This window comes from Trichosurus vulpecula, chromosome 6 (assembly GCF_011100635.1).
Source record: "Trichosurus vulpecula isolate mTriVul1 chromosome 6, mTriVul1.pri, whole genome shotgun sequence".
Classification (NCBI taxonomy): Eukaryota; Metazoa; Chordata; class Mammalia; order Diprotodontia; family Phalangeridae; genus Trichosurus; species Trichosurus vulpecula.
The window spans coordinates 149,161,898-149,233,986 of NC_050578.1; positions in this window are offsets into that span (position 1 = coordinate 149,161,898).

Here is a 72,089-nt window from a genome sequence, read left to right on the forward strand (position 1 = left end):
CAGGCTGGGCTCTGCTCCACTCCGTTCCCAGCTCCCAGCTCTGAGCTTCGTGTGGGATAGGCCTCACCCAGAGACCATCCAGGCTGTCCTGGGCTGGAGCCCTGCTTCCCTCTGCTGTTTTGTGGATTCTGCCGTTCTAGAATTGGTTCAGAGCCATTTTTTATAAGTTTTTGGAGGGTCTCAGTACGGAGCTCACACTATTCCCTGCTTACCAGCTGCCATCTTGGCTCCGCCCCCTTCTCAGGGCTATTGTGGAGGAGATCTGTGCTCAGGGATGGGTTACATTAGGCAACTTCAAAAATCTCTTCCCATTCTGATCATATTAACTAAATTCAATAGGGTTTTGCCTGAGTAAAGTCTGAAAACAATCATTAAAATTATTAAAACCTATTTTAAAAATGTTAAAAATTATTTTCAAAAAGTGAGGGATCTGTCCAAGTTTTAGAAATATTTGAATCTGACAGTCTATCTACAAATTACATTATTTCTTGATGAAATGAACAATTGATTTTGTGACATTTCAAAAACAGTGGTAGAGTGCCCTCCTCCTCCCATTCAATTTTATTATAATATTACTTAATATCAAGCTTGAGAAAAATCGCAAATCAATTCCATTAAATTCAAACACAGATTGAAACAAAACTTTGCAAAAATAGATACTTATAATGAAGGATTATCATTCTCCTGCCTATCTAACAGGATGAATCTGTAGTCTATAGTGAAAAGATTTAATCTATTCAAACTTAAAACAAATGGGCTCTGAAAGGAGTGCTCATACATAATAGCTAAATTTCTCAAAATCAGGTCTATTGTTCTCATTTTCCTTTAAAAATGCAACTAAATAGCACATGCAATATAAAAGAGATTCCACCTTGATAGCCTAATTAAAATTAGCCATAGAACAGACTACACCTGTCAGCCCAAAGCTTTCTAACAGATAGACTTACTACAGTTGCTCTTATCAGTGCTGCTCCCTTGGGTCCAAAAGTATTGATCGACTCTATTGAATAAATACTAAAGTAACAACAAGAATCCATTATGTCCTACTTAACAAGAATTTTTAATTGAGCAAGTAACTCTCTGAATGCTTAAGGAACTGTGGTTATTCTATCATTTATTGTCTGGTTCATAAAAATTTCACTACACTGGGTAATTAATGTGTTTCAGAATTCCACATTTTTCCTGCAGTGCACTCCAAATAAATGTCCCTAGAGTTGTTAATATATTAAAATCTTTAATGATATAATTTCTCCACCCACCCCTGGCAGAGCAACATCATTTACCCCCAAAATGGAGTTGACCAATGCAAATGATGCATTTAATATAACATATATTTAATATATTATGTGTTTCCAAGAAGGTACATTAGCATCTCGGTTTTTAAATGTGCAAGAACTTAGAAGAAAATTAAGAAGGAGGCATAAAAAAACTATTTTGGTCAATGGCTTTTCAGTAGGAAATACTCTATATAGATACAGATAGTATCCCAGAGGAAATTGAAAAGCTGAAAGAAAAACTTCCTCTAAGAAGAGAACATCTTATTTTGTACATTATCACTTGCTACGTCAATACAGTAAGAACTATTTGATATTAGTACTGATACCAAATAATGCTTCTAAATTTTATCATATACCACATTGTTAATGTAGTAGAAGGAAATTCTTAGAATCAGGAAAACCTGGGTTTAAATCCCATCAAAAGTATATGACCCTGGCCGAATAACAACCACTCTGAAAGTCAGTTTTTTCCTCTATGCAATTAGTGATACAATATCTACCTCCTAGGCTTCTTTTAAGGATTAAATAAGAGAATATATTAGAAGTGGCAAACATTAAAGCATTACATAAGTCTAAGCTATTGTTGTTAACATTATTATCAACTACAAGTTCAAATATCAACCTTTTGAGGAATGATGCATAGCAAACTGACTTTATTAGAAAAGGTTTACCCTTACTGATGAACTAAAAAACTGGTTCTTTTTTACGTGAAAAGTAATCAAAAATGAATTGAGGGGAGAAAGTCAATAATTACTACTAAATAAAACATGAGCATTGTAAAAATGTGGTCTGTTCCAAGTCAGAGTAAGTGAACAGAACACAACCTGTGTTAAAATACTTGCATATTATCAATGTATATCAAGTTACTAATCCTGGGACTCCCATTCCCTTATGCAGTTTTCTGCACTCTTTGAGGACATGTTTTCTCTTACTTTTTGTTCTTTTATCTCCAACTTTTAGCATTTAAATGCCTTTTGAATTACTGCACAAAATTATCATTTAGTAAATTATATAGAATATTTTAGGAAGTTAATTCATAGAAAGTATTCCTTAAAGAGGTGTATACTGAACATAAGGGGTGGAGAACTCTATAAAATGCAAATCTGTATTAGAGAAGTAAATTATATTGATTAGATGACTTATATATAGCACTTTAAATTTTGAGAAACATTTTACATAAATTGGATCATCTGATTTTACTGGTATTGCTATTCCCATTTCACCAATAAGGAACCTGAATCTCAGAGAACACTCACATAAGATCATCTAAATATAAGAAATACCATGCTAAACTTGCTGTTGTTCAGTCGTGTTTGACTCTTCATGACTGCATTCGGGGTTTTCTTGGCAAAGATACTGGAGTGGTTTACCATTTCCTTCTCCAGCTCATTTTATAGATGAGGAAACAGAGACAAACAGGGTTAAATGACTTGCCCAGGGTCACACAGCTAGTTAAGTATCTGGGGCTGGATTTGAACTCAGGTTTGACTCCAGGCCTGGTGCTCTATCCACTGTACGACGTAGCTGCCCCATGCTAAATCTAACCATTGAGTAACTCAGCCTAGACCTTGGTTCCAGCGGAAGTACTAAAAGAGTGCTACCCTCCATGGTATTTCCTTTCATTTTAACTGTGACTTTTGACCATCCTTGGCTTCCCTGAACAACCTATTATCTTCTGTGAACTTATCTTCTTGAACCTCTCTGTTTTTAGCCAGTACCACCCCCTCATCACAAGTTTCATAAGTTTATTCTGTGCTATGCAAAGTAGCACATCCCTTTATTTGTCATATAGCTCTTTTAAACTTAAAAAGGGTTCTCTCTGATCCAATACTTGGTGAATAATTCTATACTCAGCCTATCTATAGCCTTCATGACTTTATACATTTCTAAAATATGCTGCCACCCACTTACTTTTATCTTTCCACATTACAGAAATCTATTTTTAAATATCTCTTCTTGAGCTCTGATCAAACAACCGAACAACATAACTACAGAAGACCAATGATGACACCTGCTCATCCTTGATAGAGAGGTAATGGATTAGAAGTGTTACAGTCGCTTGAGTATGTTTATTTGTTACAAAGAAGGTGTTTGGGGTTTGTTTGTTTGTTTTCCAGTTGTTTTTTGAGAGGAGGGGTGAAAAGAAAGGAGAAAGAAAGTTGTTGATAGTCATATCAAGAAAAAGAAGAAAAGGATGTGATGAAATAATTTTTAATGTATACAAGAGTACAAAAGAGAGTTGAGATCAGGAGAGCTTTGGGGAAAATGTGATGAATTTGTTATGCACTAAAAAGTTGTGTATAAGCAAATTGATACATTATATCTTTAAAAATGTCTGTTTTCATATTATGAATTCCTCTATCTCTTTGATCATTTATATGTCCTCCTTTGAGCTTTCTCCAGCTTCATGTTTTCTTGATGCTCAGCAATGAGAACTGCACGCGTAATTCAGGGATGGCTATGATACATTTTCTGCAAGGCAGATTATTGTTTCCTATTTTGTTTTCAATGGCTTTTCCCCCAATAAGACCCAAAACTTTATTGATCTTTTTGATAAGAGTGCCATGGCAAGCAAAAGTTGGCAGTATTTATATCCATTTGGTTCAGTGGTAGAATTTTCACTTTCCATATGCCAACTCCAAATTGAGTTCCTACTTGTATGACCTGGGGTGGGGGGGGTGATACTCAGATTCTTCATGTATAAAATAAGGAGGGGGGCTAGATGGCCTCTCAGATGTCTTCTAGCTTTAGATCTATAATCCAAACCATAAAACTTTGTTTTACAGTTAGCCAGCTACAACAGCATGAGATATCTAGGTGGCTCAGTAGATACAAAGCTGGACCTGGAATCAGAAATATGTGAGTTCAAATCCAGCCTCAGACGCTTATTATCTATGTGACCCTTGGCAAATCTTTGTTTGCCTTAATCTACTGGAGAAGAAAATGGCAAATCACTCTGTCCAAGAAAATCTCTTGGACAGTATTAGCATGCTATGGTCCATGGGGTCACGGAGTCAGATGCAACTAAGCAACAGCTACAACAACTTTTTCTTCTTTTTGTTCTGCAAATTTTATACCTATAGTTAAAATAATAAGGGCTTTTTTATTATCAGTATTCCTGAACAAATATTCACAAAGTCCATGTTAGATGAAGAGGTCCCTGAGCTTCTGACATGAGGGAGAGTATGGAAGATAAAACACAGCATGGTAAACAGCAATGGACTACACTCCTAGTTCAGAGGTCTGAGACCTCTCCAGAATTTAGCTCCTCATATGTGAAATAAAGATAAGATGAAGTGATTTTTAAGTTCCTGAGATTTAACATTCTAAGATACAAAGATATCTACTGGATAAGCTCCTTGATAAAAGAGGCCCTATTTTATTTATCACTGTATCTCCTTTATCTCCCTCAATACTTGTCACAGGGCTTTGTACACAAAAACTTCATAATTATGTATTGAATTTATTTGCTGAATCAGAAGAGACAACTCAATTATTTTTGCTAATATAAGGTAGGGATAAGTACAATGTCAATTGTTTTTAGACTTAGAATATTTATCTGTACATTTCTAATTTGATATAGTGCTTGACATTCTAAAACTGACAAAAGTTCTTTCAAAATAAGGAAGCCAGAATTGAAGACATGAGTAGGGATACTTCATCTTTTCCTCACTTGTGCCCTTCTCTCCATATACACAGTCACCCCCTTAATGGAGGCCCTTATCACCTCTCTTTAGAATTATGATAGTTTCCTAATTGATCTCTTTCCCTCAAGTCTCTCTTTTCTCTTTCCACCCTCCCTATATATGACAAAGTGATATCCCTAATGCACAAGTCTTACTATATCAGTCCTTTGATAAAAAAAAAAAAACTCCAAAGGCTCACTAGTGTTCTAGGATCAAATACAATTATGACTTTTCCATTTAGACTCTAAAAATCTCACTTACTTCAAAACTCAACTAATCTGCCAGCTCATACACTAGTCATTTCTCATGCCCACATCAAACTCCCCAAAAGATGATGGCACCACTCTTTCCTCCTTGAAATTGTTTATTTCTGTATAAATATTTTGCATTTGTCTATTAGTCAACATGTTGCTTCTACTAGTGATATATAAGTTTATTCAGAGACTGATTCCTTGTTATCATGTATCTAAAGTGCCTAACATGGTGACTGGTGCACTGTAGATGCATAATAAATATTGTTGATTGATTATATGTGGGATTATGGCATAACTGCTAACATAAAGAAATCAATCTTAGAGGGGCTCTAATTTTCTATTTAACTTACAATATACATGGGCAGGTAGGTAAGAAGGGAGTTAAGAGGGAATTGGGTATTTTCATCTTTTCCTCTGTTTCTAATTCAAAGTTTGAAGAGAGAGACTTTTTTTTTTATTGGGCTACAATGTCAGTTCCCACTAATATCTTTTCTAGATCTTTCTGAGATAGAGACCATAGTTTTTATGGTCAGAAAAGTCAACACATAACACAAGAAAATCAACAGAATGGTTGCATCACTTTAGAGCTTTCCAGACTCCCTGAGGATAATCTGCTGGTGGAAAATGGAAAGTTGACTGCAGATTTGACATTGAAGGTCTTCAAAATTTTTCTCTGTGACCAGTGATGGAGTAAATATTATAATAGTATACCCTGTGTGTATGCTATTTATATTTGGCTAAAACATGGAAATCTTTTTTGCAGGTAGAGGCCCTCTCCATTCATCATGACCAGCAGACAAGACATTCACAAAATATAAGAAATATACCAGTTGAAGTACTCAATAACATCAGTGATTCACTATAAAAAATTGTTATTTTATTTTCAAAAAGGATAAAATAAATATATGAAAATAGAGCTGAAAAGTACTTCATTATAAACTTTTTTTAAAAATTCAAACTATAACTACGATAGTTTATGAAAGTAATCTTTTTCAAAAGACTGATTCACCTTTAAAAACATTTTTAAATTTTGCAGAATTGCCACTCCAATTGAATAGATTTTATTACTTTTTGCAGTTATCAAAATATCACTTCATATTACTTTCAAAACTAGGCAAAGAATAAGAATGGATGGAGGTAGACTAATAAAAATCAAATGAAAACAGAATCATTAGATGGGAATTGGAATTACAAGGCATTTCATTATATAAGATTCTGAAAAACTGACTCTGTAGTATCTTATTAATATTATATTTCAGTAAGCTTATTGTTAGAAAGCAATGACACCTAAGACATTTCAAATGAAGTGACAAGATTACTGTCATTTAGATCAAAGTGATATTTATTTTAAGCATTAATGATTCTTGGCATGATCAGAGTATGTTCATTCATACAAACTATTTTTAATTCTATGAGGGAATTACACTCTGAATTAATAGGCTAGAAAAAATTACTAGCTGAAAAATCATATCCCTATATGATTATACTGTTCCATGAAATAACGTATACTAAGAGCCTCATTATTGGAGCCAATGCAATTGTATTCATTTATATGAGCAGTCCTTAAAGTTACAGAGGATCATATTTCCAGAAACTGCACTGTAAATCAAAGCAAACTTATGTTGAATGTGATTTTCCCATAGGAAAAATGTTATAAAAGAAGTTCTGTTCTGAGGGGACTAAGAGAACCAACCACCAATATAGTATCTAGTAAATTATATGCCTTCATTTCAGACAGAACAGAGGTTTTTGAAGCATACCTATCTCCATCACACAGGACAATACATGATAAAAGCACACATATTTTAATATTAGTTACATTTAAAAGATTCTTTGAAGAGGAGCAATGCAAGGCTGGTGGGGAGGCCCTGGGAAGGAAACACTGGAGAAGTCCAAAGAAAGGACTGTGCCTGAATCTGGTGAGCTAAACATTTCCTTGGGGAAAAGGATCAGCTGGATTCTTGAAAAAAAAAATCTGGAAGTCTATGTGCTCTCTGCTTTAAGGGCCCTAAGTAATATCAAGAATATAAATGGTAGGGCATTATAAGGGCAAATAGAATTGCTATAAATTGATGACTTCTTATATTTAAATTTTCAGAATATGACTTACATTAGATAAAGATAAAAAATAAAATACCAGCAATAACTCCAAATCCAATCCATAGAGCACTACTGAATATTTCCCTAAAACATACACAAATTGATGTGCTTATGTTTATTACAAGACTAATGGAAAGATAAACTCAGAAACTAAATGCTACAGAGAATTTCTTTTATAATTAATCTCATTCAAGTTTTGAGAAAATTGCTTCAGAGGTCAGAAATCTTAGATTGAAACTAATTTTTCACATCACTTTACTATGTGTCAGGTTCTCTCATTTACTGGAAGCTGACTGACCCCATGGCATATTATACTGCCTTTCTACAAAAAGCCAACTGGATTCAGCACTTTAGTTATATGTTATTGGGCAGGCTATCTTGTTTCAAAAATTCTGGATCTCGATTTGTGTTCCATTTTAGTCAAAACACCAAAAACTCCTTTTCCTCAATTCCTACCTGCCTTCCACCCTCCCCTCTCCATACTCTATGCCCCATCCCCTCAACACATCCCAAACAAGCAAGAAAACACAAATCTCAGGAAAGGGACAATGGTAAAATGTTGGCTGACTGCCTCAGATAGTTGTCTGTGTGTAAAATGTGATTTGTATCCCAAGAGTTTATTCATTGAATATACTATATCCAGTGACATCCCTTTGCCACTGTCACTTCTATGTCTGATACATTCAGGATTGTGAAGTGACAGCTACTGTGTAGAAGAAGCAACACATGAAGCTTTTTGTTCCTCTGCAGGGTCAACCAATTGGTCACCTCTGATACAGGAAAAAACAAATTAAAAAACCTCTTCTGAGATAAAGTACATTGTTTTCAAAACATCAGCGTAAGGAATGTAAAGTTGATGAATGAAAACTACTAGTTCTGAGAGTATAATTTATAGAATTAGTAAATTTCCATACTTGTTGGATCATGATCCCATCTGAAAAGTGAAACTACACCTCTCACCATGACCCTTCTGATACACCATAAGTTGGGCATGTGCTTTAATTTGCATTTTCCAAAAAGAATGATCAATGTGTATTAATCTACCCACAATGTTCAGAATCTTTTCCACTATGACTAACTTCAGATTTATAAGGAATCTAAAACTTAGGTATTCAGTCTGTACCCATAGAATTGAGTCTAATGAAAGTTGGTAGAATAGACAAAGACATGCCTTTTTCTCCATCAGTGTGATATTCTAAAAGACATGTGTGTAAAAATAAGCATTTTAAAAATTATATCACATTATTGGTCCACAGGTTTTACCCCAGAGAACACAAAAGAAAAGCAACAGAATCACACTTTGGAATACCGCAGGTCAAGTACTACAGCAGCATTATGACAAATGTCAAGGTCTTTCCCTACCTATTCTGTCATCTACATAAAGTCCAATTGGGAAATGAGCTTGAATGCAGTTGGAGTTCTAGGATATAATCTATGCCACTAAACAGGATTTTCCTAAAACTGAATATATTTTAAAAATAGTCTTTCTTATTCTTTTACCTTTAGCATGTACATGTACCTCAAATAACTTCTTAATACTTCCTCAAATATCTGAGATCTCATCTATGAGGCTGATGCCTCTACCAATAACCATTGCCTAAGAAGAAAGGTTACAGACTCTGTCTATCCAAAATTAAAACAAACAATAAAAAACCCGAATATCAGAACTTGGCAGTCAACCCTCTGGTGATGAGCCTCTTGCCTTAGTTAGCATATGTTTCGTCACCTGGGCCTGTCTTTGAATCTTTCCAAACTTGGTAGCAACCAGCCAGAGATTTCTCCCCTAAAATAGCCAGTGACACCTCCTTGACACAATATTAACTCTGTGTGTGTGTGTGCACGTGTGTGCGCGCGCGTGTGATCTTTCCAATGTATAATCAAGTTAAACAAAACATCAATCTTAATAATGTAATTTTCTCTTTTCTGTCCACTTAGATACTGAACCCTATAGAGAGATTTAAGAAAAAAAAATTACCATTGCTACAAACTATACTTTAGATTTTTTCTATATGAAGACAATTATAATTCAGTTCTCCTAGAATTCAATTGACTGGAATTCCTGGCTTTCTCCCAAGCAGTTCCCTAAAAAGGTTACCAGCTAAATTGAATGAAATGAGAGTCTGCAACTGTCAACAATTATCTATGGAGCAATTCTTGGTTTTAGACTGAATAAAATGAAAGTTAGCAACCAGCCACAATTATTTATGGAGCAGCAGCTATCCACACTGGTCATGATGAGTGTTTATGTGTGTGCAATTACAAACACTTCCTCAAGATCTCCAGTTGTCTTTTTGTCCATGATGTTGCCACCCACACCGATGCACTACTTTTTGATGTTCAAGAAAGCCAGCTAATCTCATAAGATAGAGTCCTTTCTTTTTATGAAGCTAAGATTTGACCTGTAACCATGAGAAAATGTTCACAAAATGTGTAAATAAACAGAACTTAGTTTACCCACAACCTTGGACCTTTGTGGTCATTTTGCAATTTCCTGGCAGCTTCAGCTCTCCATTTCAGTTGGTTTCTCTCCTGCAGGCCTCATCCCTCGCTAGCATCTGGCCTTTTCTTATTCCTTTGAGAAGCAGAGGGGCCATGGTTTGGATGGATATAACTTTAAACAACACAATGACAGGGTACAAACCACTTTGCAGTGAGCATCTCATTAGATGACTACAGGCACCTCACGTATCATTTAAAGTTTCCTTTTTTCTTTTTTCTGGCATCACACTGAAGAAAATCCATTTACTCTGCCCAAACAGGAAAAATGCAGAAATGTTTACTCTTCTTGTCAAATAAAGTGTTAGGAGGATGCAGAAAGAGGCAGGATGTTTTCAGATACTGAGAGTTCTTTTTCAATTGGACTATAGCTAAATAATGACCATAGCTGTACAATTTATGTCAGAGATCCAGCTTAAGGATTAAAGTGCCTGAATGCTAATCAACATCAGCTTTTTTTTTCAGAGAACATGACAGCTAGATACAAAATCAAAATTTAGTAAAATATACTCATAAGCTACCTTTCTACAAATAGGGGGAATTATTATCATAAGTCCAATTTATACTAAGTAATCCTATACATTTCCTGAATCCCCATTGCAATTACTTATTTGTATGATGTACTCTATTAACTTCTTATACATTACTTCTATCAAACTATATTGCAGAAAGCACACAAATTAGGGTTTTTTAACCTCAATTTAATATTTATGGAACACTTTTATCATTTTGCTAAGTAGAATTTATCACTTAAAAATAACTGGCATTATATAGTGCTTTAAGGTTTACATTTATTATCTCATTTGAACTTCACAATAACTCTTTGAAGAAGATATTACAGCTATTGTTATTGTCATTTGGTAGTGAAGATACTGAGGCTCACACAGCAAAATGACTTGTCTGTGATTACATAGCTAGCTAGCGTCAGCAGAAAGACTTGAACCCAGGCGTTTATAACCTAGTCCTCTCCTACTTTTCCAGTTTTCTTATACTTTACTCTCCAATATGTACTCTTCCATCCAAGGAACACTGGCCTCCTGGCTGTCCCATGAACAAGACACTCTATCTCTTCACTCCGGACATTCTCTCTAGATGTCCTCCATGCCTGGAATGCTTTTCCTCTTCCACTTTGGTTACTTCCCTCCCTGACTTCCTTTAGGTCCCAGACAAAATCCCACTTCCTCCAGGAAGCCTTCTTCAATACCTCTTAATTCTACTGCCTTCTCTCTGTTAATTGTTTATTATTTATCCTATGTATAGCTTGTTTTGCGTATATTTGTTGTCTCACTCATTAGATTATAAGCTCCTTGAGGGCAGGCACTATCTTTTTTCTCCTCTTGTATCCCTATCACTTAGCACAGTACCTGGCACGGAGTAGGCACTTAATAAATATTTATTGAATGAATAACACCAAGTCCAGTCTGCTTCATAATAGATCACACTGCTTAATACTTCAATGCAATAATGCTGTTGCCAACAGGTTTTTAAATAAATAGCAAAGCTGAAATGTCCATTTTTACTAATAAATACAATCCCCTCATAAGTTCTTTTTCGCCCTATACTTCTGCCTTGTTTCTTTTCAAATCACATTTTTCCTGTACAGCACAGAAACTGACACATAGTAGGCACCTAAATAGTGTTTGTTGACTTACTTCAAAAATGCTATAAATCAAGTAAACACAAAGCCACTATTTAGCCCAATTTAAATGTTATTTTAGTACTCACATGTATCTAAATTTCTCCTCTCTAAAAAAAAGGCCTTAATTAATTTTGCCCCACTTTCTTAACTGAAATGTTAAAATTTTCAATTACAGTGTTAGAAGAAAAAGAGCTTCTCTGATTTAAATGTTGGAAGTACTTTCCTTCATAGAGATTTATGGACTGGGAGAAAGACTTAAGGGATATTATTAAAACTAAACATACCCATGACCACTAAGTTTTCTAAAAAGTTCTACAATGTCTTGTTTTTCATCCATTTCATAAGGAAGGGAAATACTGCTATTCTAATGTCTTACAAATGTTTTATACAGTTAAAAAAAAGTGTAAATGGTTTATCCCTACACAAGTTCAAAGATATAAAAGACTTAGAAAAAAGATTCACAGTAAAAATACAACCAGTGCATGATTATTCAAGGGGTAACTGTTGCCAGTTGCCAAATTGTACATTATTAATGTCTTTAATTTCTTTTTTCCTATTATTCCTGCCTAAACATGGATGCCTAGGTCAAGGTCAGGATGTAAATCTGCATCTATTAATTTTGCTACATGTTAGTACAGGGTATAGAACACTCGAACACTAATTTTGAAGACAGGAGACTAACGGTTTGAATCTTGGCTATAGCACTCATTTTCTGTGTGGTCTCGGGAAAAATTATTTAACATCTATAAATCTCAGTTGCTCAATCTGTAAAATAAATGGGTTGGACAAAATGCTTTTTAATTTCTCTTCCAGCCTGAACCATATGATTATTCATTCATTCTACATTTATTAAGTTCCTACTATATCCAGTATGTATAGTAGAGTTCTCGATTCCCCTACTTATTAATATCTCCACTTCAGACATCACTTATGTTGTACCTGTCCTGTATTTATTTATCTGTAGACACACTGTGCCACCAAGAAGCGTGAAAGATGTTTAGGTTGGAGACTGCCCCCCTTATGTATTTGTGTCCACAGTGTCCACAGTACATAGGGCACATGGGAGGTGGTAAATTACTGTTTTTTTTTCCTTTTCTTGTCTGGTGAAACAAAGATATATCAATAGTGGACCTAATAGGAGTGTCATAACAGGAAATAAAACTTTCTCTGTGGATTTGTCTCTGTAGGGGGAAGGGGCTGAGGAGAAGGTCTCTTGTAAGGATATTTTCAGTATCCTTAATTACTGACAATCTTTTGTATGGTGATTTTTATGGTACAATGCATAGTCTTTTTTTTTTTAACCTAAAAGCCTTCTGTATTATCTCAATTTGGCAGTGAAGTGTCCCTAGATCTCTGAGTGCTATGCCAGCACATTTCAAGCTATGAGGGGTTCTAGTTCAATGCTTGGCATGTAGCAGGCACTTAAAAATGCTTGCTGATTAATTGCTAGAGATCTAGAAAAGCTTTTAACATAGGCATGGTGACAAAATGAAGGTATTCCTATGAATTATTAGTAAAATTTTAACAAACTTGCTTCCTGACTTTGATACACCTTAACTCTCCACCCAGCAAAAGTAAGGTCATCTGTGTTGCTGTTCAGTCATTCAGTCCTGTCCCACTCTTCATGACTCCGTGGACCATACTGTCTATGAGACTTTCTGGCAAAGATACTGGAGTGGTTTGCCATTTCTTTCTCCAGAGAATTAAGGCAGAGCTTAAATGACTTGCCCAGGGTCACAGAGCTAGTAAGCGTTGAAGAACAGATTTGAAATCAAGTCTTCCTGATTCCAGAACTAGCACTCTATCTTCATCTAAGGAATCTTTGTTGTAAAATATTTGAGTATGCAGGTTAGACAGACACACACATACTCATTACTTTTTCTAGTGACTTATGTTTTAAAATTTGGGGAATCAATGAGCAGGTCAACTTTTTGTAAAAATCTATTATTCTCACTTTGCACAAACTTAGTTTCAGCTTTATCTCTATCAGTTAAAGCCTATACAACAGTTATACCTATGTCCAATGCCAAAATATTTGAACAAATCAAAAAATGTTATTTAAATCTATGAGCAATAAAATCCTTTATGTAGCAGGTACTGGTGATACAAATACAAGTGTGAGACCATTACTGATTTCAAAGAGCTAACATTCTGACCTTTATAACATCACAGATGATCCATGAAGAATTCAAGAATTGTTTTAGATACAAATAACTGTTAAAAGTTGATCAAAGTTGATAGCAAAAATTTTGCTCAGAAAATGCCATTCCTGACTATCCCAAGAAACAAGGTCACATGCTAATCATCAATAGCAGTACACTGGGATTTCACTATATTATTATATCCAGGATCTATAAGACAGTTCTACCCTGTAGGTAATATAGTCTTTTAATGAGATAATTTTAATGTTGCTCTACATGGGGAATCATAAAATTTATTCTAGAGCAAAGATATAATGATCTAGAGAATATTAAATTGTGACCCAGTCAGTATGATCAGCTTCCAAATTTTCAGCAATCTGACAAATATTATTGAGTACAATGAGATGCATGTGCCTGGTGTATTAACTTGTTAGAGAATTTTGAACTCAATTTTTGTGAATACTGTGATACTGTAATAAGTGGTATCCTAGCAATTTTAAAGAAGTAGCAAGAGAATAAGAAGGGAGGGTCAAGCTTCTATTTCCTCCTCTATTAATTTTGACAATACTACTTAGTAGTCTGCCCAGAATGTTCATTGACAACTATATACATGTGGAATTATGGTAAAGAAAACATAACAAAGGCTTAATTTCTAAAATGAAACAGGATCATAGAGCCACAGACACTTACATCTGGAAAAGAAATCAGAGAAGATACAGTCACACTTCATCAAATAGAAATTAAAACAAGGGGTATTTCAAAGCCTCTGAATTTAATTTTAATTACCACACATAATAGCATAAGTAAACTTTGTATTTCATAAAGGAAGTAGGGGTTGATAAAGAAGCAAATCAAAGCCACTGGTTTAGAGGATGCTCGAACAAAAGCTGTGTGTGTGTGTGTATGCTTATATAGTGGAAATTGAATAGATATATAAACAAAATTGCTTGCCTGACACAGACTACCCCCTCCCCCTCCCCAACTCTCTCTTGGCATTCCCCCTAGTGACATATGCAGAAGCTTTTAATGAATGCCCAAGGTGATCCTTTAGTGGAATTTATTCCCTAGCTTGTTTGGGAATCAGACAAGGATCCTCCTAGGAGCTGAGTCTGTGATTCAAACACTTCCCTCTACTTTCCCCCAACTAATGAGGAACTAAGCTGCACTTCTACCACAGTAGAACCCTGGTTACATGACTCCAATAGATAACCTGAGTCAACACCCTAGAGATCTGACATAGTCAAACAGGAGGATAACTCATGTGCTATTCATAGCACAAATACAAAAGCAAATTACAAAATAATAAATGCTGAATATAGGGGAAAAAACAGTATCAGACTAAAAGAAGAGGTCTGGTCACAAGACTTCATCACTGACATGACTTTGCTGGGTCTGCGAAGTTCCAGAAGGTTAACAACCAAATAGCTAGGAAACTTCCAAGCTTCCTCCTAATTTTCAATAGTTTCCTTCAGTAAAAACATCTGTAAACGATCAGAAGCAGACACCTGCCAATGGGCACAGGTATGCTTGGAGACTCAAGCCCCATTACTCAGTGATTTACAAACTCATCATGAACTTTATTCACATAAACTCTCTTTGTTTGGAAGCAAGTAACTATGGGAAAATGTAAGCTATAGTTTAACCCTATCCTCACTTACTTCATAATGTAGGAAGAAGACATCAAGGATAGGTAGTTCTTCTGTTCCATTCAAAGTGTAACCTTTTGAAGCAAGAGAATAGGGGCATTGGTACTTCCTAAAACACATAGTTTTCCTATGAGGTCATCAAGAGTAAAAGTTAAGTAATAGAATGTGTATTGTAGAGGGAGTGTAGTAATTTCCATGTAAATTGGTTTCCTTTCTGACACACAGTAGGCTTAGTGTAGGGTCATTAGTCCCAATAAGCTGTTATCTCAGGCTTCCAAAAGAGTAGATGAGGGGGTTGTTTAACTTAAACACTTAAGAATAAAAAAGATATTCCTAAATTCTGACATTTCCAGCAATTATTAACTGTTATTTTATTATAGCAGTGTGACTTTTCCTTACAAATACATTAGAGGTACTAGTTTAGACAAATCAATGAGACATTTGTCTCTTAGATGCAGCTATATACAGTGAGAAGTTAAAAGCATCTATCTGGCATTCAAGTGTTAGAAACAATGATTTCTTTGTTCCTTCCTAATTCAGACTCATACAACAATTTTTTCAAAAAAAGAAGGTTTGGTTATTGCATAAATCCTTTGGCCAAAGAATAGCAGTTCGGTATCAAAGCCCGATAGCAGGAGATGTTATCATTTCATATGAATGATTATTGTCTTTTATATGGGTTTAAAAGGATTTACAATCATCACTCCTGGGGATAATATCACTTGCACTACCTACCTCATAAGGTTGTTTGGAGGAACCTGAAAGCACTATATAAATGTGAGTTATCATTACCATAAAACACTACTAGAGTGGACACTCTTTCTTCACCTGTACGATAAAAATGGGAAAGCAGAAGGTCTGCATAAGTTCCCCAAATCCCTTGAAACTACAAAAACCAAAATTTTAAAGAAACAAGGTAGATTTTTATTTTTTTAAAATTTCAAAATGATAAAGCATAGGGCTAATAAAATTAAGAATGAAGCTATGGACTTATAATTATTATTTCAGGCCTTCAGCAAAACTATGAACAAGACTACAGAGTAGATGGAAACTGGATTTAGTTGTCACAACTTTGGCCATTTTATTGAAACACTTTCACGGCTACTTTGTCTCTCTCTCTCTCTCTCTCAATTCCTCCACAAAGTGAAAAGTAGGTCAATATAGATGGTACACAGGAGAACCCTGATGGTCTTTAACAAAAAAAAAAAGACTGAAAATATTTTCCTATGTATCATTTTCATGGAACATTCGAAATTATTTGTGCTGAATTCAATTAAATTTTATGTTAATTATTCACCAATTATGTCAGAACCCCTATGATAGGCACCAAGGAAACAAAAACAAAACAAATTATCCTTCAGGAGCATTCCTGCTACTTGGGGATACAACTTGTAGCCAGTCAAGATAATTAAAGAGGAAGAAAGCAATAAGAGGTGTGAAGATCAGGTCAGGCTTAACCTCAGAAGGGCCACCTGGTAGAAAAGAAGAAGAATCAGATCACAGGAATGGGAAACAGCTTTTCACAAAACAAAGAGTGCAGGTAATGGAAAGCAAAATTCAAGAAATAACTGGCAACCCAATTTAACTGCAACAGAGACTGTGTGAAGTGTAATCATATGAACTAAGTGAGCTCTTTCCCATTCTATTGTTTTCTTCTATTTCTTTGTATTGCTCATTTAAGAAAATCTTCTTATCTCTTTTTGCCATTCTCTGGAATTTAGCATGCAGTCTGGTATACCTTTCCCTTTCTCTTTCCTTCTTTTCTCAGCTATTTATAAAGCCTTACCAGAGAGCCATTTTACTTTCATGTTCTTCTTTTCCTTTGGAATTTTTTCCTGCCTCCTCTACAGTATTATGAACCTCTGTCCATAGTGCTTCAGGCACTTTATGTACCAGATCTAATCCCTTAGATTTATTTTTCACTTCTACTTCATATTCATAAGGGATGCTATTTATATCCTACCTATATAGTCTGATGGTTTTCCCTACTTTGTTCAATTTGTCTGAATTTTGCAGTATGAATTTCCTGATCTGATCCAAACTTATCTCCATGTCTTGTTCTAGTTAACTCTATAGAGTTACTCCACCTTTGGCTGCAAAGTATATTATCAATCTTATTTCTATATTGATCATCTGGTGATATCCATGCATAGAGTCAGCTTTTGAGTTGTTGAAAAAGGGCGTTTGCTATGACCAGTGATCTGTCTTGACAATACTCTTTAGACTCTGGCCCATGTAATGATAATCAGGGTGGGCCTTTTTTTTGTTTTTTTTTTACTGTTTTCTCTTTTGGAATGCTAAGGTAATCAAATACCTTTAATGAGTCTTGCCTTTCAAATGTAATGGCAAGAAAAGTGGGACTTTTTGCTGTTTTTTGTTTGAGTGCTTCTCAACACTGAGGTAATCAAGTGCCTTTGATAAGTCTTGTCTTTGTTTGGATCCCAGTCTTTGTCTTTGATGACCTGCTAAGGAAACAAGAAAGCCTAATTCACATGGGTTTGAGTGCTATGGTTGTGATGCCCTCTGACCCTGAAGAAGTATCTATATACTTGGAGGTTAGAGTTTTTCTTTTGGGGGCACACTCATTGGAAGTGTTGGTGTGGAGACTCTGGGTAGCCATCAAGGAGGTGCCCCCCGCCAGCTTTGAAAACCCACATGTTGATGCTTATCTCTATGGTGACTGTATGCACTGCTATAGTTAGATGGTTAGAAGCCTGTCTACTGGTTTGTGTTTATTTGCTCTATTTATATAATGTATGCTTGTAATTTCTGTTCGTGTACTCTCTGAAGTTCAGGATGCTGGCCTTTTCCCCCGAACTAAGTGAATGATATATGTATATTTAATTGAAGTAAGATTATAAACCCCTTAAAGTTGCTTTCCTTGGAAAATCAGATCAAAGAACCTGTGCTAGCAGCCCTCCTGTGTGCTGGTGTTGTTGGTCATGTTATTGACCTTACACAGCCACAGTAGTAGCAAGCAGCATTGTTGTTACACCCTGCTTCACTTTGTACTCCAAGACCAAACTTGTCTATTATTATTACAGTTATCTTTTGATTTCTTTCTTTAGCATTCCAGTCCCCTAGATTAATGTGACATTTTGGGGGTATGCATGTTATTTCCAGAAGATGTTGTAGGGTCTTCATAAAACTGATTAACTTTGGTCTCTTCCATATCAGTGGTTGGAGCATAGAATTGTATTACTGTGATGATGAATGGTTTGTCTTGGACTTGAATAAATCTCATTCTATCATTTTTGTAGTTATACCCCAGTACCGTTATTCTCACCCTTTTTTTGACGATGAGGGATACTACATTTCATCTAAGGGATTCCTGCCTAGCATACTATATTTATAATCACCTGAATTAAATTCACCCATTTCTCTACATTTAAGTTAACTTTTATCTAAGATGTTGATTTTTAATCTTTCAATCTCCTGTTTGACCACATTCAGCTTACCTTGGTTCATAGATCTTATATTTCAGGTTCCTATGCAATTTTGATCTTCACAGCATCAGACTTTCTTTTCATCACCAGACACATCCACAGTTGAGCTTCTTTTGGCTTTGGCCCAGTTGTCTTCTGTTCTTCCCCAGTAGAGTGTTGGACACCTTCTGACTTGAGGGGCTCATCTTCTGATGTCATATCTTTTATCACTTTAATACTGTCCACGGGGTTTTCTTGGAAAAGATACTAGAGTGGTATGCCATTTCCTTCTTCAAGAAAATTAGAGATACCAAGGGAATGTTTCATGCAAAAAAGTACATGATAAAAGACAAAAATGGTAGGAACTTAACAGAAGTAGAAAAAATTAAGAACAGGTAGCGAGAACACACAGAAGAACTATACAAGAAAGATCTTAACAACACCAATAACCATGATGGTTTAACTAGTAATCTAGAGCCAAACATTCTGGAGGATGAAGTCAAGTGGACCTTAGGAAGGATTGCTCACAAAAAGGATAGTGGAGGTGATAGAACTCCAGCTGAGCCCTTTAAAATCCCCCAAAATGATGCAATTACACCCATTTTATATGTCAGCAAAGTTATACTTACAATTCTGCAAGCTAGGCTTCAGCAATTTGTGACCAGAGAATTACCAGAAGTGCAGACTGGTTTTCAGAGAAACAGAGGAACTAGAGACCAAGTTGCCAATGTTTACTGGATTATTGAGAAAGCAAGGGAATTTCAGAAAAAAAATCTACTTCTGCTTCATTGACTACGCTAAAGCCTTTGACTGTGTGGATAACAACAAAAAGTAGCAAATCCTCAAAGAGACAGGAGAACCAGAACATTTTACTTGTCTCCTGAGGATCCTGTATGTGGGTCAAAAACAACAATTAGAACCAAACTTACAAGAACTGATTGGTTTAAGATTGGAAAAAGAGTATGACAAGGCTGTGCATTGTCACCTCATTTATTTAACTTATATGCAGAGTACATCATGTGAAATATTAGACTAGACAAATCAAAAGCTGGAATTAAAGTTGCTGGCAGAAATAACAATCTCAGATATGCAAATGATACCACTCAGATGGCAGAAAGTGAAGAAGAATTAAGAAGATTCTTGATGAGGGTGAAAGAGGAGAGTGAAAAAGCTGGCTTGAACCGTAACATCAAAAACAAAACCTAAGATTGTGTCAACTGGTTTCATCACTTCCTGGCAAATAAAGGAAGGAGAAATGGAAGCACTGTCAGCAAGGAAGTCAAATCAGTCACAACATGAAGAAAATAATTCAGGCTATTCACTGGAAGGTCAAATACTGAAGATGAAGCTTAACTATTTTGGCCACATAGTGAGCAGATGGGACTTATTAGAAACAACCCTGATGTTGGGAAGCAACCCTGATGTTGAAGGCAAAAGGAAAAGCAGATAGCAGAGGATGAATAGGTAGTCATGGAAGCAATGGAAATGAGCTTGGACAGACTTCATGAGATAGAAGAGGACAGCTATGGTCTACGGGGTTATGAAAAGTCTTACAGTAATGAAGGACTGAACAACAGGAGTGCTCAGGGAGGTTGGGTCCGGATTGGGAAAGCCATCAGTTTTGTCCTAGAAGCAATCAGTAGCAACTAAAGATTTTTGAACAAGGAAACATTATGATTAGGCAATATAAATTTGATAGTTGTGAAGGATGACTTGGGTAAGGGTAAAACAAGCAAAAAGATCAGTTAGTAGGTTGTGGCAATTGTACTTAACAATTGAATAGATACGAGGGTTGAAAAAAAAGGTAGAACTGAGGTTGACTTGGAGAATGTGAATCTGGGTGGCTGAGAGGCTGAGAGGTGGCTGAGATTGATAAGTACATGTGTTGGTGAGCAAAATGGGCCCTTAGCACTCAGTTCAACTAAGTACCCTTGAAGAGTTTGGCCTTTATTTCCTTGATTAGATTTGGGTGTCCTTGCTGCCTCCCTGCCTCAGGCGAGGGCCTAGTTTACACATGAGTTTGAGTGACATGTCTGGGACAGCAGAGGCTTTTAGACAACATGGGTTTAAGTCGCCTCTTTGTGATGATTCTAGGTCATGTGGGTGAGTTGCATGTGTGACTCACCCCTGACCCTGAAAAAGATATAAAATCAGGGGTTGGCTTTCTTTTCTTTGGAGCTCTTATCCACAGCAGTGGTGGCTCGAGTGACTCTGGGCCAGCCCCCATTATGAGCTTCCGGGCTGAACCTAGATGTTGGTAACTATGAATCTGTATTTGGTCTGTCTGTTGATATTTGTAATTTGTTTATGGGCTCTCACTCGCAGTGGTGTTGACGCGGAGACTCCAGGCAGCTGTAGCTAAGGGCCCTCCAGTTTATAATCCAGATGCTGAGACTTTGTTAAACTCTGGTAACTATGTATTGGGATTTGAATCAGACAAGTTCTGTCTGTCGATGTTTGTACTTTGTTTGTATTTTGCTCTGAAGTTCAGGGTACTGGTTTTTTCCCCTGAACTAAGTGGATGATATTTGTATACTGGATTAAAGTAAGCTTGTCAACCCCTTAACGTTGCTTTCCTTACTGAAGCAGATCAAAAGAACCTGTACTTTTGCAGCATGCCGGCAGCGTTCTTGCTGTTGGACTTGTGTTGGTCTTTCACCCCCACAACAGTTGCTAGCCGGATTGTTGCAACAGTCCAGCTATGGGCACTTCTGTTTACAAAAACTGAACCAATTGTCTTATTTAAAGGACATCAAATAAAAACTAAATATTTGCCTAAATAATAGTTTTAAACTAAGATTATGAGCTTCTTTAAAGTCACAGTCATGTAATCAGCCACCGCAACTCAAGATTAAGTCTGAAGTACTTAGATTTCAATTAATGTTCTAAGTAATAAGTATGTACTTTCAAAGTATATTCCCTAACCTTTTATAAAGATCTGAAAATAATTTCAATGCTTTTTTACAGTTGAAAAACTATTTTTACCACTATTCTAAAGGAACTTAAAGTAAAATACAGGTTTGCTTCTTTGTGTTAAAGGTAGAAATGTTCCTGAAAAGTCACAAGTGTTATAAGAATGAAAATAAAAATAGTAGACAGTTATACATGAAAGGTTTTTTGTTTGTTTTTTTTAAAGAGTAAGGAGAAAAAAGAAATCTTAGGATATCTTTATTAGCATTATTTTGACCAAAAATTCATGGCAAGATTATTTTTTTGTGATTACGGAGAAACTTAGAGAGACTTAGATGAACTGATGCTGATTAAAGTAAGCAGAAGCAGGAAAACAATACACATACTGACAGCAATGTAAATGAAAACATAATAAAGCAAAACGAATGTTGTGTAATTATAATGTTTGCTGGTTTGAGAAAATGTGCCTCCTTTTCTTCACTGTAGAGCAGGATAATCATAATCGTCTATAAATTGAGGACACTGTTCTAGATCAGGGGTTCTAAACCTGTCTTGGATCACGGCCCATTTTGGCAGCCTTGTGAATCCTATGGTTCAACATGTTTTAATGTGTCAACTAAAATGCATAGGATTACAAAGGAAATCACATTATTATATTAAAATGCAGTTATCAAAATATTTTTTAAAACAAGTTCAATGACTCCAGGTTGAGCCCACTTCTAGACGATATCTAAATTCTCTTCTGGTATAAAATCCTCTGATCTTATAAGGAGGGAGGGAGGGAGGGACAGAGAGAAAGAGAGAGAGACAGAGACACAGAAAGGCAGAGAAATAATACAAGAGAAAAACAGAATTATGGGGGTTCACATCAAGTCCTGAATCAATATTGATGCTTATCATCTAAAAGCTGTAAGGTATGAAATATCAGCAAATATTTTTAAAAGTAATCAGGGGGAGGCAGGAGTATGTATGACAGTTTTAAATATAATCTTTAAATATTATTAATATTTCCTCCATTACCTTCGTAAGTCTAGGCAATCAAGAAAACAATAAATCAAATCCTAATTTGTAGCATTTGACAGTTTCCAAAGTGTAAATACTTGCACTGGTAGGAGCTGGCTCCAGTCCATCTCTGCCTGAGAGATTGTATATGATCTGCATGCCACGTGAAAACACGTGTGTCTATCTATCGAAAATATTGACATGCACATAATTACATCTAGACATAAATGCATATAGCTATGCACATATAATATACTAACATTTAAATGTTTTATAGATATACATGTATTAAAGGGTCATTTCTTCAAAACATTTTAGAGATTAGTATGGTGTACTAGAAAGAACATCAGACTTGGTATCCTGAGTGACCTGGATTCTAATCCTACCAATACTTACTAATTGACCAACCATGCTTGTTGTTTAACCTCCATAAGTCTCTGTTTCCACATCTGTAAAATGAGGGTGATGACATTTATAGTACCTCCCTCACAGGGATGTTGTAAGAATCAAATGAAGATGTTATGTAGAAAGTGTTTAGTGAACTTTTAAGTGCTACAATGAGTGCCTTATAATTCTTAGGAATTTTCCAATGCAATACATAACTGTCAGCAACTATCATCATTAAATGGCTGGTTACTGAAAATGATTTTATTATATACTGTGAAGGCACTAATACATTTTAGACTTAGTCCCCTGGAGTTTCCAGATATTAGTGAAAATGAAGAGATGCAGCTTGGTAAAATACAAACGGCAGTCAGTAATGCCCCAGCCTTGCAAGGACATGCAAGCGAAGTGGCAGAGAGCAGAATGAGCATCGATCTAGTGTGAGGAGGCAAAGATAAAAGTCCAGATACAGACCCTGTCTATGTGAAACCAGTAAAAGTAATTTAACTTCTCTGATCCTCAGTTTCCTCATCTGTTCATTGCGGCTGTTAAACTAAATGATATCTAGTGTACTTTCTCATTCTAAAATTCCATGACTTAAAGCACTCAGATCAGTACTGGGTATTAGATTTTCCACCTATCCACCATTTGAAATATTTACAACAATCATGAAAAGTGATTAATAACATACCTACCTCAGGTATACAAACAGATGAAATAATGCACACCACACTTAAATATAAGTAATGGATAACTAATTTCTATCCCCCACCCAATACACACATACTTTCTAAAGGAAAACATGTGACAAAAATATGTTAATTTTAGCATCACCTGGCTGCTTTGCACTCAGAAAATTTTCTTTAGTTCAGGACACAGCACTGTTGAGAAGGAGCACTTGAATCAGAGACACTTGTTGACTACCCACTGTGGGGCATTTACAATGTGGCATACATACCCCTAGCAAAGAAAATAGTAGACATGGCCTCTTCATGAAAACAGTTTAGTGTCTAATGTGATTCCCTCTTTCATTCAATGGCCCATAAGGCCTTATGACAATTCACTGGTCTCATGGATAGAAAAAGAATGCAGCTGAACATAAGCTGTAATATGCCTAAAAGTCCATTTATACCTCACATTTCATTTCTCTACAATCCTATTTAATATTGCCAATGGCCTATACTTCATTTAGAAGTTAAATTCTAAAATAAAAAAAAATGTAGTCATTGAAGACATGAATATGCAGACTTTATCATTCTTTTTGGCTTGTGTTTTGGCATAGGGAAAATAGTTTACCAAGAAAAAGATATCCTGGAAAAGAATCAGACCTGCTCTAGTTGGTTGACTATAAGCTATATGCCACGCACGTACAATACAGCCAACCAAGAAAATCTACCTATTATTTACGCAATGACAGATAAAAGAAAATGAGGTGTAGCTCGATAAACAAGCTCTCTCCTAAAGCAGATTTAGACACTATTCATTCCCTTCTTTTCAGTCCAGAAGCCTCCTTAGCTGGAACTGTAAAATAAATTCCAGCACTCAGAACATTTCAAGGAGGAATAATTTTCAAAACTGGCTCAGGCTTTATTTTTCTTCACTTTGAAATTGATTAGATGTGCTGCGGAAAGAAAAATTGGTTTGTGCCTCAAAGAATAAAGAGCATTTTAGACAAATATAAGATAGCTAATTTTAAATCCATTAAAGATTTTGCCTAGATGCTTCAGTTGTTAACTATTTCATCCCTGCTACATTCAGTCTGGAAATCAAATAATACAAGTAAATAAACAAATCCAACTGAATTCCAAAAGATATAACATCATTACCAATGATATTTCATCAACCCAGTATTTACAGTTTTGACCAAAGAAATGAAAAAATATAGTAATGGTGAATGATATTTTAAAGCATCAACATAGAACCATGGAAACAAAAATATTCATGGGCTACTGGGTAAATAATGGAAATCAAATTTAATACTTTGAAAGAAGTGTTATGTAAGCAGTAATTGGACTTAGATCTCTCATTTAAAATATACTTGGTAATTTTCTGAAATAAAGCATTTCAACAATTGGTCATAACTCTGTTTTAGAAGATAATCTGAAAATCTATAGGAGTGAAAAAAAATATCGAAGCACTTAATCTGTTTAAAGAATCAAAATAAGAGGATGTAAACTTCAAATCAATGAGTCATCATAGCTTTCAAATGTAGAGACTTTAACCTATCATTATTTTAAATGTATTTTACATGCAGTTTCTTTCATTCTTCTACTATGAACATGTACATAATAAAATTTCCTTCTATGAAGAAAGGACTTTTTTTTTGTTTCGAATGATTTGAGGTTTATGAAAGCAGTAAAAATTTAAATGACAAACACAAATGTACTAAGGAGCATTGTTTATTGGAAAAAGCAACAGTCAAAGACTACTTCTGGCTCTGCAATAAAGTGACACTGACCTTTAATTTGTTTAATTACACTGCAGCTCATTGTTTTAAATCTGCTAAACAGAGGGAATTGTGTCTGCCTTACCTTGCAGATAGGGAATTATAAGGATCGAATAAGATATGACCTGTGAAAGTTCTATGAAAATATAAAGGCTGTGCTAATGTAAAGGTAAGGACAAGATTTTCTCTGACACTGATGTAGGCTTGCCTAAACCAAGGATGAGAACAGTGAATATGCCACAAATGGAAACAAAACAAAACAAACAAAAAACCAATGGGAAATCAGAACACCTGATTTGGAATTGCAGCTCTGTTACTGACCAGCTATAAATGACCTTCAACAGGTCTTTTCTCCCTTCTGGGCCTCAGTTTTCTGGTCTATATAATAAGGAAAATGGATTACATGATCTCCAAAGTCTCTTCCATCTGTAACATTCCCGTAATCTTCCTTGAAGTCTTATTCAGTCTCAAACTGTCAAAAATGGTTAGGTAGAAAATAATCCCAGAATCACAAAATGAAAAGAAAAAAGAAAAAAGATTTTGTTTCCTTTCCAAAGAAATATGAAAAATTGTATTTTTAATCTTTCCAAATTTTATGCTTCCTTTTGCCAGAATTCAATTCGGCATACATTTGAAAATGAATGCCTTATGGACTTAATAAAGAACAATAGATATTAAAAGGAGATATTTATAGTGATTAACATATCATGTAAAATCTTGGTATACTTACAGAGAAATTACATATGTGGAACTTGTATAGTACTAGAAATGACTCATGACTTGCATTAGTTCATGGAAAAGGAATGATCTTTTGGTGAATATTGAAGCCAACTTAGTACAACCACATCAGTGAAACTGAAATATGTGGCACAGACACAAGTGATAACTTTTGCTTTGTCTTCTGAGAGGCTCAGTTTCATATTATTAAATAATTCCACCAATATTTGCATGGGATTCTGGACATTATTCATCTTCTGAATTTTCTTACTTATTGTGAATCTAATGTAACATACTTCTGTACATGGCCCTTCAAAATAACTTTTGACCAATATGGTCAATAATCTACATCTTCATCACATCTCCTTTCAAGAAAAAAAAAACTAGCCAAAACCTCATTTTTCATTAGAATGCTATATAGAGAAGGAGTCAACAGAAATCCTTCTACTGGTACTGGTACTATAGTCCTGCCACAAATCTCTGCTTTTGCATTCTCTAGGAAGGATATTTACATATTATTCACAAGCTACACACGTAGACACATATGTGCATATGTATGGGAAGAGGGAGAGAGAGACAGATACACAGAGATTGGCAACTGTGTGCATGTGTGCATGTGTGTGTGTGTGTGTGTATTAGACTATGTTGGACAAGGGATTAAGAATTTTCTTGCTATAACATTAAACAATGTACTTGAAGTCAGGAAAACTTGTATTTGAATCCTACCTCTGATATTTGCTAGATGTGAAACCAGAGGCAAGTCACTCAACCTCTCTAAGCCCATAGATGCTTCATCTATAAAATGAAGATAATGACATGCCTAGAGTACATACTTGAGAATTATTGTGAGGATTAAATGAAGTAATATTTGTAAGGATTAAGGTTTTTAATAACCTTAACATGCTATATAATGTTAGCTTTGTTAGATATTTTCAGTTGTGTCTGACTCTTTGTGACCCTATTTGGGGTTTTCTTGGCAAAGATTATGGAATGTTTTGCCATTTCCTTCTCCAGCTCATTTTACAGATGAGGAATTGAGCAAACAATGTTGAATGATTTGTCCCATGTCACATAGCTAGCAAGTGTCTGAAGCTGGAATTAAACTTATGTCTCCTTTACCCCAGGCCTGGTGCTCTAGTCACTGAGTGGCTAGATGTCCTTTATAAATGTCAACTTGTTCAGTTATTTTTCAGTCATGTCTGACTCTTCATCACCACGTTTCAGGTTTTCCTGGCAAAGATACTGGAGTAATTTGCCATTTCCTTCTCCAGTCCATTTTACAGGTGAGGAAACTGAGACAAACAGGATGAAGTGGCTTGCTCAGGGTCATGACCATAGCTAATAAATGTCTAGGGCTAGATCTGAACTCACAGAAAAGAGTCTTCCTGACTCCAGCCTCAGAATGTTATCCATGGTACCACCATTCTGACCCATATTTGTCAGCTACTACCATTAATTTTTTATATAAGTAATCTGTTAGAAAATGCTGTTTTCTTTTTTCTTTTTTTACATTCAAAAATTATTTTTAATATTCAATTTTTTAAGTTTTGAGTTCCAAGTTTTATAATTTTTTTTTCCTTCTCTTCCTTGAATCCCCAGAATAGCAAACAATCTGGTATAGGTCATACATGTGCAATCATGTGAAAAATTCTATATTAGTCACTTTGTGGAAGAAAATAAGAAAGAAAAAAAAAAGAAGGAAGGAAAGGAAGAGAGAGAAAGAAAATAAAGAAAGAAAAATAGTGTGCTTCTATCTGTATTCAGACATCAGGTCTTTCTCTGAAAGCAGATAGAATTTTTCATTATGAGTTCTTTGAGATTGTCTTGGGTCATTTTATTGCTGAGAAAAGCTTAATATTCATAGCTGTTCATCATATAATATTGCTGTTAATGTATGCAATGTTCTCCTGGTTCTGTTAATTTTATTCTTTATCAGTTTATGTAGGTCTATCCAGGTGTTTTCCCCCTGAAATCATCCTGCTCATCATTTCTCATAATATAATAATATTCCATTACAATCATATATCACAACTTGTTTAGCCACTCCCCAATTGATGGATGTCCCCTCACATTCTAATTCTTAGCCACCCCAAAAAAGATGCTATAAATATTTTTGTACAAATAGGGTTTTTTTTTTTCCTTTTGTTTTAAAATCTCTTTGGGATACCAACCTAGTAGTGGTGTTGCTGGATCAAAGAGTATGGACAGTGCAATTGCCCTTAGGGCAGGGTTCCAAATAGCTCTTCAGAATGGTTGGACTGGTTCTCAATTACACCAACAGTGTATTAGCGTTCAAGTTTTCCCACATCCCCTCCAACATTTATCATTTTCTAGAAGGTGCTACTTTAAACTGCATTGCTATGTTTATGTTTAGAACTGTATTATACCTAAAACTACTTTGGTTGTCTGCTAAACTGTAACAGCTCAACCATTTTCTGACTGTGTGTTGCTCGAATGCACCCTCTAACCCAGTTATTTTGCAGCTGGTGGCTGAGAACCTCTGGAGAGTCCTAGACTTATTGCCAAGGGTCTGTGACTCCATATGCACACTAAGCACTATATTTAGCTCTAACAAAAGATGAAGCATGACTCAGTATAACAAGCCAACATACTTTTTATAGGTTGAATAAGTAATATTATACACACATAAATATTTTCTAATGTATGTAGAGGCTACTGATATTAATAAAATATATAAGTTAACTTAAAAGCATTATTGGATTCAAAGTTCTTTTTCACCTTTTCATTTCCTTAAAGAACAAATGCTACTACTGTTATGTGGGTGTGCCCAAGACTTTTTTAATATTAAAAAGTTGTCCTCTTGATGACTAATCATACTACTCATTCCTTACAGAGATGACACTCAGGCCACAGAATACGACATACACTTTTTGGACTTGGACAATGATGGAATTTTTTTCCTGTGTGTGCATATTACAAAAGTTTGCTGTTGTTGTTGTTTCTAATGGGGGAGTAGGGAAGAGAGAGAATAAACATTTTTGCTAATTGAAAACAATTTTTAAAAAATAGTCCTCATTCTCAGAAAGGTTGGCAAACTGCCCTAACACGTAGCTTCATATAGACTATAAAATGAAACTTTCAAGAGGAAGTACTCCCCAACTGTCAGACAGCACCCAGCTAACTCCAAGGCTGGCTATACTCCAAAGTAATGCTCCCCACTCCGGGCTAGATATACCCTGCTTATACACCTATTGCTAGTGGGTCAGCAAATATCCTTTTTAAATACTGGGATAATTTGGCACAGGGCCGGCCTGAGCTTCATAGGTAACAAAAATGGCCATAGAGACAATGGACTAGCTGAAGGGAACTAAGACCTTATCCATATCTTATACAAAAGCCAGTTGTGTTTCACCAGTTAGTTAGCTAGTGAACTGTGAAAAGCAATCCGAGTAGGAATCTACAAAATAGGAAACCAGTATAATTAAAAGGCAAAAGGAAGGGATCAGGAATGTTGGTCACAGGGTATAGGGATAGGCTATAATAAATTGTGGCATAAACCACTAATTACGTTCGCACTAAATTCTAGACTAGGCAAATGAATCCCTATCCTGAGGACTCTTTCAGAAAAGCATAGACAAACAACTTTTATAGACAATTAAATTTTTCCCATCTAGATACAAGAGAACATTCAGATAATCCCTTGAAATGGCTACCTATTCTTTGCTCTGTAGAAATGATTTAATATTTATTGTTATTTATCATTATTGCTAATATTGATTGCACTATTACTAATTACACATCACTATTTAATCTAAAGGTAGCTGTCTACATGTAAATCATATCAATAGCTCTACAGACTGCACTTTTCAAAAGAAGATATTGGCATAAACCTACATAGATACAAATATATTAGGAAGAAAATAAAGACATGTAGCCCAACATAGAGCAAAATGGATTCTATTTGTAATTTATAATGAGAAGAATAGGAATGCCGTGTGCTTTGAGAAAGAACCATGGAGGTAGAGCGGAAAAAGTTTAGAAAAAAAATATGGTAGGGCAGAGAACATCAGCAGATTCTGAGGTAGAAGGAAGAAAAAGCAAAGATGAATAGAATGCAGTGTGTACCAGTGGTGTTGAACTCAAATAGAAACAATTCAGGGAGGACTCCATGTTGATTGGAAAATCCCACATTATCTATCTATGTTGATTGTTTTTTCTATTTGTTCTGTTAAATATTTCCCAATCACATTTTAATCTGGATGAGATTTCAGGAGTATTTCAGACTGCCCTCAATTTTGACACCTCTGGACTGCATAACATCCCTCTATACTACTTTATCCACCAGATTTTTTTGTTTCCAACAATTTTGTCTCTTTTAAGCAGAATCAAGCTCTGTTCACAAGAAGGGGGAAGGAACACTGGGATCACAATTAGTATATTCCTCTCGTATGAACATTCAGGCTGCTACAGGCTCCCAAACTCTTCCATCAGTGTGTCAGATTTCCTGGCACTATTGATTGCTCACTAAGGATCATATTTATTTGTCTTCATTCCTCTCAGGCTGCATTCTGGTCTTTCTCTTACCATGCCCCAGAAATTTCTTCATCATTGAATCTCACTTCAGCCCTGGAATTCACATATGGGAAGTATCTACCAGTCCTGCAGCCTCTTCCTCTGACTGGATGGCTCCACCCAGAATCACCAATTAAGGAGGGTGTCCAAGTTAGTCTTGCTTTCATTAATCTCCATACTACACACTGAACTTTCTCTACCATGCCTCACCATGGGGCATATCACATGAAGTACCTCCAAGTCACTTTTCAGCTTTAATTTTTTTTTGTCATACTTCATTAGAAGACAAACTCCTTGAAGGAAGGCATTGTCTTTCTTCCTGCTTGTATTTGCATTTGCTTGTATTCTGCTTGTACTCAGGAGAATGCTTGGCCCGAAGTAAGTGATTAATAAATGCTTGTTGACTGATTTGTAGTACAGTAGGCAAATTTATTTCCCATAGTCCTGACAGGTGAGCCATTATGTATATCTCCCATTTCAAAGACGAATTTCACTTCACTATATTTTGTGAACCTATCTATCATTTGCTAATGGCTATGAAGGATATAAAGAAGAACCTAAACAAATACCAATGTTTATATTTGAAATTAAATTAAATTAATATGATTTGATATCATATAGATATACTTTAATTTAAGGAGAGTGCCCAGTGAATTCTCATCATTTCCCACCCACCTACTTTCCTGAACTTCATTATCTTTAGAAACTCATCATTTTGCAAGATGAAATCAACTCTGAAATTTCCACCTCCTTAGATCATTTCTCATCCCCTCTGCAGCAAGACTTCATCATGTTCCCCCCCACACTGACACAGAGAGAGAGAGAGAGAGAGAGAGAGAGAGAGAGAGAGAGAAAGAGAGAGAGAGAGAGAGAGAGAGAGAGAGAGAGAGAGAGAGAGAGAGAGAGAGAGAGAGAGAGAGAGCTTCTTTTTATTTGTTTCTTCCTCCATTAAACTGTAAACTCCTTGAAGGCATTGTCAGGCTTATATGCTTTTCTTTGTATCCCTAATGCCTGGCACAGCATGTAGCACATTGCTAGTGCTTAAAAAATGTTTACTGACTGAATTCTTCAAGGATACATTATTTCATCAGTATTCCAACCACTGATAAAGATCACAGTGTCTACACATGTAGTTTGTTGGTAGCATTCGTGAATTCCTCTCACTAAAACATTCACTGTCTGGTGATGACTTTGTAAATGAAACTAGGATGGCCAAAAAGCCTAGAGCTAGACTTAGAATTGGAATGGTCCTTAGAGTTTATCTAGTCCCCTCCACTTTGCAGATGAGGAAACTGAGACCAAAAAGCTAAAGTGACTTGCCCAAAGTAATGTAGCTATCAGATGTTTGTCATTCAAATCCAGACGCTATGATTGTAAGCCTTTTATTCTTTCCTTTATACAACATTACCTGTATATTTAATCTTTCCAGATTAATGGGAACTGACCAAAGACTTTATCTGTAGAGAGTCATCTTCCATTTACAATGGGGGAACAGGGCAAGACCTAAGTCAGTAAACAACTTAGTTGTTTTAACTATATCTTTGCAGAGCTATATCAAGTCGTATTGTGGAAAGAACCAGATTTAAAGTCAGACGGTCTGGGTGGGTTCAAATCCCAGCACAGCCACTTACTAGATTTGTGACCGCGGTAAAACCATGTGATTTCTCTATGTATATATGCATACACAATGCAGATACACATGTATATGTGTATATGCCCATATATGTATATACATATAAACATTCATATATATGTGTATACACACACACATATGTGTTTATATGTTTCAGGTTTGTGTTTAAAATTACGTGAATATACAGTTGACCAGAACTCTTTGAGGGCAAGTTAGGCTAATTTCATGGTAGAAGTGTTGCCTGAGTATACATTTATTTAAATTCTATTAACATGAACATCCTAATAATTACCACATCCTTTATGAGAAAAGATTGCAAAGTTTTGCCTTTCAACTGGTTGACCTGAAATACAACTCCAATCCCCAGTCTGTTACTCTGACCACTAGAACACCATTGCTTCCCTTTAATCACATTTACTACTGCATAAATCAGTGTAATGGGGAGTTAGCTAATAAACTTTCATGGACAGTACTATTTCCTCATGGCCAAAGGTCTCAAACTGAGAAGCATAACCCACAAATATTTGCTCAGTAAAAGATAGTACTATGACAAGATGGAAGGTTAGTCAGATTAAAGCTGAAAAAATACTATTTCTTTTGCCTTCTCTCCAATGGAATGAAGTGTTTAAAATTAATAGCAGAAAGTTCTCTCAACTGTTGAAAGAAGAACATTATATAACTAAATGGATATGATTTCATCAAAATATTTTATAATGTGAAACTAAACTGAATTTAAATCAATAATTTCAAGTAGTGTGGTTAGTTTTATTGGCTAGCATGACAAAATAATGTCATTTCAATTATTTTATGATCATGGTATTAAACTCAACCATGAATTTCATTTATTTAGTAAGCAGACAAGATGTTATATTATTGCTTTTCTTATTACAAATCAAACATGATAGCCTTTTAATATTATTTACCGAATGATCTCTCAAATGTTTCCACTAATATAAGCATGATTTCTCTTGAAAGGTCATTATCTCTTAAACAGAAAGGACTTTGGATAGGATATAATTTTTCCTTTCAAAAATAAACACTTCCAGAAATGCTGAAATGAGTATCAAAAGACCCAATTAATTATACATTACAAAAGAGGTGTCAGGCCTCAGGGGCCCAGGGGTAAGGACTCTTTACCTCCTTACTGAACAACAATCGATAAACTTTTTTGAAGAACCTACTACGTGCCAGGAGCTGTGCTAAGCATGGAGGATACAAAAAGAACTAAAAGACCATCTGTCCCTTCTCTTAAGGAGCTTAGAATCTAGTAGAGGAGACAACATGCAAACAAATATATATAAAAAAGCTAAATACAGGTAAATGGGGAATAATTAACACAGGGAAGGCAACAGAATTACAGATTGTTGTTGTTTGTCCTTCATTCTTAGAAAGGACTAGTGACATCAGGAAGGTGATGTCTTTACTTGCAAACAAATTGGATTTAAGGAGAGAGAAAGGCTGGTGACCAGAATTAAGTGTTTGAGGAAGGCATTCAATAGAAGATGGGATTTTTATTTGGGGATTTTAAAGAAGCTAGGGAGGTCAGTAGTAAGAGCAGAGGAGGGAGAACATTCCAAGCATGGGGGACAGCCTGAGACAATGTACAGAGCTAAGAGATGGAGAATCTGGTTTCTGGAACAAACAGGAGGCCAGTGTCCCTAGATCTAAGAGTATGTGTCAATCATTAGTCTCTTACAAGGGGCACATCAATGCACACTTTTTCTGATAAAATTGCCAAGAACACCACAAGCACCCTGTAACATTACTTAGACATCTGTCACCTCCCTGACATGTTGCTTCTATTTGTATACAGGCCTGGACACCAGTTGTATTAGTACCCTTTCCCCCTCAACAAAAACACAAACAATAAAAGAATGAAAAAATGCCTGTTCTTGAGCATTTACACTGGGCTTTAGCACCTGTGACTTTAAGTATACATTAGCCTAATTCTCTCCTTTATATTTCTGATGGTATTGCCCTATACCAGTCTCTGTACCATCTTTTAATTTTTTTAAAAGAAATGATTAAGTGCCTACATTATAATCAAGACACTGAGGGATAGTGCCATATATTATCCTTTTGGCCTATTGAATTGATTCCAGCTTAATCATCTTTTTGGGTTCAGCAAAGAGTCTGTCTATCACCAGTACTTCCTAGTAGAGTGTGTGTGGCAGGGAGAGGGGGATAGGGAGTTCAGTAGATAGTGTATGTCCTGGAATTAGATTGCCCTGATTTCAAATCTGGTCTTAGGCATTAGCTGTGTTACCCTGGGCACATCCCATATAACCCCTATCTCAGTTTCCTCAATTGTAAAATGGGTAGGGAGTATATACCAATATGAGTTTTTGAGAGGATTAAATAAGATAATATTTATAATACACGTAGCACAGTGACTGGCACAGAGTAGATGATAAATATTTGTTTTCTTCCTTCCTAGCAGTTGGCTGGGAGTGCACATTCCTCAGCCTCTTGGCCCCAATTCTTGCTTTTCTCCCTAGTAGCCTTTTAGGCACTAGGAAGCCTGCACCTTGGTTAAAACCTTATATGCTGGAGATGGTTGCTCAACATGCACATTTATATCTATTTAAAACATGAACTGTTTTTGTTTACATTTTATACACGTTACTATCTCTAATCTTTTAAAGATTATAAAATCTTTTATACAATTTTTTTGAAAACCAAGATGAGTATTTCAATTGTGTGAAGAGAATAACAATCTGCAAAAATGAGATTACCACAAAGATTCTGTTTACTACACAAAATGAGAATATATTCCTAAACGTTTTGGTAAAAACTGTAAGCTAAAGGTCTTTGGGCAATGATCACTTGTACACTAGGAATTTTTACATGATTTTGGCCTTGCTGGTTCTACTGTTCATGAAAAATGCATGTAAGTACCTCATCAGGAAGCTCATCACTGGTCTACAAAGGCCTTGGGTTTTCCTAGTTCTTCCAATTTCATCCCTAAACTAGGCTTACCTAAAAAAAACAACATTCGGTTTTAAAGCAATTTCAATGTCTTTCCATTCCAATATGAGTCAATATCTGAGAGATAATAGAGTAAATAGGAAAAGGTAGAGATTTACATTTCATAGCTCTTTTTAAAGGTTGAAATGTATATGCCTTATAGCAAATATCATACTGGGTCTTATTTTATTTTAACAAGGCACATCCTTCTTAGCTAGAGATCACCTTCAGACTCCCCAAATGTCCTGTCATGCAGCTCCACATTCCCATTCTCTTAATGTTCACTCACTGATACCCTCACCATCCACTCAGTCTTCATGATTCTACCTCCGTATCCCAGAATCAACTCTCTTCTTTCCATTAACATGACTAGCACCCTAGTTCAGGCCCTTACCACCTTACACATGGAAAGTTCTTTATGTAAGGTTAATTTATTTATTTTTAGGGGTTTTTTGAGAGTTTTTATTTTTAGTTTACAACACTCGGTTCTACGTAGTTTTGAGTTCCAGATTGTCTTCCCCTCCTCCACACCTCCCTCCCCAATATGGCATGGAATCTGATATATATTCTATGTATAACACACTAGTCAAGTTGTAAAGAATTATGACCAATGGAATGAATCACGAGAAAGAGAAAACAGAACCAAAAAAAAAAACCCAAAAACAAAAGAGAAAAAGAAAGGGGAAAAAAAGGTGAGCATAAAGTGTGCCTCAATCTGCATTCAAACTCCATAGTTCTTTCTCTGGATGTGGATAGCATTCTCCATCATGAGTCCTTTGGAGTTGTCTTTGCACCTTGTGTTGCTGATAAGAGCAAAGTCTATCAGGGTTAGTTGACACAGAATCCATATATTTGTGGTTGTGTATAATGTTCTCCTGGTTCAGCTCCACTCATTCAGCATTATATAGTGTAGGTTTTTCCAGGTTGTTATGAAGTCCATATCATCCCCATTTCTTATAGCACAATAGTGTTCCATTACCTTCATATAGCACAACTTGTTCAGCCATTCCCCAATTGATGGGCATCCCTTCGGTTTCCAATTCTTTGTTACTACAAAAAGAGCTGCTGTGAATATTTTTGTACATATGGGTCCTTTTCCCACTTGTGTGATCTCTTTGGGAAACAACCCTAGAAGTGGTATTGCTGGGTCAAAGGGTATGAACATTTTTATAGCCCTTTGGGCATAGTTCCAAATTGCTCTCCAAAATGACTGGATCAGTTCACAACTCCACCAGCAATGTAACAATTTTCCAATTTTCCCACATCCCCTCCAGCGTTTATCATTTTCCTGTTTTGTCATTTTAGCCAATCTGACAGGAGAGATGTGGTACCTAAGAGTTGTTTTGATTTGCATTTCTCTAATCAGTAGTGATTTGGAGCACTTTTTCATATGCTCACAGATATCTTTAATTTCTTCCTCTGAAAACTGCCTGTTCATATCCTCTGACCATTTCTCAACTGGGGAGTGACTTGTATTCCCATAAATTTGGCTCACTTCCCTGTATATTTTAGAGATGAGGCCTTTATCAGAGATAATGGTTGTAAAGATTTTCTACACATGGGAGGTTCTTAATAAAAGCTCAATGAACTTAATTGAGGCATAGTTTATAAAGCAAACTTGCAAAATACAACTTTTTGTTTGTTTTTATAGACATATTTTGCTCTCACCCAGCAAAACACAGCCCCAACAAACATTCAAATAACCCTACAAAGTACATTCTTTGCAAACAATACTGTCTTATTACATGATTTCTACTAACAGTATTGTGGCATTCCACTTTTGTAATTAAATAGTTACTAGGAAGAAGGGAATGTACTTTGGTAATACGGTGCCAACAATGTTTGTTTTGGTTCGGTTTGTTTTTTTTCTAATGTTTTTGCCTGTTTATTTTGTTGTCTTCATTGCAGCTATAACATCAGCCCCCAAATTATTAACACTACTCTAGAATCTACTCAGCTTTGTGTTCAGACTACAATAATGCTCTCAATCCATATTCCTATTTTTAATTCCCCTTGGAAAAGACTGAGCATTTCTGCTATTAATTATGTGACCTTAGATTATAATGAAAAAAATATATACATAAAATAGCAAGTATTGTGACAGAATAAATACACCAAAGGGCAAAGAGCACAAATGCCGCAAGCCTAATCATTACTCCAAAATTCTATCATCTTATGAACCTGATTACTCCTGATCCCTGTAGTAGGCAAATAGTAGAGAAATTTCATTGCATACTGAATGCATACCAGGCCATCCAATCACAGCCCAAACTGGTTCACTGTCATTTGTTGCTATATTCCTTACATCAGAACTATATATACTTTTCTGGGCTCTGCTTTCTTCACTCTTTACCATTTTATATGCTAATTACTATTTTTATTACATTATGGTCTTAAAGAATATGTTTAGAGCCTCAGCTTTTCACATTTATTTTTAATTGCTCTGTGCCCTACCACATGGTGTACAAAACACAACTCTAGTCAACAAAATATGTAAAAAATAAGTTTAGGTTTGGAAAATTCATTTGTTCTTATCATCAGAAAATATATGTATTAAGAAATAAATACTTAAGAATATTTAAGTAATGTTTGATAATCATGTAAGTCCTCACCCCCAAACCTCCAAAACTTTATATAATGTGTATTATTTTTTATTTCTTATTCCTTTTGTTTTTATATCTAAGTCATTTCCAAATCTATTCACCATATATTCTTTAACATTATACATGTGTAATCAGTTTCACTTTCAAGCTAAAATCCAAGATTTTAATTAAAGAATTTACAAGTCAGGCATGGAAAATAATTAATTAAATAATACATATTTCCCTTCAATATGCCAATTTTAACAAATAGGGGAGGGGGAGGGATGATCTCAATTTCAAAAATATTAATTGCACTGCTACTACCAGAATATGTTTTATAATATATTTGCGACTTTCTTTAAATATCTATTTTAAGTGAGGCACTATTTTATAGGATGAAGACAGACAAAACACAGGAAAGTTCATCTACTGAAAGAGCTCCTTGGGGTCAGGATACTTTTTGTTTTGTTTAAGTTTAGTTTGGGATTTCTTTTTGGGGGTGGGTTGCCTTTTTTCCCCCTTACATTCTTAGCACCGGGCCTGGCATATAGTAGTTGTTAGTCGACTGACTGATTTAATATAACCTAATGTGGAAGCTGTATGGAGGAATGAAACAAGAACACAGATAAATATAACACTGCATGTAATCAGCACAAAGTAGAAGGCCAGACACACTTCTTTGTGAAATTCGTAGGAGAAATCATTTTCAGCTGAGGGATCAGAAAAAATTTCGTGAAGGAGGTGGCAAAAGAACTGGCCTTAGAAGACAGAGAAGAATTTCAAGAGCAAAGGTGTGGAAGGAGCCCATTTCAGGCCTGAGGGATGACCTACCCACAAGCAGGAAAAAAAATGATTAAGCTGGTAGTCCAATTTGAATGGAAAAAGTAGGGGAGGAGAGCAAAATAAGATTGGAAAAGTAGACTGACCACAGCTTATCTATATCCTTAAATGCCAGGCTGAGGAATTTATCTTGAACAGCATTAGGGAACTATGGGAACAGTTCTAAATAAAGAGCTTGCTTTGTCAGATTTGTGAATTTGGAAGATGGCTTTGATAAATGTGTGAAGGAAAGATTGATAAGCCAAAGAGACTAAATAGGAACACCAGGAACTTAAGGTTATAGTGTTTTAGATGTTTTCCCACCTGTGGTAGAGATCTGTAGATGATTCATCATACACCTCATACTATCCCCAATTGCATGCTTTCTTTTACTTTGCAATCCAATCAAATACAGCCGGAAGTTTTCTGTACTGCCAACTAGCCCATATAAGAACTAAATTCAAGCCGTTAGTTAACACTAACTGAGATTGCAACTAGCTTCCACAGTGGATAGAGTGCTCAACCTGGAGTCAAGAAGTCCTGAGTTCAAATCCTGCTGGGAAATTTGCTAGCTGTGTGACCCTGGGTATGTACCTTAATCTCTGTCTTGTTGCCTCCTCTGAAAAATGGGGGTAATAATATCACCCACTTCCCAGGTTTGTTCTGAGGATAAAATGAGATATTCGTAAAGTGCTTTGCAAAATTTTAAGTGCTATATAAATGCTGGTTATCAAGGTAGGTGTTATATCATTAAACACGTAATGTATCATTTGACCTAATACAATCAATACCACCAATTCCTTTATGTACCCCTCCAAAGAAATAGTGAGTCATCGTTCAGTTTAGCTTCAATTTCTTTATATTTTTTTTTAAATTTCATTTGTAGCAAGAAATGTGAACATGGATGTGCTTCCCTATTTCTGGTAGTGAGTCAGCTCAGCAGCTGCTGAACAAAGACTGCTCCTTTAGACTAACAATGGTTAAATTAACGTTACTAAGCGGTTGAAGAACTGAATGATGCGGAGTGTTCTTGGTTTCTTATCTGCTATTCTACTACTGCTACTAAGAGAAGGGCATTTAATTTAACATTGTCTCGGATTTTAATCTGACTCATGAACAGCAATGGCTGTTTTTTAATCATCACCTAGCATTTGACTTTCTCCCAGTGAGCTGTGTGCTTAGCTAGGCTAGTCTTTGGACAGTTATATTCAAAGGTTTTACAGGTAGAGATAACCTGCAAAGTCTTTGAAGGCCTGAGGCCTTTCCACAACATGAAGAAGCATGGCAATGTGTTTTTTGTGGATTACTCTTATCAACATGAATGACAAGAAGACAAAACAAACATGTTACCTCATTATCCTGGTTTGAAGTAGACATTTCAACTAGTTCTGCTGCAAAGACACAATTACCCTCACTTACACATGCCAGGGGAATTTTGCTAATGTACAGGGGGTGCACAGGAGGAAACTGGTAAGGCCTTCCTGAAGCCCTTAGTGTTTCCTCAACAAGGTGTTTGACAAAGTTATTTCTTTGATAATTTATCCGTTTGCTGCACAGTGGTTAATTTTCACATATTTAATACTACATGACAGAATCAGATTACAAAATCACATCTGATTATAATTATCAGTCACTTTTATAAAGATATATATATATTATATACACATATATGTATTCTACACACACACATATATATGCATATATATATGTGTGTGTATATATATATATATATATATGTATGTATAAAATATCATTTGATCCTCAGAACAATCCTAAGGGACAGGGGCTATTATTATCCCCACTGTACAGTTGAGTATACTTAGGCTGGAAGAAGTTATATAACTTTCTATGGGTCACATAGACAATAAGTGTCTGAAGCAATCCACTATAGTAATAAGGAGAAAGACTTTTCTATAAACATGAATCTTTCCCTTCACCACTACCATGAAATAATCGGACTGAGAGAGGATAGCTTCTTCTCTGGCATCCATGTGTACTTTTCTCTAGAGGATGGCCTTCAGTTTCAAGATAATATTATAAGTCTAGAGAAATTAATAGATTCCTAGGGATGGGAGAGTTCACCACAGAGGGAAGGGCAGGATGATTGTGAGTTTGTTTATGAGTCCTTTATAGGGTATGTTTTCTTAATTAATTTTCTTAATTAATAAAGCCTATTCAATGTATTTTTAGCTTCAGTGCTTGCATGGGAACAGAGACTTATTTATGTTTTTTGTAGAGGACCAGATAAGAACCAAATTTGGATGAACCTAGGAAAAACTCAGGAGGATTCAAATCAAAAAGTGAGAAGGTGGAAAGTTCCAAAGACTGATCCTGATAGAACTAAACCCAGAACCTGAGATTATGGGCCTCCGGTTATCCTTATAGTCATGTAGAAACAGGCCTAGTGTTTGATGTAACTTGCAAATATTTTCTTCAAGTTTAATAATGAATATAGTTATCTAGTTTAAAGATCAAGATTATGTTCTAAAAGGAAATGTAAATTTAGCTAATTTAATAGCCTACAATCTATTCTAATGAAATATACCTCATGTTCACAGGACCAGATAAAGAAATGTTGCAGAGGAAGATACCTACTTCTGCCCTTAGGAATAGTTTCAAATAGATCTCACTTAATTGGAAAGTTCATTTTTTAATGTTTTTTTTTTTTTACATATAAGCTCATGATAAACTTGAGTCTTTATTTTCCTTCTAAAGGGAGTATAGATCTATGAAAACTTGAAAGGTCACATGGGGATTCATCTAAATAATGAAGGCAAAACTAAAAAATGAAGTCATGGCACTAGGCCAAATAAGTAAATGCTATTCACTTCCATACACTGAATTAAATCTTTTTAAAATGTGCTTTGGCTTGGAGAGTTGGAAGTTACTTCCTCTGCCATATTTTATTCAACGCTATTATGTTCCTTAACTATTTTTCTAATTCTTAAGCAAGAATTCCTTTTACTTCATGATCATATTACTTTCTACCTATTCGGAATGAAAGTGATATTTTATATTCATTGAAAGAAAATCCATCTTTTGATTCATGTTAAAAATTCATTATACTCAAGTACCTCTTAAACCCTCTCATGGAAGTATAGATCTTGTTTCCCTTTCTTTACTTTTTCTTGAATTTTGTTGTCTCTTTTTGCTTTTTTCTTTAGGAAGACACACGGGCAGTAAACAAAGTCCGTAGCTTCAGACTTCCCATTCTTTTGTAGCTAAATGAGAGTTCAAGTGTTTTGTTCATCATCTCCAGTAAGAGCACAGCATCTTAGTTGTGAATGTGAAAGTACTTATTTGGAAGCCAGATAAACTACATATAAAAATACCATAAAAATATAAATCTTCACATATAAGTATTCCATTAGAAACGATGCTATCGTATGATGAAAAGAATACTAACTTTGAACTCAAGTTGAGGGGTGAGGGGAAGAGAGAGCCAAGCACTTGGGACAGCATGAGAAAAAATACAGACAGAAATGTCTAGAGTGAGAAGAGAGGATTGAGAGTAATCTAGTTTGGCTGGAATGGAGATTATAAACCTAGAATGGAGGCTGTAGAAAGACTGGAGACATCTGAATTTCAGAACCAAAAGTGCCTATTTTGATTTGGTAAGTAACTAGGATTAAGTAAAGAGTTTTTAGTATCAAAATGCCATGATACAAGCAGTACATTAGAAATATTACTTAGGGAGTAATATTACTTTAGGATAGGTTGGATTCTTGTTGTTGTTTGTCCTTTGTTATGAAAGAGGACCATGGTATCACAGAAGAGATGTCAAGACTTGCAAATGAATTTGGATTTAAGTGAGGCAGAGCTGTTCAAAGTCACCAGCCTCACTTTCTCCTCCTGAGTCCTCTGGGTCCAGTGGCAAGATATAGATCAGGACTACAAGAGATGGCCCTAGGTACAGTGGGATATGCCAAGGAAGAAGAGTAAAGACAAATGGGAAATTATTTGAGTTACACAAAACCATTCCACAAACTGCCAAACAAACACATAGGAAAATTTGCTGTTGTATCTGATATTACTTTACATTTTGGAATTTCTCAAAGTAGAAAAAAGTTACTGCTGACAGACAGAAATTTGGAAAAGGTAAAAACAAAACAAAAAACTTCACTCAACTTAAGTTATCTGGAAATGTTTCCAATATAAAAGGGGGAATGAAAGAGAATCATGAATGAATGAAAGAACAATTTTATTGGAATTGGATGAGTATATATGATGTAAATATGGTATGAAAAAACCTGAATGCCTAGAGTAAAATAAATGAAGTAAATGATGTTAGAATAGTTAAATACTCCATCAATGAATATAATTTTAAAATTAGGTATCTGTGTTCTTTGAAACTTTTACCTAGTGGGGGCAGAGCCAAGATGGCGGCCGGAAAGCAGGGATTGTGTGATCTCCCTACCGGGTCGCTCCATAAACCTATAAAAAATGGCTCTGAACAAATTTTAGAACTGCAGAACCCAAAAAATAGCAGAGGGAGGCAAGGCTCCAGCCCAAGACAACCTGGATGGTCACTGGTTGAGGTCTATCGCTCACAGAGCTGGGAGTGGAGGGGAGGGGGGGAGTGGAGCTCAGCGTGGGCTGCCAGACCAGGAGCCAGGCAGACCAAGCCCTGGTGTCCTGAATCAGTGAGCTGTGGCAGTTACCAGACTTCTCAACCCACAAACCCCAAAGACAACAGAGAAGGTTAGTGGGAAAAGCTGCAGGGACAGAGTGGAAGGAGTTCGCGGTTAAGCCATTGTCCCAGGGGCAGTGGAGGTGGCGCAGCTACAGAACTACAGCTACAGTGGCTCCCGGTGGCCCACCTGGTGGGAGGAATTAAGTGGCAGATCAGAGCAGGGGTGCAGAGCCTGCTTAAGATTTTTGTCAGGTCCAGGTTAGCGGTTCTTGGGGAAGGAGGAGTGCTGGTGTAGCAGAGCTGGCTGTATAGAAATAGATCTGAAAACAACAGCGCATCCCCTCAAGCTCGGAACAAAGTACTCTCTACTCTTCAAGCAGTCATACCCTGATGAAAAACTCGAGAGTCAAGTAAGTTGGTTGGGAACATGGCCAGGCAGCGAAAACACACTCATATTCAGTCTCAGACTTTGGAATCTTTATTTGGTGACAAAGAAGACCCAAACATACAGCCAGAAGAAGTCAACAAAGTCAAAGAGGCTACATCAAAAGCCTCCAAGAAAAACATGAACTGGTCTCGGGCCATAGAAGAGCTCAAAAAGGATTTGGAAAAGCAAGTTAGAGAAGTAGAGGAAAAATTGAGTAGAGAAATGAGAATGATGAGAGAAAACCATGAAAAACAAATCAATGACTTGCTAAAGGAGAACCAAAAAAAGTACTGAAAAAAATACTGAAGAAACTTTTAGCTAGTAACAGTCATTCAATAAATCAGTCAGTAAACATTTATTAAGTGCATACTACTGTGCTATGCCCCAAGGATATAAAAGAGCACAATAGACAGTCTCTACTTTCAAGGAATTCACAATCTGATGGGAGGAAGCAACATGCAAACAACTGTTTAAAACAAGCTAAATATCAGGACAAATTGGAGATAATAAACAGAGGGAGAGCAGTAGAATTAAGGGAGATTGTGAAAGGCTTTCTGTAGAAAGTAGGATTTTAGCTAGGACCTGAAGGAAACCAGGGAAGCCAGGAGGGAGAGATGAAGATAGAATTCCCGGCACAGAAAATTATCAGTGAAAATGCTTAAAGTCAGGAGATTAAAAAATCTTCTGTGAGGAATAGCAAAGAAGCCATTATCACTAAACCAAAGAGTATAGGGTGGGATGTAAGGTATAAGAAGACTGGGAAACTGAGGGAGGGGGACACATTATAAAGGACTTTGAATCCTGAATAGAGGAATTTATATTTGATCCTTTGATGGTAGGGAACCCCTGGAGTTTACTGAGTAGGAGACTAACATGATCAGGCACGTTTTTAAGAAGATCAATTTGACAAGTGGGTGGAGGATGGATTGGAGTGGGGAGAGATTTGTAACAGGGAGACCAACCAGCAGACTATCGAAAGAGTCCATCTATATCAGGGTTGCAGCAACAACAGAATAGAGCAGGAGGCATATATTACAAAGGTAAAATACATAGGATTTGGCAACACATTAGATGGGGAGGGGTGAAAGAGAGTGACAAGTTGAGGTTGACACCTAGGTTTCAAATCTTGGTGACTGGGAGGGTGGTTATGCCCTTAAAAATAATAAGAAAGTTAGTAAGAAAGGAGTATTTGAGAGGAAAGGATAATGAGTTCAGTCTTGGATATATTGAGTTCAAGGTGTCTGTAACATCCAGTTCAACATGTCAAATAGATAGTTTCAGATATGAAGCTGGAGATTGGGAGGGAGGCTAAAACTGGACATATATATTTGAGAATCATCAGCAAACAGATGATAATTGAATTCATAGGAGCTGATGAGATCACTAAGAATGAATTCTTAGCAGCTATCACCTGTATGAAGATCCAGAAAAAGACATTGATGAAAGGTCAGTTAAGTAAAGGAGAACCAGGAAAAAGTAGTGTCATGGAAATATGAAGAGAATAGGGTATCAAGGATAAGGGGGTGAATGACAAAGGCTTCAGAGTTGTCAAGCAGGATGAGACCTGAGAAAAGGTCATTAGATGTGACAATTAAGAGATCATTAGTAACAATGGAGAGAGCAGTTTCAGTTGAATGATTGAGGTGGGGAGCCAGACTGTAGAGAGCTAAAGAAGAGTGTGAAAGAGAAGGACATAGAGGCATCTGTCATTACCAGAAAAGATCCTTACAACAACTAACATAGTCATGGCAGTGGGTGGGAATCACATTTCACAATTTCAAGATGAATGATTCTCAAATTACAATCAGAAACATGAGCATATTCCATAAATTGGGATACAAGTTACAGGAGAAACCTACAGATAGAGCCTCTGGGTACTCTAATAGCTTAAAGCTTAAGAATGTCAAAAGTCACAGATTCATTCAGCTAACAATCTAAAAAAAACCTTTCATTATTAGATAAATCAGAATGGGAATAGAAAAGTATGAACAAATGTCAAATCTCCATAAATATGAAATTTAAAGAATAGCTTTATGATAACTGATACATTTTTGCTAAAGTTTTGAACTCCATAATTATTGTATATGTATATACGTATATGTGTATGTGTGCGTGTATATAAATTACACATATAAAGAAGATACAAAAAGGCAATGGGAAATGCTTTTATAGCTCTATTTGCTTCAGGACTTAGTTTGTGTTCTTGTAATACAAGTGCAAATGCTAATTACAGCTCAGCCCTAATGCTAATCTCAGCATCTGCTAATTAAAAGATCACATCTTCTGCAAAGTCAGCATTACCATTCAAACGAAAACATTAATCAGTTTGAAAAATTCAAAATCAATCAGTTGAAAGCAGGAAGTTTTAGTCCTCCATTCAATTCATATCAAAGAGCTAAATCAGGAGTGCAAAAATACAAGTGCCAACTTACATTTGTCTTGGTAACAGATTCCCATTGTTGAAACAGTTAGTTAACTGGTCGTCTATTTTTTATGGTATTCCAATATTTCCTTTTAACATCTTTTTTCTCCAGTCCACTCATTTTTCCTATGTCCAAATATGTCATCCAGTTCCTAAAGAGAGATCTTGTTCTACAATTAATGTAGTCTAGAGATGTGATCACTGACCAGATTTAAAAAAAAAAAAAAGAAATGGTGCAGAGCTCTGAAAAAAGCTAATGGAACTTAATGGAACATATCCAGAATATTATCAACTGGAGATAGCACAGCTGTGCTAATAGGTTTTGCAGCTGTTTCCAAAAAAAAAATCTGATTGATAGGAATTACTTTGATTTTTTTTCAATCCAGAGAAATCTAAAGTGCATTTTGGGGTGACCCTCAGCACTCCTAGTATAAATAGAGCAGTGAGAATCAAAGCCATTCTACTGCGTTTCCCAAACTAAAAGAGACATAGTAGTCTGCCCTTTGAGTTTTGATTTGGTCTATGCAACTACTAGTTCCATGACCCTTGCAGGTAAGCACCTTCTTTATTATTCCTTAACACAACAATTGAATAGAGCTAGCAGTTAATAGCTAGTCTCAAATACTTTCATAATGGCTAGAAATAGTACCTTGTATAGATTATATACTAGTTGAAACACACAGCATATAGATACAAGAAGTTTTTACTATACCCAAAATGGAAAATTACAAATATATTCAATTTTAATTTACTTAAATTTATAAAACTAGTGTATGTGCAATTTTCAGTCTCCTGCAACCAAATGTAGATAATGTCTGAAAAAGCAGAAGAACATGAATACATTCAGAATCTAACTGCCATCCCTTTCTCACTCATTTGAAAAAAAGTATGGTAGCTACACAACAAAAAAGTGCTAATTTTACCTTCTAAGAGCAGATTTGTTAAAAGATTGTCATATAAATTTAAAATGAATCGATGTAGTACATAGTTGAGAGCAAATAATCATAAATTCATAAAAGCAACAATAAATTCTTAGCTGAGATAGAAAAATTTGAATTACTCATTAGTTCGTATAAAGTTTCAAGAACATTTTACTGAACTAGAATTCTCTCACTATTCCAGGACTGCTGTATCCATTGTAACAAACATAATACATTCTCTATTTCTATTATTTTTTTAATTCTGAACTTAAGTAAAATGGGTATTTTTATATAAGTAGAATTTGAAAAGAGGTTTGTCCATAACACTGTAGATCTCTTTTATGAAGTTTGCTTGTCTTTTTATGTTGCTAACCTATTAATCATGTAATTTTAAAAGCTTTCCTCATCTTCTGTGATTCCTTCAGGTCTCTCCTTTGTTTTCTTCTGTTCCTTCTCTCTTAACCTAGTTGCTTGTTGACTGACTACATAGTTGGTCTATTTAAATCATTGTTAATATGGTCCCACATGACCACACTAGGACCTATACTTTCATTTCCTGTAAAAATGTACAATATATTACTTGGCTAGGATAAGGATAAATATCTTACAATATTAAAGATAAGAAGCACTTTGCAACCCTTTCTACAGCCTTCCAGTATAAAAGGTTTAGATATCCCTTGGAAAAGTACTATCTCCAAACCTTTGCTTTTATTCTTCAACTAAATTATATTTGTTTTATATGTAAGTTGATATGTAACTTTATCAGCAAATGATTATATATTTCAATCTTTAATGACTAACACCTGGTACATAGTAGGTGCTTAATAGATGGTTGGTGGTCAACAATAGCTTCCTAATTGATCTTCCAGGATCATGGTGTCACCCTCTCTCTAATCCATCTCCTGCAGAGCTACCGATGTACTAATACTGAAAACGATGTCTGAATATGTTACTCCTCTGTTCTATAAGGTCTCCCTACGGCCAACAGGATAAAATACAAATTAATGTATTTGGGATATAAAGTCCTTCAAGATCTACTTCCATGTTATCATTCAATGAAGAATATATATCCCTCTCTAGCACTTACTCTCCATTCCAAATAAACTGGCATGCTTTTCTCCCTGTAGACATCATTCCATCAGTAGCCTCCATGACTTTACATAGGTTGCTACCACCATGTTTGAAATGCTTTCTTTTGTCACGTCTGCTTCTTGGAATCATGAACATTTGGCAAATTTCAGATCACAGTCCACCTCTTTCAAGAGACCTTCACTGACTTTCCAGTTGTTAGTGCCTTCCAAACCAAATCACTATGAATTTATTTTGTAAATGCCTATATGTACTTATCTATGAATGTATTTTATCTTCCTGCTAGGATGTAAACTCCTTTAGGGAAGATACACTCTGACTTTTGTATTTATTTCCCCTTGTCTGACACAGTGTTTGGCGTATGGTAGGCATGTATTGAATGCTTCCTTGCTGGTTAATCAATAACCAGTAGTTGCATCATCTGTAACAGGGGTATCTCTGTCATTAAAATTCAGAAATTTTAATTAAAATAAAAATTGGTAGTTTAATATAAACTATTAACATATTTAGTAGAGGATTGTTCACATGATAATCTTTATAACAATGTTGACCTTAAAAATTATTATTACAATGTTTATTAACATGAGTAAAAAATAGCATATCTCTTCATTGTTGAATTATGCCATCAAGAAGGTGTGAACTGAATTATCTAAGGTAAAATTGATATTGAGTGGTAGAGGAAAGTTTTGAATCCAAAGTCCCTCTGACTCCAAATTCTTTTCTCTACAGCATCATACCTCCCATAGCATGGGTTCAGAGTTTTCCTTTACATTTGAAAATCTCAGCTATATTGAGATTTTTAAAAACTTATTTTTCTTGGTCAAAACTAATTAAAATATTCTCATTCTATATAGATAAGCCCCTTTTTGGATGCAAGTATTATAGAGATCCCCTCGGGGCTTATTCTTAGACAACTGAGAGATAGTTCAAACTTCCCACTGCCAGACCTGAACAAAGTTCTATCACAGTACCTGAGATGGCAAGGGGTGGAACCTGCAAGAAACCAGTAGTGTTGATTCTCTGAACACCCAACTCCCTTAGCAACTCAAATGTCAACACAACCCTAAAAGGAGTATACATAAGTAAACCGAGTAAAACAGCATTGCCCTTGGGAGGGAGAAGGAAGATAAAAAATTAAAAAGAGAAAAAAAAGGGGGGAAAAGGAGGTAAAATTAGAGGGCAGAAAAGAGGAGCAACAGAAATAACAGAGAAATGAAAAAGGTTTAATGAAAAGAAAGTCTCCATCCAGAGGAGGACTGAGAAAATGCAACTCCATTCCTTCTTTGTAGCCTATCAGAATGGAAAATTGCATGTACTGTCAGCTTCAATTATATGGTTAGTTTTTTTTCCTGAATTGTTTCTTTCTGTCTATCTTTCTTTTTCAAAAATTATTTGTTATAAAAGGATGGCTTGCTGAGAGTGCAAGAGGAAGGATATACTCAGAAATTAAGGTGATGTAAAAACCAGAAATAGCAATATAACATTAAAATAAAATCTCCCCCCCAACACCTCTAATATTATCCCATTTCAAGTTATCCCACCTCAAAGACTGGATCTCCAATAAGTAAAATAATCCATCACTGTCATAGCTGGGAAAAAAAAAACTTCAAAATACATTAAGGATTTTGCAATTCTAAGATGTCATATTATTATTATTACTGTTACTAATGATAATATGAAATGATTTTAAATGTGAACATTCAAAGAAATGCCAAGTATACTTCTTGGTGATGTCTTTCAACAAAGATTACTGAAACAAGAACAAAGGCTTTGAGGCCATGTCTCCCGACTTGGCAGTCAAACAGTTACAGAATGGATCCAATCATCAATTTTAGTAGAACCAATCAGTCATGAATCTTCTGCATCTATACAATGGCACCATCTGCAGAGGCCTGGAAGTAGCAGTGGTTCTAACCGTGGCTACATGTTAGACAGACTGCAGCTGAATGGCTTGATCTAGAGGTACAGTCAAAGTTACAATACAGTATTTCATAATTTAATGAATGATAGCATCAAAGTTTATATGTTATAAAGGAACTGAAACAATCGTATTTACTTTTAACATTTTTGACACCAGTTAGAACTTTAGGTAAGCAAGATAGGAAAGGCAAAATGGACTAATGAGAAGAGTTGGCATCGGAAACAGGAAGAAACATATTTGTCTGCCTGACCCTGGTCAAAGTACTTAACCTCTCAGTGACCTCAGCCAACTTTCTAAAACTATAAATTGCTGAGTAGCAGTTAATCTGCTTTGGTAGAGTGAGTTTCCTCTCTGGGACTTCCCTATATACCAATTAAATCAGAGATCTCACCAAAAAAGAAAAAGAAAAAAAGGCAAGATAAATTCTTCATCCAAATGGAATTAGTTTGGCTAGCCTTCTCCACTTAACTCACCAAAGCTTAGGCCCTAGGTTTTCACAGGTATTTCTAATGAGTTTCATTTTTTTTGCTTCTTTATTATAAATAAACCTCTTTCAAACCCAGTATAGTCCAAGAAACCCATTATTAGATAGAAGAGTTGTTATTAGGTATTATCTGAAATGTGGGTTTCTAACTTGTTTACTTGTCCTCTGAACTCCTTCTTTAATTCTTTGGTTTTACATGGTGTCCTACATTCCTAATGTAGTTTTAAACTTAGTATTATTCCCTTGTAGAAAAATCTGTAATTGATTCCAGAGTTCTGGATTTGGAGTGAGGAAGAACTGGAGTAAAAATCCCACCTCTGCTAAGTAATTACTAGCTGTGTGACCACTGGAAAGTAACTTAACCTCTTTACTCTCAGTTTCCTCATCTATAAGTTGAGGAAAATAAAAATTATCTGTACCTACCTCACAGGAAGTTTTTACGACTTAAGATAATGAATATAAAGAGCTTTGCATATCTTACAATACAACATAGGCATTTATTATGGTTATTATTGTTCTAATAACATTGTTATTATTGGCCATTTATACTGATGTTCAAAGTCCTTGACTATCTGATTCTAATCTCTCTTCCCAAGTCTCTCTCTCTGCACAAGCCTTATGGTCTAGTCAAAACATTACTGACCCTACATCTCATCTATGTTCGTACCATTCTGTCTGTGTAGAAGCCTACATCTCTGTCAAATTCATGTTATCTCCTCCATGTAGCTTTCACTAATCAGACAGGCTAAAAGTGGTATCCCTTCCCTGAACATCTATATTACTTTGCATCAATAACATGGCATTTCTATTGTGAATCTTATGGCTAAAGCAAGGTAATACGTTCTTGACATTGCCAATGAAAAATATGAACAATTTTAACAATAATTGTTTTTTTTTAAAAGGAGGGTGCTAGCGAGTATCAAACCTATTTCTGTGGTTTCTATATTAGTAATGCCCCACACCAGTGAAATCACAGATCCAGAAGCTACCCCCTAATTCTGGGGAAAAATAATTCACTTCAATCTGCTGAATTTTTGTAACCAACCTCATAAAATAAATAGAAAATATGGTGAGGAAAAGTTTCAGAAAAATAAACTCCAAAGCAGGTGGTATATTGGAGAATTTGCCCTGGAATAGATATATACTTCCACATAAGACCAATAGAATCTTAAGAGAAAGCTTCATGAAACAGACAAATGAATAGTATGTGGTTCTTATTTTTGAAATCTAGCAAAATGAAAATGATCATAGCATAGTAAAAATGTTTCTGGTGACAGTAAATTTATCAAACCAGTCATATTTTTTGGTCATACATCACATCAATTTTTAAAACACCTGAACATATATTCCCAAAAGTTCATATTTACTTATTTATAAATTATGTACATCTACAGCAATAATTATATAAATTATGAAGCTTATAAATTGAAATAGAAATTTTAAAGGACAAGGATAAAATGTTACTTGACTAGAGTCAAGAAGGAGCTACTACAGTTTATTGAGTAGAGATTTGACATCGTCAGACCTCCATATTAGGAAATCCCTTTGACAGCTATATGAAGGATTAGAGAGGGCAGAGACTTGAGGCAGGGAAACCCCAAGGAGATGATGAAGGACTTGAAGGGGATAGTGGTTATATAAGTAGAGAGAAGGCAAAAGGTACAAGAGATACTGTGGAGATAGAACTTAAAAAATTTGGCAACTGACTAGATATTTGGTGTAAGGAAAAGTGAAGAGTCAAAGGTAACCTAAAACTTAGAAGCTGGGTGAATGATAGTGCCCTCAACAGAAGCAGGTAAGTTTGGAAGTGAGGTATGTTTTGGGGAAGAAGAAAATGTACTTATTGGTGATGCATACAACAACCCATCCATGTTTCCTCATTCTGTGTAACTCATTCTATCCCATCCAAAATGAAAAAAAAAAAATAGAGGCTGGGGACAGAGTCTTATTTATTTGTCACTGCCCAGGAACCAGAGGCCAATCTGTGAAGCAGCTCCTGCGAAAGCCTCAAAGTGATCTGAAGGACAAATGAGCATACTAGGGTGGGGTTGGGTGAGTTTTGACAAAACACATGCTACTTTCTTTCTTTTAGCTATATACACTGTAATCCTAGATGATGGGTTCTGCTGGGCAGGGACCATGTCTTAGATCTCTTTTCTGTCTCTAGCACATGTCTAATGCCCTGGAAATTGTAGGCACTTAATAAATATGTGTTTATTAAGTTTATGTATCAATCAGCTCTTAAAATGACCAATTTTGTCATTCTGCATACACAAACCACAGCTGGTATTTCCTTGGTAGGCTAGGTGGAGGGAAATTTACTAAATTCTGTTATTATCATACATATTTATGGGGGGAGTAGTTCACCATTAGGGGGTAGTTGTTTATTAACACATGTACTTTCTTATTCCTTCAAATACCCATATTCAGCACAGATACCCTTAAAGGCATTGGTACAAAAATATGTACTTATAACAAAAATGAACAAACAAATCTCTAAAGAATATAAAAGGGCATTGGTAAATTTAAATACACTCTTGTGAGACACATTGGCAATCGACTAATTGCACGCCATACATTATTGGGTGTGTTCAGTGATTCTTGAAAAGTAAGAAGACAAATATTTAATCACATGACTTCACTTCTAACAATTTCTCTCACTTCTCTGCATTGCCTGAATACATGCAAGTTTCCATATGATCACAGAGCCATCAAAGCAAGCTGAGTGTGTCTATGTGTGTGTGTGTGTATGTGTGTGTGTGTGTGTGTGTTTGTACACCATGACAACTTTCTTTAGGATTGCATATTTGAACTGTACGCACTTCAGAATCTTTGGGTTCTGGAAAACAAAATTTGAAAAACTTTGAAAAATATGATTTTTTAAACAAGGATTCTTGAGGTATAATGACCTCAAAGTACTGTAGACCTATAAGTAACAGCAATACGTGTGGTGTTTTTGTGTGTGTCACTTTTCAGAAAACTACTTCACAATGTAGACAATTCACCATGCTAAAACACCTAGAAAGAAAATGTTGATTCAAACTAACTACAACGTTGGTAACATTTGTCAATTTCCTGTTTTTGTACAAAAAAAGCCAATGAGACAAAAATTAGGAGGGAAGCAGAAAATTGGGAGAAAATCTTTGCAACTAGTATCGCTGATAAAGGCCTCATTTCTAAAATATACAGGGAACTGAGCCAAATATATAGGAATACAAGCCACTCCCCAATTGAGAAATGGTCAAAGGATATGAACAGGCAGTTTTCAGAGGCAGAAATTAAAGCTATCTATAGGCATATGAAAAAATGCTCTGGATCACTACTGATTAGAGAAATGCAAATCAAAACAACTCTTAGATACCACATCTCTCCTGTCAGATTGGCTAAAATAACAAAACAGGAAAATGATAAATGCTGGAAAGGATGTGGGAAAATTGGAACATCATTACATTGCTGGTGGAGTTGTGAGCTGATCCAGCCATTTTGGAGAGCAATTTGGAACTACGCCCAAAGGACTATAAAAATGTTCATACCCTTTGACCCAGCAATACCACTTCTAGGCTTGTATCCCAAAGAAATCACACAAGCGGGAAAAGGACCCATATGTACAAGGATATTTATAGCGGCTCTTTTTGTGGTAGCCAAGAATTGGAAATCAAAGGGATGCCCATCAATAGGGGAATGGCTGAACAAGCTGTGGTATACGAAGGTGATGGAATACTATTGTGCCATAAGAAATGGGGATGATGCAGACTTCGTAACAACCTGGAAAAACCTACACGACATAATGCTGAGTGAGCGGAGCAGAGCCAGGAGAACGTTGTGCACAGCCACAGATATATGGATTCTGTGAGGACCAACCCTGACATACTTCACTCTTCTCAGCAACCTAAGGTGCAAGGACAACTCCAGGGGACTCACGATGGAGAATGCTATCTTCATCCAGAGAAAGAAGTGTGAAGTTTGAATACAGATTGAGGCACACTACATGCTCGCCTTTTTTGCTTCTCTTTTGTTTTTGTTTTTGGGTTTTTTTTTGGTTCTGTTTCTTCTTTCTCATGATTCATTCCATTGGTCATAATTCTTCTCCACAACTTGACTAGTGTATAAATTAATTCAATGCGAAGTTATACGTGATAGTTATATGAGATTCCATGCTGTCTTGGGGAGGGAGGGGGAGGAAGGGAGGGGAGAAAATCTGGAACTCAAAATTATGTAGAACCATGTGTGGTAAACTAAAAATAAATAAATTTTAAAAAAACATATTTGTCAATTTCCTCACAAGAGAAAGTCATATTTCTTCCTCACTTGATTTCAGGGAAAAAATATTCCATACAAAAATATTTTTGTATTTTTTTATAATTTTAGGTGTGAAGGCTAGAAATAGAATTACTGGAAATAAAAACTTTCAGTTATTCCTAACAATTAAGATATTCATGTAAATTAATAATGACCTTATCTCCAATCAAACAGCTTCACCTTTTACATTCATCCCTCTGTGCTTATTCCAAATCCTATTATACCAAACTTTTGGTAGGCCTCTTTAATATACAAGTCATAGCTACTTTCCATTTTTAAAGAATATTCAAATTCAGGTTTTTATTTTCTGTCTAGGTCTAATAATTAAGGCTAATTAATCTTATCTTTCTTTTTTCTTTCCTTCCTTACTTCTCTCTCTCTGTTTTCTATTTCTTTCTCTCTCCCTTTCTTACAAAAGAATGGTCAAATAGTCACATATTAAAGTTTTTTTTTAAAAAAGCTAAGTGGTACTTCTCAACATGTTAAAAAACATATTTGATGTCTCTGCATACAAAATTATGTTAACAGCACAAGTTACAATTCAAGGATGGATTTATAACTTCCATTATAACTTCAATAGAATTGCCTAGAGATAAACATTGAGCATTTTAGATGGAAAATAGTACTAAAATTTTTAAAAATCCCAAATGGCATGTTTTTTGCGATTATCTTTTTTTAAATAAAAACTTAGCTTCACATAAAATGTTTGTGCCTAAAAATATATTAAAAGTCTTTTGTACTCATTTAAAAATAATATCTTTCCAAATATTATTGGGGCCCACACAATCCAAATCTAAAATCTATATCATCTATATTCATATTATTTTTATGTTGTCATTTGTTGTTCTGCGGTGTCTGACTTTTCATGTCCCCATACAAGCTTTCCTTGGCAAAGATACTAGAGTTGTTTGCCATTTCCTTCTCTAGTGTCTCAGGCCAAATTTGAACTCAGATCTTCCTGACTCCAGGCCCAGCACTCACTCTATCCACTGAGCCACCTAGCTGTCTCGAAATTATTGTTTATAGATATATAGACATTGTGTCAAATATTCACCCTGCAGCTAACAGACCTTTCCAATTAATCCTTTACTGTCACTTCAAGTTCAAAAATTTCAGTTCAGATAGATAATCAGATTCTAAATTCCGTGAATTGTACTTATTCTGGAAATGCACAACAAAGCTGAATTTTGAGCATGGAGGAGTTGCCAGTTTTCACCAGTTTCCTCCAGGGTGTCTGGACTGAATTCAAGAGTTTATATTGACTGTCTCTAGAGTACACCTGAGCACCCAACCCCTACCTGAGACAAACTCAGTGGCAGGTTGCTAAGCAAGCAGAGTTAGAGGTATAAACCTCCAGGGGCCTTTACATCCCCCACCGTCTCACATAGTACAAAAAACAAAGGTCAAATTCATACCCACTTTATACTTGAGGGATCCTTTATGGGGCAGTGGTATTTAGTATTTCACCTAAGGTTCAAGGGCTTCATCCAGTACAGACATATTCATTCCATGAAAGATTGACTTGGTATAGGGGGTAGTGGGAGTAAGTTCTTTTTAGAGGGAGACTAACACTTATTTTTTTAAAAATGGAAAATAATGGAACAGCTAGATGAAATAATTTTGTCTTCCCTACTTCTTCTAAAAGACATTTCTTTTTTGCTCGAATCTTATCCGTTAATGATTTTGTATAAATCTCAAACCTTCTAAAACAAGCTTCAGATTAATTCTTAAAGAAAAAAAATACATAACCTCACATTCTGAGGCTATGACACTCAGACTAGAGTCCATGACCAAAATGTATGGCCAATGAAATAAAAATAAGAATAAAACCCTCTTCATAAATACATGTGAATGATAACATATTTCCCCCTTAGTCCTTGGTTAGCTAAATGCTAAAAATAAAGACAAAATTGTGTTTTAGATAAATTAGTATTTAAACCAAAAAGAGACAGAAAACAAAACAAAATATGATATATATGCTTGGTAGGGATAATGCCCATGTAACCCAGAGATGGGACATCTAAGATTTAACTCTACAAAGATATAGAGCAGGATTTCTTAATATTTGGGGGGTTATGGATCCTTTTGGCAGCCTGGTAAAAGCCCAAGGACCCTTTCTCAGAGTGATGTTTTCAAATAAAATTACATAAAATAAAATTAAAAAATAAACCAACACTATTGAAACATAATCCATATCTCATCTATATCTACCTATCTATCTATAACTTACCCTGAATAGAATTATGATGAAACATAATTTCTGGCTGTTAGGGGAAGAAAAGAGGAGAAAGACTGAATGGGAAATGATTTAAAGTTTAGGAGTGCAAGGCACACGAAAAGGCTTAGGAAGCAGGAAAAAAGAAGGGGCTGAGTAAGGGAGGGCAAAAAAAAATCCTGGATATTTGTCTTGGGCTGACTGCCAAAATGCAGAAAGACTAGTTCAGGAGATTTCTGTCACTAGGAATGAAATCCAGTGAAGCTGCTGAGGCAGGGATTTGGTGGCAGCAGGAAGAACAATTCTGAACTGGAACCAAGGAGTGGATGCCAGGGCCCAAGCAGAAATGACTTCCTCAGGGACCCTATAAAACTAAAAGAAAAACTAGTTCTAAGATTGGACTGGGGCAGTGTGTGTGTATGAGCGCTCGAGTGTGCAATTTTGGGTGAATTAGGAAGCAGAACCAGAGAGGATTGTTTTCAAGAGTCGAGCTCAACTGGGTGGCACAGACTATGGGTGGTGTTGTAATTACTTACATGTATGAAAACTGGACATGAAAGTTAAGGGCAGATAGTAGAAGCAGCTGTTTTACTTCATAGCTACATCTGAAATGCATATAGGTTAGATACCTGAGGTCACCAAATGTTATATAAGCAACCAAGAAATAAGCTTTCTCACTTGGAATAAATTTGCACATGTAATGTCAGATAAGTCCAGAGGAGAAGAGAGAACCATGAGAGAAATGGAAAAGACAGAACACCTTTCCCTTGGGCGGTAGCAGTGAAATTACCCACAAATCAAAAATGACTAATTAACCTTTTACTTATGGGGTGCTCCTACATGCTTTTTCATGGTGGAAAAGAAAAAGGTTCTGGGAGAGCAATTATTTGTTGTGCTTTGAGGTGGAAATACATAGCACAATTTCTATGTAATCCTGCTCCTTCGAATTTCAGACTTTAGTCCGGGGCTTAATTTCACTGATGGGTCTTCAAACAAAAGAGATTCCTTTTTGCATATGTTTTTGTGGTATTTGTGTAATGGCCTTCCAAAAACAAGATATCTACATTTTAAGTAAATTTTTAATAAATTAATTATTCCAAAGTACTTCTAGTTCTAAAAATAAAGAAATCAGGAAGAATGAAGGTGTTGGTCACATCACTCTTCTTTTTCCAAGTCTCAGCTCTTCTGCGTACTATGTGACCTGAGACAAATTGCTCAACCTTTTTGAGACTCACATTCCCCAGCTATTAAATAAGTTTGGTCTAGATCAGGGGTGGGGAACCTGCAGCCTTGAGGCCACCTATGGTCTTCTAAGTCCTTGGGTGCGACCTTTTGACTGAGTCCGAGTTTTACAGAACAAATCCTTTTATTAAGGGGATGTGCTCTGTGAAGTTTGGATTCACTGATGATCTCTATATTCCTTCAGTTAAAATCTATGACCCTATAAGGTCCTAAATGTCCTATAGTTTAAAAATAGGAATGAAAAATAAATATTTAGAAAACATATTGAGAAAAATATCTCAAGAAAATCTAAAAAACCCAAACAAACAACGCTCATTTTCCAAGAGTGGCTCAGTTTGGTTTCAACTCTAGAAACATCATGCCTCCCCCAGAATAAGCTGAAATCTCATTGACATGCATATTGACTCTGCTTTGGATACTCAACACCTCAGCTACCTCAATTGCCTCTCTCCTCTGCCTAGAGCTATGGAGGGTAGAACTCTTCTCAAAGGTTTGTTTTATAGAAAGCTCAGAACTTTCCCAATAACCCTTCATTCCTCAGCAACAGTTCTGCTTGGTTTTGATTCCTGGAACATCATGACCCCACCCCACCCCCACCCTGAGCTGGCTACCCACTGGTGCTCCTCCCAACTTTTCAGCTTCTTTTAAGTGTTGTCTTCTTCCATTAGATTGTGAGCTGTTTCAGGGCAAGAGCTATCTTTCTTTTCCTTATTTTAGTCCCCACTTAATAAGTGTTTCTTTTGAATAAGCCTTAAAGGAAACAACACAAACAGAATGTGATCCACGAATTCACCAAATGTAACTCATATTATTTTAGGAAAAATCACTCAAATCAGCTAACAAGAATTTATTTAGCACCTACTATGTTCCTGGCCTTGGAAGACACACTGGAACACAAATACAAAAATGAAATATCTCTGCCCTCAAGGAATTTATATTCTAAGAATACATATTTCTGTGGAAATTTTTTAGAAATTATCCATAAATTGCTCTACTTAGCTCAGATCTGGAATCTGTTCGTGTCTTGTCCTTGGAAGTAAACCTCTTGGGCTTTTTGAAACATTGTCTTTTCTTGTGCTACAACAATCTTAAAGAAGTAGACAAAAACTAACTAATGTCAGGCTGACAAAGTGACTTACAAGGCCCAAACTTCATTCACTTTACAATGTAATCGCTGGGGCATGTATACTTTCAGAAACACACACCCTCATCACATCGGTTAAAAAAAAAGTTACCACACAAGGTGTGGAAAAAAAAAAAAAACACCCACTATGTTTACACACAGAAGCTGTGGCTTTTGACTGACAACAGCATTCAAAGACCTGGTGCCACACCCACAGGCAAAGCCGCAGAGAAAGAGAAGCTGGAAGCATTGTTTCAGTTTTCCCTTCTCAGGTTACAAGTGCCAGAAACCAAAAATTAAACAGTAAAAGGGGCCAGTTCCATGCATCTAAGGTCTATGTTTTTATTGGCTCTACTATAGAAAGTATATCACAAGCCACAAATATACCATTAGCAGCCCCTACTACCTTCTTTATGTGCCATAAAATAAAATGCAGTTGGTAAAACTATACCCAGGGATACCTTCTCTTGCATTTTGATTTCTACCTACCACAAACAGCAATTCTTTAGTAAGTACTTTAATCAGTTTTCTATGTTCCAAAAAGGCATTAAAAAGAAATTGAGAAGAATAGGACTTCCATGGACTTCCAGAGAGATACTCTTCTCTAACAGAACAATTCCATACTCATCAAATCAGGATCACTCTCAGAAAGATGGTATGCAACACCCCATCCTCAATTACTCCACAATTTCCTTCAAAAACGGCTTAGACAAATACCCATATAAACTGGAACAACCAGTTAGCTCTACTAATTATTACAGCTCCAGGGTGACAGTCATTTTCTACTATGTAAACAATTTTCCTTAGAGACTTTCCAGACATTTGACAAAAATCAACATCTGTAATCCAATTCAACTATTAATGGCAGAGCCAAACCATCACTGCAATACAGCTCTAGATGTCATAGAACTATGGGTTTAAAGTAAAATTCTTACTGACCCTAGAAAGTAAGGGGACTAGTCTCTACTCTGGTAAGAAATGATTTACTTTACAGCCTAGATTTTCATTTTTACTTTCTTTCAATCCATAATTAGAAGGCGGGAAAATGGAATTTCACTCCTTACCAATTTGGTCCCTTTACCTATGGAGAGTCCTTTGCCATTCTTTTCACTGGCATTTCTAATGGAGCTTGAAATTAACATGCTTTTTCTGGTTTGAGCTTTGTTTTTTCCTCGGTGTTTTACTTTATGCACCATATTAGAGAAGTCAGCAGAGCTTTGGGAGCAGTTTGTCTTAACTGCTGCTATAGAACCAGAGGGAACAAGGAGCACATAAAATATTAATATTTAAGCTTCTCCCAAGGAATACAACACGTTTAGATGAAAGAGAAAGATTGAAGTTTATGTTCCAGAGGAAAAAAAAATATTGACCAGGTTACATTTTTTTAAATATATATTTGGAGAGCAAACTACTCAAGAGTGTCTTAACACACAACTACAAGAATATCCAGGACTAACACAACTAAATCCATTATTCTTCAGTCAAACTTACAACATAAATGTAGACAACACATTTTTAGAAAAATGTTATTTTACTTTGGGAAAGGAAGACTAATTTTCTTTTTTTAGAGTTTTAAGATTTGCTAAATGCTTTTCTCACACTGTCCTGAGGTAAGGAGTATTATTCCCATTTTAGACTTGAGGAAACTGAAACTCTAAGGGTTAAATATCTTGATTAGCAGAATTTAAGATCCTGAGGGCAGTGACTGTGTCACATCTGTATTTGTATCCCAGTTCCTAACTAATAGTAAATGCTGAATAAAATGGTTTTAGTTCAGTTGATTATTCCTGTATACATAGCTAGATGATGGCACATTTCCTGACTTCAAGATTAACACACCTGGAGAGAGGAAGGGAGGCAGAAAGAGAAGAAAGAAGGAATTCAGTCATGATTGCTACAAGACTGCTTGTTATCATATAGTCAGAATTCTGTCTCTATGTGTATATGCATATACATATGTACATACATATACATATTCATACACAATACACAGGTACATATATATGTATACATATATACATAGAGTTTTTAAGCTTTCTGTATCATAGATACTTTCAAAAATTGCTAGTAAATACAATTATAATTGTCCCACCTCCCTCTAGGAATATGCTGGCTAAGCCTTATTCATTTATTCAAGACGACAGTTATGACAATTTAAAACTGAATTGTGAATATTTAATCTCTGATTAAACAAAAACTAAGTGACATCTGCTTTGCTATGACATACACCTAAAATTATCCAGAAGGAGGGATTTCAACTATATCCAATTGTCATGCTATATTTTAACAATTCTTTTGAATGATTCTCATATTTAAAAGATAAATAGATGTATAGGAACCTTTTCCTTTTAGATAAAGTGTTTGTAAATGAGTCATTGTTTTGAGATGAGAATAAAGCAATCATTTAAAAAATCTACTAATTCATATTTGAACCATTAGATTGTTCCTTGAAGGTAGGAAATGTTTCATAGATATCTTTCTATCTCCCAATTTCTAGCACCAGGAACTGCACAGAGTAGATATTCAATAAATATTTGCTGATTAAATGGGTGTCCAGGAATATAAGTAAAAATATAGCATTACTTACATAGAACATAAGAGTACATTTTTAATTTTAAAAAGCCAAAAGTTTCTATGTAATACATACTATAATTTTAAAAAATGGAAAACAAGTTATAATGAAAATGGCAACTAGTAGAGAAGACACAAACACTGATCTCATATTATAGATATACTTTTGAAAAACAAGTATGAACAGGCCTATCATATGGATGATCAAGACTTAAATGGAACATCTGCTTTTGCTGGAAGAATATGGTACTTTAATTCTATTCATGTGCAGTAAATAGAGCACTGGGCTTAGAATCAAGCAGACTCATCTTCATGAGTTCGAATCTGGCCTCAGACACTTATTAGCTGTGTAACCCTGGGTAAGTCACTTAACCCTCTTTGCCTCAGTTTCCTCATATTTAAAATGATCTGGAGAAGGAAATGGCAAACCACTCCAGTATCTTTGCCAAGAAAATCCCAAATGGGGTGACGAAGAGTTGGGCACAATTTATAGAAACAAGCAACAACAATCTTTATATTGCCGTTATTCTGCACAATCATTCATATCATTATTTTCCTCATAACATACTGCAATTAGGTCAATGTTCCTGATGATCACACTTTTTTACAGGTGTTTCTAAAACTGGACCCTAGCTAATACCATCATTCAGCTGAATAACGTATATACATATACATATGTATATACACATCAGAAATGATCATGGTTAGACTCTTAGCTCAGTTTTGTTTTGCTTTTTTTCTCTCTTCTCTACTACAACATTCCTCTTGTGATAGCCACAATATTTATTTGTGTTCCTTTCAAAGGAATAATTTTCATCCAAATTCTAAAGATCATGTTGAGAGAATACAGTATTTCAGAAGTGAAAAGAGGGAGGCTACAGAATCAAATACTCAGAAGAGATCTTAGCTTGAAACCTGTCATATTTGAAACATTTTTATAGATTTATATGCTGAGATTAAGTTTCAAGGAAAACATTCTGTAAACATTCAAATCTGACAATGCATGCCAGTGTTCATATCTTTATTGTTATTGCACAAATTGCCAACTAATCATTCTTTTCATTGTGAGCCAGAGATGTAAGAGATAGCAGTGGTGTTCCTGAAGTAATAATTAATGGGAAAATGAAAGCAACCTACAGCAGAAGAAGAGTTAAAGCAATAAAGCAAATGTTAGGAAAACCTGTGGTTGGGGGTGGGGGGAGACTGGAATTCTTGTGTAGTAGAGAGTCCGGGATTCACAATAAAAATAATTGGGTACGGTCTTGGGCAAACTACTTCCCTTTCCCCTATCTTATACATAGTTATTTTCATAGTTTCACCTACATTAGAATGTGAAATCTTTGAGGGAAAGTACTTTTTTTTGGTCATTCTTTGTATTACGGTGCTTAGCACAGTATCTGGCATATTATAAGTGCATAATGAAGGCTTGATGACTGACTGAATGACTCTTACTTCTCTCACTTCTCACCTTCACTTTTCTCATCTGTAAAATGAAAGTACTGGTAGAGCAGTTTCCTATGGAAGCTTCCAGTTCTATGGAACAAGAAAATATATGAATATATAGCTAAAGCAGAAGATACTTGTACAGTGCCAGGAAAAAATGCTGTTATTGTATAAAGCCTTCATCTACTACCTCTCACTAAGGCATAGCTGGGAGTTCATGAAATAAAACCCAATCATTTAAATATGATGTATTAAACCATCTTTTTCTGATTACAAGAGCTTTTGATATAAAGATTTTTTTAAAAAAAATACTATGTTAAAATTCATACACAATGCATGAAGTGTTCAATTTCCAATGTTTCTCACATGTTTTTAAATTTTAAATATTCCTACATTAAAATTAGGCATCCTGGGAGAAAATGAAATATTCAAAAGACTAAAGGAAGGCATAGAAGAAAAAAATACATCTTGAGCTGTCAGACATAAATAAAACACCATGGGACTTTTTGCATTTGTCATTTAAGATATATATATATATACTCTGCCATAATGTTAGAAGAAAAAAACAACTATCATTGTCTTTTTATTACACATTCAAGATATGAACCATTTTGAATTTAAAGTCAGCAAAGTATAGTTGTAAATAACAGACTCTGGCCAAAGGGGAAAGATCTTCGAGGTCACAATCATTCTAAAAGATCTGAATGAATTTTCAATAGCTGTCTGAATTTTATGTTGCATGTAGTACAAACTTATCACACAGATAAAATAGAAAATTAGAAGTGCATTGCTGGCCCCTAGAGAATGGTTTGATACCTTCCAAGTATAAAACTGATTTTGCTACAGAGCTCTACAGTGGGAACGGCTTCACCAGAGGTCCGTTACTCAATTCAATTCATTTTTACTGCAAATCAAAAAAAATTATTAAAATAGGCTCACATATGACATTCTGTCAAGGTCATGCCAGTCACTAATTACTATTCTTCTTTGTTGTCTATGATTTTATTATCTAGATTAGACTAGGGTAATTTTTTTTCTGTAACAAAATAAAAATGACCATCATTTTGTTTATTTCAAATAATTGGTTTCACATTAAAATAAAATTTGGGTTATTATAAAATTGTATATACCCTGAGAAGTCCAAGGTAATTTCAATAATTAATTTTGACATTGGTGGTGCAGGCAAAAAAAAAGCTGCTTTTCACTTAACAAATGATGATAGCACCTTAAATAGAATTGTTTTGTCTAGAGGAATTAGCATATCCCTGTTCACTGACATTCCTTTAAGGCTATAACACTTCAATGCAGTGCAATTCAATTTATAAAATATTCATTATGGGAAAGGGACAGTTCTTAGTCCAGGGAACACAAATTTGCAACAGTCTCTGCCCTCAAAGAACCTGTATACTGGTGGAGAAAGATACAGTAGGTACAGAGAGAAGTAAATGCTAAATATTAACAAATATAAGACCAGGCTTCACATCGCCTCCATTTGTCTACTCTGGCCACCTTATCAACCCTACACCTTTCCTGCTTTTTTTTAGGGCTCCTATAAGAACATAACCAGCATGCACTGCCAGAAAAAAAGATCCCTCAATACCTAAAGGAGTCAATATTCTTAACTCTGAAACTTCCATCCTAAACAGAGCCATCTTCATTGTTGAGTCAATGAGTGTGCTCACGTAGCTCACTACATCTGGACAGCCACAGACAACCAGAGCAGACCATGCTTTATATTGTAACCAATTGTTCACCCCATACACCTTGCCATTTGCCCTGCCTCTACGGGCCCACTACCCTTCCCTTCCTTCTACCTCTAGTTCTAGGACGAAATCAATGAATCAATGCTACAGTACTCCCATTCTTCCTCAAAAAGGGCAGGTGAACTGACTTCTCTGGGAATCAACTCATTATCCCTATGACTCCCTAGATATTCCTAGCCCTGGCTACCGCTCCCACCTCTATATCATATCTCCCTATCTGAATTTGAGCTTTTTAAGGAAAGAGACTCTCATTTCTGTATTTGTATCCCCAGACCTTAGCACAGTGACTGGCACATAGTAATTAATTAACAAAAGCATTTTTCTATTCAAAAGTAGGGGACAGGCTTGTAATTCCAGCTACTGGCATATATTTTGAGCTCAGGTGAGCTACGCTTTACACTGTGAGGTATCATTATGGTTAGCCTCTGGGAGAAGGGGACAGGTGGCACTCCTAGATTGACTAAGGAAGGTTAAATGGGCCCAGATTGGAAACAAAACAGATAAAAGAGCCTGTGCTGATCAGTGGTGTGATAAGGACCGTGAATAGCTATTGTGGTTCTAGCCTGGGCAAGATAGAAGAAAAAAGGGTGGGGTGCAGTACCCATTCATTTATAGTACGTAAAAAGTTTTTAAAGGAGTTTGAAGACTAAAAGAACATTAACAAGTAGGGGAGAGGGACAGGATGGAGAAGACACCTGTGTAAGAGATAACACTTGATTTGTACTTTTAAACAAATCAGGAATTCTAGAAGGTAGGCATGAGAATGGAGGTACTACCTCTGAAAAGGGATGGAAGCAGATTCACTGTTTTCTACAGAGTAACTCAAAAGTCATTTTGACTAGGGCCAAGGACATGAACAGGAATGATATGAAATAATACTCGAAAGATAGGGTGGAAACCATATTGTGAAAGGCATTAAATGCCGGACTGAGGATTTTGTTCTTCATCCAAGAAAAAAAAATAGGAGGTCAACAAAGATTTTTTTCAGTACCGAAGTGACAGGATCAAATACGAGTTTTAAGAACATCATTTTGGTGTTCCTATGGTAAAACTTTCCATGTTGCGAGCAGGGTTCTTCCAGGTCACAAGAATTAATGGTTCCAGGAAGCTCAAAGGGAGGTATCAATGGTTGGCAGTAGGAAGGTATCCACTAAGTATTAAAGAAAATAAGGTTTCAAGGAATGTTAATCCCTTCATCCCTACTGTCCCACCTCACATATTCAAGCATCCTGCTTTTAATATTAGCCCAAATATCAAGAGGTCTCCTTTTCTGAAATGTGCAATGTTTCTAAATGCTGTCCTTCTTGGTCAGAGGATAGTTTGAATCCCTTTAGATTTGCCCTGAGGATTAAATGGCTGGCATTGATAATAAACACCGAAAAAAATGGATGTTAACCATTCTCTACAAGGTCCACCAAAGCTCCCAAACCTGAAAAATTGAGGTTTGCTATTCCTACCGGAAAAATGTCAACACAACTTCCTGATTCTTTTCAATTTTCTTCCATTGATAGAATCCCTCTAAGGTTACAATGAGGCAACCTATTTTCAAAGGGGCTTTTTGGAACTGTGGAAACTATGGAAACAGTCTGGAGTCTCCCTCACTGACTAAAGGTAGGAGGAAAGATGGGTGAGCATTCTCTGTTACTTCAGGTTATTTAGTCTGAACCTGTCTACTCTCTGCATGCTGCGACATGTTGAGGTAGCCTAATTATGATATGAAAGCAGCAATGTTGTGAACACAAAGTAAGTGTTCCTTATCTTGAATTTATTTTCTTTCAAAACTAAATTTTAGGCTTGATTTCCAAAGAGAAAGGAGAACAGAAACTTTTATCAATCCTATTTTAACTAAGGACAAGAAAAGAGAGCTAATGGCCAGTATCTCTTATTTCTTATGTAAAATGATATCTTTCTTCCTCCCAAGTCTTCACAGGAAAGGTCTATCACAATGTTATCTAACTATGCACTTAATTAAGCCAAATATTTTAGAGATAAGTAGGGCTAGCTTAGTCTAGTGATATTTCCAATTTAATTTTATCCCTGACTTTTGATTTGAATACTATTACTATAAATGCATTGTCATTAAGTCTTCCTACTTTTCTGGTCAGACCTAGAAGTTAGTTCATATGAGGCAAGCTAAAATGCTAACCAGAAGGCCTTGGGTGAGTTATTAAATCTTTGTTAGCCTCAGTTCTCTCATCTACAAAATGAGGGGACAGAATGGCAACCTTATTTATATTTTCCAACTCTGACTTTTATCAAATATATGGCCATTTTCAATTTCAGCTTAGGTCTAATATATAACAACTTCAAAAACTACTTTCCATTAGTGGGTTCTTACTAAATTCATATTCATTCAATCATTTATTCAACAAGCATTAAATACATAACCATTATACCCTAGTGTGACTGTACAAAGACAAATTAAATTAAGAATATACTCAGTGCCTCAAGAAATGTCATTTATTCTTTAAAATCATGCCTTTAAAATCAAGAGCAAATGTCACGAAAATACTTCGCAATACTACTAGTTCATGTGTTTATGGGTTACCTTACAAAAGACCTATAAGGTAGATCCAACAAGTGCTAGAATTCCCATTTTCCTGTAATGAAACAAGAGGAACAGAATTTCATGTGTCCAGTTTTACAGAGGTAGCAGGAGCTTGCTGGGATCCGAACTCAGAGCCTCTCTCTAAACCCAGTGTTCTGAGTCTGAAACACCATACTGGCCTAGGGCAATAGCCATGGCCATCCAACAAAGTTAATGTGAAGCTTCTGATTCATCAGTGAAATAAAGTTCACTGGTAAACTCAGGAGTCATCTACTGACAATACAGGAACACACACACACAAACACACAAATGGGCACCACACATTTGCTAGGTTATTCTTATTTTCAAGCACCTCAGGATCACATTAAAATCTGCTATGGGAAAATCCTTGAGTGCCTAGTTTATTCTCAGCAAATTTTGCTTTCAAGCATATCAACAATATTTAGATATGCATTACTCTGCCCAAGTTACTTGCTTTGTTGACATTTCTCTTGATTGATAACACCTGCTTTAATTATTTGTTTTATTGGCATCTAGGTCTCTCTATTTTTACTTTCTATTCTTTTTTTCCCCTATAAGGGAAGGCTAAATGATGAATCATCCCCTTGATCCATAAGAAGTTTGAAAGAAACTAGGTTGCGTTTAGGTGAGCCCTTTGAATCATCTTACTTGACAAGCTCCTCCTGTATTCTTAACAATAGAGTGCAAAGCAGAAAGAGATTTATATGAGCATGATGGGGAAATTTGAAACTGCCCAGTTCCTTCAGAATCATGTCTTGCTTTCAATCTCGTTTCTCATTATCATCTATTTCCTTCCTTCGTTCTTTCCCCTCCTCCTCCTCTTCTCCTCCTTGTTCTCTTTGTCTCTGTCTCTCTCTGTCTCTCTCTCTGTCTCTCTCCCTCCCTCCCTCCCTCTCATCAGCACAGAATCATTGACCCACTCCATTTTCAACCTGGGCCCTTCTTGGGCAGGTTGGTGTCCCCTGGCTCTCAGAGTTTCATCGTATAAGTGCTGGAATTAGTACAGATGCCCAGTGGGTTTTTGCAGCTAACAAATCCTGAACTCAATAGATCCACTAGATTCTGCCTCCCCAGAAGCAGGGATTACATTATATGCCAGCATACGTAGCCCTACTGTTTGCTTTAAAAAATAAACTTCAAGACCAGGATATAAGATAGACCTATATTCAAGTATAAGTACAAATAAAAACACAAAGCCAAGTAGCTCTAAAAAATACTTTGAGGTCAACTGGCCACGTATTATCCATCAAAGCTTCTGATTCTGTTTAAAGAATAACGTCTACAAACAGTAAGAGAAATGGTTATACACAAATACTGGACTTGTCCAAAATACTTCTAGAAAACAATGTGAGAGAAAATGAGACACGAGAAGTACAGTAATAGGTATTTGACTAGATGGCACAATAGTTGAATTGATGACATCTGGCGAAACAGGGAAACATGCAACAAAATCTCTGAGGCACCTTCCAGCTCAAATTCTATCATTTATTCACTGCCCTGAAGGGTCCACAGCATCATCAGAGTCATATTTTTAATGCTGAAGGCATTTTCAATTTCATCAGTATAGATACTCCCTTCACAGATTCAGACTGAAATCCCTCTACACCTCACAAGCCAGCTTACTGAGTTGCTATGAACAAAAAGAGTCATTACCTGATGGGTAACTTCTCACAACTCCTGTAGGCTCATCTTCAGACAAAAGACACAGAGTTTATCAGGGGGCTCAATATTGTAAGCCATCCCAGCTTAGTCAGACATGCCTCAGCTGTGCTCTGCTGGCATAACCTTTGAGAGCCAGGGGTCACTCCCAGGTCATAATAAGGCATTAGAGTAGAGCTTTAGTGAATGTTTTCAAATTGTAGTATGTTTAGCTAAATTATCTAAAGTAGTGTTCAAATGAATTAAGAAATAGAAGTGATTTTATAAACTTTCAAGTGTGGTTATAAGTGGGAGCTCTGACAAGTTAATGAATTTTGAAAGATGTGTTTTACTGAAATATGTAAGGTACTATCAGAATCTGGCTCTTCGCAAACCAAGTTGTACAAACCGCAACAACAAACAACAACAACAAAACAAACTGGATCTGTTCTGCAGCTGAAGCAGATCTCAATAACTTCAATTATTGGGATTGCTTTGCCAAGCCAAAGGACTACCAAGAAGTGTATGGTATTAATGGCGTCTACCATCAGGCATCTCGAATCAACATCTACAGCCTACTTCGGGGCTGTCATCCCTGAAGAGGCAAAGGACAAAGATACCACACAAGTGGTAAAATCCAGTTTGAGAGAGCGTTCGAGGTTCCAAAATCACTGATGTCAGTCTCAGACAGCAGAAGAGGATAGAGAGAAAAACAGCAAGTAACAAGATCATCACACAATTCTCCATCCCCTGGGATGTATCAGAGTTTGTGAATCACCAGTACAGAGTCCCTTATAATCATACCAAAGCAGAACAAACAGGGGAGCACAGAATGGACTCATTTTTCTGCTACAAACAGGCCAATTTCTTTGCACGAGCATTCTACACTTTTACTCTTACACTTAAGCTATCTTTTCTCTTCCTCTATTTCAACACCCTCTTTGTGCATGGAAGAAAGATACAGACAGTACACTGCATTTCTATCTCACTATCATCTATTATTCAAGAAAGGTCTCATTGAATAAATGTCTGTTCAGAGTCTCTAAACAAATTTCATTTCTGAACACCACTGTCTGCAGCCCAGCAGGCTATTTCACCAAGATAAGATCACACATTTAATCAAATGCTCCAAAAAAAGAAATACACTCTAAGTTTGCTTAATAATGTCAAATAATAAAAAATGCAATGTTGACAGCATACTAATTTTTAGTACTCTTTCTTCTTCAAGGGTTTATATCAATAGGCAAGGTCAACTGCACATGGGAGTTCTGCTAATTAGGGAGTCTATTAACCGTTAGGTACTCTTCCAAGCTGTTTTCAATACTACTTACATGGACTTGGTACCTAAAACTTAAATGGGACTGTTACTGTCAATAGAACTTTTCCTCTCAGATACAGTAATAGAAAAGCATACTCTACATTGCAGAGTGTACAAGTTAAAGAGACTTCACCAATTTGTAGAACTACATCCCAAATAAACAATATTCTTCAAACGTACAAAGTATCAACATTATATACAAACAGGGAGAAAAAAAGTATATAGATGCATCCCAGACATGGTTCTTTTACACAATATCCAAACTAAGTATACTGAACTGCCACCTTGAAGTTCTCATAAGATGTAAATGATGCTCCTAAGTGAAATAATCTCAATTACATAATGGCAAAATACTATAAAATTATCTGTATCCAAAGAGGCAGCTTAATATAATGGAAAGGGCACTAAAATTACTGTCAGAGTACATACGCAGATTCTGGTCCCCTTCCTATTCTCTGTGCAATCTGAGACAATTCACTTTACCTCCCTTGTCTTCAGTTTCCTTTTCTGCAAAATGAGTAGTCTGGATTAGATTAGTTCTTAATCAGGGTTCATGTATAGATTTAAGGAGGTATGTGAACATGGAAGATGGCAAATAATATTTTTATCAATATAGCTGGTTTCCTTTGTAATCCTGTTCATTTAATTTTATGCATTTTAAAACATCATTCTGAAGGATCCAAAGGTTTAACCAGACTGCTCAAATCAGTCAGCTTAGTCAACTAGCATTTATTAAACGCCTAACGTGCCAGGCTCTGAGATAAGCACTGCATTCACTTTGTGTCTATAATACAAAAATGGTTAATATTCCCTGAATTAAGTGATCTTTGAAATTTCTCCTAGATCTTAAATCCTACAGTCACAGTCACATCTAGGATTCTTAAATCTTTTCCTATTGCAAGAGATCTCAGCAATTCTAACTGATGCTTAAAAAGGCATCCCCACTATAACAAATCTGAAGAATGGTTAACTGGTCTTTGCTGGTAGACCCCCAAGGTAGTTCACTAAAGTTTTGAATAAATCCAGTTGTTGGGAAGTTTTCTTGATCACAAACCTGAACGGATCTCTCTATAACCTCCACCCATTATTTCTCCTAGCTTTGCCTTCTCGGCTGAAACAAAATAAATTTTATCACTTTCCCACATATCAGCCCTTAAATATGTGAAGATGGCACAGCTATCATGCTTCAGTCTTCTTATCTTGAGGCTAAATATTCTTAGCTCTTTCTACCCATCCTCACTGACTCAAGGCCTTATAACACTATGTTGTTGGTCCTCTGGACATTCTCCAGCTAATCAACATCCTTCCTAAACTGTGGTGCTTCAGATTGGACATAATACTCTATATTGTGTGAC